This window comes from Canis lupus, chromosome 10 (genome assembly GCF_011100685.1).
Source record: "Canis lupus familiaris isolate Mischka breed German Shepherd chromosome 10, alternate assembly UU_Cfam_GSD_1.0, whole genome shotgun sequence".
NCBI classification, from domain to species: Eukaryota; Metazoa; Chordata; class Mammalia; order Carnivora; family Canidae; genus Canis; species Canis lupus.
In genome coordinates, this window is record NC_049231.1 from 1433457 (window position 1) to 1502739 (window position 69283).

General features: G+C 48.0%; 3 protein-coding genes and 1 long non-coding RNA gene across 14 annotated transcripts; 1 reads left to right on the forward strand and 3 right to left on the reverse strand.

Moving 5' to 3' along the window:
* Window positions 1-20319: 20319 nt before the first annotated feature.
* Window positions 20320-28398, reverse strand: LOC102155417. Of its 2 annotated transcripts, none has more exons than XR_005365127.1 (4): window positions 27617-28398; window positions 27047-27134; window positions 25944-26038; window positions 20320-20444 (listed from the first exon to the last, which is right to left on the reverse strand). It is a non-coding gene; the product is annotated as an uncharacterized LOC102155417 (long non-coding RNA). The 2 variants fall into 2 exon arrangements; XR_005365126.1 differs by lacking the exon at window positions 20320-20444 and adding an exon at window positions 22094-22329 and having other exon boundaries at window positions 27617-28395.
* Window positions 28399-33861: 5463 nt separating this feature from the next.
* On the reverse strand, window positions 33862-41767 carry SDR9C7 (short chain dehydrogenase/reductase family 9C member 7). Its single transcript, XM_038549505.1, has 4 exons — window positions 41467-41767; window positions 37779-38037; window positions 36734-36897; window positions 33862-35525 (listed from the first exon to the last, which is right to left on the reverse strand). Exons 1-4 carry the CDS (start codon window positions 41765-41767, stop codon window positions 35308-35310), a joined length of 942 nt encoding a protein of 313 aa, XP_038405433.1. The 3' UTR covers window positions 33862-35307.
* A 3607-nt stretch (window positions 41768-45374) lies between these two features.
* RDH16 (retinol dehydrogenase 16) lies at window positions 45375-54883 on the reverse strand. 8 transcript variants are annotated; one of them, XR_005365287.1, is made up of 7 exons: window positions 54410-54883; window positions 53695-53858; window positions 50560-50892; window positions 48028-48286; window positions 46541-46704; window positions 45777-46006; window positions 45375-45638 (listed from the first exon to the last, which is right to left on the reverse strand). XR_005365287.1 is itself a non-coding variant. In XM_038549734.1 (7 exons), exons 1-6 carry the CDS (start codon window positions 54544-54546, stop codon window positions 45793-45795), a joined length of 1275 nt encoding a protein of 424 aa, XP_038405662.1. In that variant the 5' UTR covers window positions 54547-54872; the 3' UTR covers window positions 45375-45638; window positions 45777-45792. The 8 variants fall into 8 exon arrangements, 7 of the variants coding, with proteins under 7 accessions (XP_038405662.1, XP_038405666.1, XP_038405665.1 ...); XM_038549734.1 differs by having other exon boundaries at window positions 45777-46010; window positions 54410-54872; XM_038549738.1 differs by lacking the exon at window positions 54410-54883 and adding an exon at window positions 51461-51529 and having other exon boundaries at window positions 45777-46010; window positions 53695-53713.
* A 7862-nt stretch (window positions 54884-62745) lies between these two features.
* Window positions 62746-67389, forward strand: GPR182 (G protein-coupled receptor 182). 3 transcript variants are annotated; one of them, XR_005365289.1, is made up of 4 exons: window positions 62746-62979; window positions 63900-65216; window positions 65576-65651; window positions 65873-67389. XR_005365289.1 is itself a non-coding variant. In XM_038549742.1 (2 exons), the coding sequence occupies exon 2, from the start codon at window positions 63988-63990 to the stop codon at window positions 65140-65142; it is 1155 nt and encodes a 384-aa protein (XP_038405670.1). In that variant the 5' UTR covers window positions 62746-62979; window positions 63900-63987; the 3' UTR covers window positions 65143-65398. The 3 variants fall into 3 exon arrangements, 1 of the variants encoding a protein (XP_038405670.1); XR_005365288.1 differs by having other exon boundaries at window positions 65576-67389; XM_038549742.1 differs by lacking the exons at window positions 65576-65651; window positions 65873-67389 and having other exon boundaries at window positions 63900-65398.
* The last annotated feature ends 1894 nt before the right edge of the window (window positions 67390-69283 follow it).

The following is a 69283-nucleotide window of genomic DNA, read 5'->3' on the forward strand; positions in this document are numbered from 1 at the left end:
TATCTATCTATCCATCTATCTATCTATCATCTACCACCATCATCTATCACCTATCTACCACCTATTGAAAAACTTGATTTCACTCAGATACCTTCAATTATAGTCCAACATCTCAGAGTTCATTCTAGTTTTCTCCTTTTCCATATTTCTCACCCTCTTCTCAGTGAGAACTCTCATTTTCATTTTCCTTAGTAGATTTTACTTGAGCAAATCCCTTGTATATAACAAAATTTCCCTTTGTCCCTTCCCATCCTTCTTTGGGCTCCAATATTTCACACCAGTCAGCCTTCTTTTAACGATCCCCTTTTTAACTAGTTTGGGTCCTGCCATTTCTTTCTGGCCACTGTGGCTCCTGCAGTATACCACCACCACCACCTAGTGTGCATGCTTACCTTGCTTTAGGACTAAATTATTCAGGGATGGGCTGGTGCAGAATAGGAAAAGTGAAACTTGCTTTTAAAAATTGTTATTTTAGGGGTGCCTGGGTGGCTCAGTTGGTTAAGCATCTGCTTTTAGCTCAGGTCATGATTCCAGGGTCCTGGGATGAAGGCCCACGTTGGGCTCCCTGCTAAGCGGGGAACCTGCTTCTCCCTCTGCCTGCTACTCCCTGTGCATGTGCTCACTCACTCTCACTCCCTGTCAAATAAAGAAATAAGCATCTTTTTAAAAATAAAAATAAAATTGTTATTTTATTACTAATTTTAAAATCACAACTACATCTACATTGTTATGCTTTAAAATGGAACATTGCAGAAAAAATCAAAGGCTCTTTAGATCATCACCCCTAATTTTGCTCTGCTACCTCTGTCTCCAGAAGTAACCCACTATTATTAGTTGGATGTGTATTCTCCTAAACTTAAAAAAAAAAATAGTTTTACATTCATGCATATGTTCCTCAAGAAAAAAATATGTTAATCTTTTACATTTTCTTTTCTCTATTTTAAGAAAAGCCACTGAGACCTTGAACAAGGCTTACCAGGAGCATTAGTCAGGTCTCTTTGTTTGCCAGTGACAGAAATCCAACTCAGAGTAGTGTAGGCAACAAGAAAATGTATTGGCTCATATAATTGGGAAATTCAAGGTACAAGGACACTGGGCAAATAGCAAGGACACAGACCAAGTAATCATGGGCATCTAGGCCAGCAGGAGTCAATGCAACTCCACCCAGAGCAGTGGGAGTGAAAGAGCAGTAGTAGCAAGATATCCACATACTGACAACATACAATCACATGGAAAGAGGATATGATAAACATTTATTAAGAAGAGATTTTGCAAATTCTAGTTAGTATCCCACAGAACAAGTTTTTGGTTTGCTAATAAGGCTACCCCATTGTGCAATTCTAGGTGCACATTGAAAGGTTGGATTCCCAGGAACATTCCAACGCAGATAGTAGAGAAACCACAGATGAAGCCCTAAAGATCTTGGCACACAAGATTTTGTGTTTTGTTGTACTTTGTTCAAAGAGAAAACATTTATGATGCTGATACCTGACTTTCCTAAATTATACTGACATATCTTAGACTTTCTAATTTTTGTTAATATCTTTCTAAGTTGTAAATCTTGGTGCCAGCAAATCATTGGATCGCTTAAAAATATCCCTGGTTTGACACCTGGATAGCTCAGCAGATGGGCACCTGCCTTCAGCTCAGGTCATGATCCCAGGATTCAGGATCAAGTCCAGCATCCGGCTCCCTGCATGGAGCCTGCTTCTCCCTCTGCCTGTGTCTCTGCCCCCCGCCCTCTTCAGTCTGTGTCTCTCATGAACAAATAAATAAATCTTGAAAAAAAATCCCTGGTTAAGTCTTCCTTTTAAAAAATTTTATTTTGGGATACCTGGGTGGCTCAGCAGTTTAGTGCCTCCCTTCAGCTCGGGTCGTGATCCTGGAGTCCCGGGATCGAGTCCCACATAAGGCTCCTCATAGGGAGCCTGCTTCTCCCTCTGCCTGTGTCTCTGCCTCTCTCTGTGTCTCTCGTAAATAAATAAATAAAATCAAAATAAAAAAATAAATAATAAATTAAAATTTTTTTCTTTTTGTACATGAGAATTAATCCATTTGCATTGAATGCTCTATTTTAGAGACATTTTTACTGCCTTCCATTCTTATGGTGGTTTGCTCTCTCCATTCATTATGTATTTTCTATATGGACTTAGAACTCATTTTTCCTTTCACACAATTATAAAGCAGGCTTGTCTGAACCATGTATTTTTCCATGTCAACTTCAAACATTTAAAAATAATCGTCATAATATTTTTTTCTAAGCAACCTTTGAACTTATTTCTGGAAATGATAAAGCACAGAGGTACCTTGGCAAGCTGGCCTCCCAGCCAACCGGCATCCTCTCTTGCCAATTGCAGCCTGGTAGACAGTTTGTCTGGGCGGCTCATAGGCTCGGCTCTGGGCGCAACCTCTCTGCCAAGTGCTTTGGCAGTGAACGCTCATCCCTCTCCTGCTGGTATTTCAGAGTCTTGTTTTTACTTTTGTTTCTTTTGGTGTCATATCCAAGAAATTGTGGCCAAGACGAATGTCAAGGAGCTTTTCTCTTATCTTTTTATTAAGGAATTTTAAGGTTTCAGGTCTCACATATATGTCTTTAATACATTTCAGGTTAATTTCTGTGAATGGTATAAGACAGGAGGAGTCCAATTTTATTCTTTTGCACGTGAATATCTAGTTTTCCCAACACCACTTATTGAAGAAACTATACTTTTGCCATTAAGTATTCTTGGTTCCCTGTCAAATATTTGGCTATTTATGTATGAATTTATTTCTGGACTCTCAATTCTGTTCCATTGATCTATATGTTGGTTTTGATTACTCTACCTTTATTAACAGTAGTTCTTATTTTCTCACTCCACAATATAGCAAACATTCCCATGAATAACAGTGGCTCCTACCCTCCAAAGGACCTATGTATTTCATTACACTATTACTAATTATGCCAGGACAATCATGAATCAGTACTATTCCAGGCACACTGGGACGTGTGGGCAGCCTAATTACAGTAGTGATCTTCAACTGGGGAAAGGGGTTTATCTCCTAAAAGAGTGTGTATGCCAGAAAAGCCAGAGGTATAAATATCAGTTAGGACCTTAGTAGAAAAATAGAAACCACTGCAGTTATTTTATTTTATTTGTTTAAAGATTTTATTTATTTATTCATGAGAGACACAGAGTGAGAGAGGCAGAGGCAGAGACACAGGCAGAAGCTCCTTGGGGAGCACAATGCAGGACTTGATCCTGGGACCCCAGGATCACGCCCTGAGCTGGAGGCAGATGCTCAACCACTGAGCCTCCCAGACACCCCATTAAAAGAGAGAATTTAACATACAGAATTGTTAACCAGTGATTGAGAGATGGAAAAGATGAAAGGGAACACTGAAATTTTCTGGAGGTGGAATTGCCTCTCCCAGGGCTGGGAAAGAAAAGATGTTGGGATAAATGTGGAGCTTCATGCTCCTAAGGAGAGACTCCCAAGGAGCTGGAACTCAGTTGCTGGGGGATGGGGCACTGGCTGGGTGGTGCTGGTGTAATTGGAGCTCTGACGAGGTCTCTGCGGCCCAACTGGCTGGTAGTGGTATCTCGGAAGGGGATAATCAGGCCTATTTAGGGAGTGTAGGAAAGGACGACGACCTACAGGCAAGTATTGCTGAAGTCAAGAGTTGATGGCACAGGGATCCCTGGGTGGCGCAGCGGTTTGGCGCCTGCCTTTGGCCCAGGGCCGGATCCGGGAGACCCTGGACCGATTCCCACATCGGGCTCCCGGTGCATGGAGCCTGCTTCTCCCTCTGCCTGTGTCTCTGCCTCTCTCTCTCTCTCTCTCTGTGACTATCATAAATAAATAAAAATTTTAAAAAAAAATTTTAAAAAAGAGTTGATGGCACAGTGCAGACTGGTTGCTAGGTGGCACTGACAGGAACAGAAAGCAAACAGAAAGGAACAAACCCTTCACCCCTCCAGCCTCCTAACCTCCCTCCAGAGCCTCTATTTGATGACCCCAACAGGGAGAGCTGGCAAAGAGAAATATGGTTTGCAGAGTTCCAGGTACAGCAACATAAAGCAGAGCACAGAAGGGTAGAAGCCTAGAGAAAGTAACTCATCACCAGCACGTTCCATCCCTTTAGCTACTGAGCATCCACTCAATCCTTCTATGTATATTGAGCTTCTTTCTTTCTCTTTCTTTCTTTCTTTCTTTCTTTTCTTTTTATTTATTTATTTATTTATTTATTTATTTATTTATTTATTTATTTAACAGAGAGAGATAGAGAGAAAGCACAGGCAGGGAGAACAACAGGCAGAGGGAGAGGAAGAAGCAGGCTCCCCTCCAAGCAGGGAGCCCAAAGGGGGCTTGATCCCAGGACCCTGATATCATGATCTGAGCTGAAGGCAGATGCTTAACCTACTGAGCCATCCCGGTGCCCCTATACTGAGCTTCTACAAAAGAGCAAAACAACCTTATGCCTTGGATGACAAGATACAACTTCCTTTGTACAAATGAAGACATCCTCCTCTCTCTCCCTTAACACAAAGCCCTAACACTTACTGTATCCATCCCTGGGTGACAGATAGGTAGCCTTCTCTGGAAGAAAGTGCCCCTTCACCCCTATGCTATCTATACTTTGTTAGACTGAGGACTCAACTCACTTTCCATCTTCCAAGAGAGAAAAGGATTCCATTTTGAACAGGGTTGTCTCTGAAAAATAGCTTCACTATGCTTCAGGTGCTAGTGCACAGTGACTATTCCACTCAGATAAGGCTATGTTGACCAAACTTCGGCTTTTCTAGTTAGACACCCTGTCCTGAGAAAGCATTCCCTCCTTCTCTGGAACTTGTCCAGTGGAACTCCCCAACAGCTAATGATCTGACCCCAGGTAGCTCTTTAAAGTAGCTACTGCAGAGTGCACAGGAATCCAAGGAAACCTGGTCTCTGTCTGGTGCCGCTCTCCTCCATCTCGTCATGCCTGGTCCAGCACCCCTCTGACACCCCCTTGAACAAGGCCTTCTGCTGGTGTCCTTTGCCTCATCTAGTCGGCTGCGCACTGGCATCGTGTTTTGACTGAACACTCCCGCACGAGCACCAGCCCTGGCACTCTCCTGCAAATGGCATGGTTCTCTCTCTGTTTACGTAATGTCCATCTGCTCAGGTAAAAACCCCTCTTGCCGGGCTCAGCGCAGGACTCTTTCAGCTGAGTCAGACACTGACAACGTCCCTACGTCCCTACGTCCCTACGTAGTTTCACAGTGATGCTTCTATCCACACACTCCCCCTGCTTGCATTCCCAGACCGATTCTACGCAAGTGCTTTGCTCTTCACCGCAGCCATGGTTTGCAGTAAGTCATGTCAGCCAGGGGACTCTTATGATTTCTGCCCCCATGGCATTAGCTTGTCCGGCAAACTTGACGGTCTCCCTTACCCCAGATAATTGGCTACTCTTACTAGCCTTTAGATCACTGATGCCAGCTTTGCTCATTTAAGGTCAATGCACTCAATTTGTAGCTATCATCCCTATTCTTTTTTCTTTTTTAAATATTTAATTTATTTATTCATGAGACACACACAGAGAGAGGCAGAGACATAGGCAGAGGGAGAAGCAGGCTTCCTATGGGGAGCCCAATGCAGGACTTGATCCCAGGACTGTGGAATCATGACCTGAGCCAAAGGCAGATGCTCAACTACTGAGTCACCCAGGTGCCCCATCCCTTATTCCTAAATGCTATAGAGCTAAGAGCTGCATCCTTCCAGCCCTAGGAGATTTCCTGGAGCATACTTCCTCTCCCCTCCATGCCCTGAATGACCAAATTCAAATCTGTGAGCTTCTCTTTTAAGGTTTAATCTCTTGGGTCTGGAAGGGACCTGGATTTGAGAGAATAAGATGAATTTATTTTCAAAGCAGCGAGTGCTTCCTTCTAATTCTTAGAAGTCAAAGTGTTAGCAAAGGCAAGAGTGAATTGACTATTTTCATCTTTGTCAATATCGTTTACTTACCAGTATCTTATAATAAGAACCTATTCTTTCTTTTTAAAATTCAATTCCCGATAAGATGGATACGACATATATCACTTTTTTTGCTCAAAGTAAACTACGTCTGTGTTTGGCAATCTTTTTTGAGTAGCCTAGACAGTCTCTACCCTGCTAATTAGCATAATTATGGTCAGAGCTTGAAATCCCTGGACCTATTCTGGATCATCACTCAATTTGTGTGACTAACCATTGTTTCCCTTAGGTCATATCCCTAAGGATAGTTGTGTTGAATTTAAGGTGAAAGATCCTGGCCAATTGATTTTCAAACATAACTTAATACTGCTGAATTCATTGATAAGGACTATTGTTATGGACCAGTGCTTCTCAGCTTTTCATTTGGCTAGGAATTAGCTGGGGATCTTGTTAAAATATAGATTATGATTTAGGAAGTCTGATGCAGAGTCTGGGATTTTGCATTTTAAAATAAATTCCCAGGTAATGCCAATGATGCTGGCCTACACAACATGTTTTGAATAGCAAGATTCTAGACTGTGTGATAAGCAGCCTCTCCCTGCTTTTCAGCGTATTCAGAGTAGATGTCATGAACATCTTCAAAAGCAGTTTACTAGAACTTGTTTGTGTACATGTTATGACTTTTGTAATTGAGTAATAAGAAAAACAATAAATATTGACAGCTTTAGCACATTAATTTGTATCTGCTCTCTACTGAAAATCCACTAAAATGATAGTAAAATACCTTTTAAAATAAGACCATAAACCCACAAGAAAAAAGAGAAGACTCATAGCAATGAAATTTTATGAGAAGAATGCAAGTGGACAAGCAGTAAATGATTTAGCAGAACTGAAAATACTGACTAACATGGCAATGGGGAACCTAACAAGCAATTCAATTTAATGGAAGAACTCCCATAGGGCTGAAGAATTGGGGCCCTAGAAGTCTCTGGAAGTGGGAGTAGAGGAGGCCCTGAAAAAAGATGGTGTATTTGGAAAACCTATTTAAGAAACAGACCATCAGACCTCCTCTCAAATATGTACAGCCACTGTTCCTCTCACACTTGGGAAGAGGGGGTAAAAACAATGAGTATGTAGATAAGAGTGGGGGGTGCATTTGGCAGAGCTGAGGGAACGGATATTGTTCTGGAAACGGAATGAAGTGAAAATGTACATGCTGAAAGCCTGAGCTCAGTTTTCCTGTATTTGGCAACCAGAATGGTGGCAGCCAGACATATGCCTTCCAGCTGGGAGATTGGAGAAGTTTCTCTGGGGAATCTGACAAATCCAAGAGAAACAAAAGTTCTAGGACACTGGTATCAGGGATCCACTGAAACAGTCCAGTGACAACAAAACAGTGAAGATCATAATTGATAGGCACCACCAATTTGCAATTCTTTAGTTCCCTACCCTTAAATGTGAGCAACTAGCTAAGGATCAACAGACATGAGAAGAAAGCATCTAGTATGAAAGATAGAGACTAAAGTGACCTGACAGCATAAAGTCACCTGCAGGAAGCAGAAAATGCAAGGGGGAAACATACACAAAACACTCTCAACATCTTCAGAGAGATAAAATATTCCATACGTGAAACAAGAAGAGGATGCTGTTAAAAAAGGAACATTCAGAGAACAAAAAAGAGCTCTTGGAAATGAGACTAGCACAAATGAAAATTCAATGAAAGAGCCAGAATATTAAGTGAGAGGTAATTTCTATTTAAAATAGAAAGGTGGTTGGGGCAGCCCTGGTGGCCCAGCGGATTAGTGCCCGCCTTTGGCCTAGGGCGTGATCCTGGAGACCCAGGATCGAGTCCCACATCGGGCTCTCTGCATGGAGCCTGCTTCTCCCTCTGCCTGTGTCTCTGCCTCTCTCTCTCTCTCTCTGCCTCTCATGAATAAATAAAGTCTTTAAAAAAAAGTTTTTAAAAAAATAAAATAAAATAGAAAGGTGGGACACCTGGGGGGGCTCAGTGGTTGGGTGACTGCCTTTGGCTCAGGGCATGATCTCAGGGTCCTGGGACCAGGCTCCTTGCAGAGAGACTGCTTCTCCCTCTGCCTGTGTCTCTGCCTCTCTCATGAATAAATAAATACATGAAATCTTTTAAAAAAATAGAAAGGCAAAGACATGAAATACAGAAGAGAAAATTAAAGGAGTAAGGCCTGCAAATCTAGAAATTCTAGAAAGAGGACACAAAAATAATGGAAGAGATCAAATTGTCAAAGAAATATTCAGTAGGATTTTCTAGAAATGAAGGATACATGTTTCCAGATTGATAGGGCCCATGAAGCATCCAGCATAGTGGTGAAAGTAGATGCTTACTGTGGCACTGGGGTTTATCAGAGTGAAAGTCAAGAGCAATGGAGACAAAGAGAAGATCCTACGACTTCCAGAGAAGAAAACATGATTCGTGTAAAGGATTGAGAGTCAGAATGGTGTCAGATTCCTCACCAGTGATGATGGAGGCTAAGAGCTATGCCTTAAAAATCTCAGAAAGAAAGGAATTTCCATTCTGGAGTTCCACATCCTGCCAAGATCAATTAAATATGAACATAATATAGACATTTTCAGACAAAATTCTCAAAACATTGTCTCCCAAGCAAGCTAGGCAGCTACCCCAAAATGAGGGAATTCACTAAAAGAGAGGAAGACATGAGGATCCTGGCAACAATGGATTCAAAATAGGAAAAAGGCAAAAGAAATCCCTAGGATAGCAGTAAAGGGAAATCCCAAGATGGCAGCTGTGTAGCAGGCCTAGAGAAATCAGTCCAGATTTGAGGAAGTCCAGAAGCCCCAAGAAATCATCCTAGAAGATGAAATTATAGAACACCTAAGGTGTTTGAACATACTGAGAGATGATTCACAAAATTGGAGGGAGAAGCAAGGGAGGTCAATTTAATGGTGAAGATATAAAAAAAACTGAGGAAATAAAAAGATAATTAACTCTAGAGAAAATAAAATGTTGTGCAGGGAATCAGAAGTAATTGCTTGCATCGTCAGCATATGTCAACAATGAGCATCAATCTGACCAAATTTCTAAGCAACTGAACTGGAAGGAGGGGTGAGGTACGATTGGAATGCACCTGGGGGATGGGATGGGAGTGGTGGTTAAATGGATTAAAGTCTTATCCCCCATGGTGAGATCCCACAGTGAGAATGAATAGAAAATATTCAAATCAAAATCGAGCAACATAAGCATGTTAGTGACACATAGGGAGATAAATACCAAAAATTGACTCAAAGAATCCAAAGTGGTGTCCTCAGTGGATTGATTGGGAAATAGGAGAGAAGGGCAAGGAAGTCCTGTTGGTTTTCATGGCAACTATTTGGTTGTCTGTGTGTCCATATAATTTTTGTAAAAATAAAAACCACAATTTAAAAAGGAATGAGATAGAAGAGTTCTCATTTCTATAAGCAATCATCTGCTTCAAAGACCAAAGCTGTGATTTGGGGGAAATATCAAAAGCATAAAGAAGAAAATAAAAAACACTAGAATCTCACCTCCCAAAGATAATTACTGTTAAGAGTTCAGCTATAAGATTCAGTATATGTCTTCCCAGTTGAGAATTTGACTTGGCACGCTTCTGTTGTACCCTGTGGGTTTAATTGAATGGAACAAGCACGAGCTGAGCACCTACTATGTGTAAGATGCTAAGAATAGAGACAAAGCCACAGTCCCTGGGCTTTAATTCTGTTATGGGTTAGAGTTGCTCTAATAGAGCCAAGAGCCACATGGAGTGTTGATTGCCTACAGAAGTCCCCCTCCTCTGCTTCTCGCTAACAAAACAACGCTGCACTTACTAAACTTAATCTTTGTAGCTCCAGAAGTTCCAGAAAGAGAAGAAAACTTTGCCAAGGCCAATAATATACATTCAAAATGAAACACACTACGGGCTAATCAGGAAATTACCAAATTTAATTCTTATTTCTACATTTGCTACAAGCGCCCCCGACCCCTCAAAGTGCCAAGTACAGTCAATGTTTCCAGTATAACTAAGGGGGACCTAGTTACCCCGGGGTGGGTTCAGCAGAGAGCTGGGGCAGAGCAGTGGCCTGAAGGCTGCAGGTGCTTTCTTCCTCCCAGCATTATAATCCTAAGAAGAAAATGAACTTCTGTGCACATTAAACCAACTTGGGCAAGGAAGTTGTAACTTCTCTTGCACCCATCTGATGAAGGGAAGAGTTAAACAGCGCAAGCTGGTGAGCAGATGTTTGGCACCGCTGGTTGGTGTTGGGCTCCAGCCTGTGTGGGTCACTCGCTCTGCACTTACAGTCCTGTCTGAGCGAGGAGGTGGGCAGAGCCTACCTGCTGCCCTAGGAAGCCCGCTCTCCTCTCTTTAGGTTCCTCATCTGTAGAATGGGCATGTTAATAACAGTGAAGGGGTATCGGGGAAGATTAAGTGAGTTAGTATTTGTAACCCACATACACCAGTGTCTGGCAACTGATAGATGCTGTGTAAGCATTTCCTGATTGTTTGAAAGGAATCCTGTCTGAATGGGCTGAAAAAAACTTAATGCCCTTTACTACCCCCAAAAGATTACAGATTTCTCCCTCTTTATGCCAGCTTCTTAACAAGCTGCTGGTTGGGTTTCTTTCCTATCTACTTCAGGAGAAATAAGCCATTCCACAATCAGCAGTGGATGACAATAGTGTATATCTTAGCAAACATCAGACACAGCTTTAAGCATTTTGTGTACATCATCTCCTTTAATCTTCCCATTTAATAAAACCAAAGCACGGAAAAGTTAATTCCATGCCTAAGCTGATGCAGTTGGTAAGTGGTGGAACCAACAACATTCAGTCGGAGAAAAGCTGGCTCCAGGGACCGTGAGCTTCACGGTTACAATGGACTGCCCCTCAGAGAGCATGTTCCGTTAGGGATAACATGCAATTTTCAATGCCACTGGTCTTCCCTTTGTCTCTACTGTTGATAAAAACCACTTATTCCCCAAGTCTCAACAAGGCTCACCAGTTCCCGACGTGATGGTGTTCTGACTGACCACACAGCCACCCAACTTCTTCCCTATCTGAATTATTCTTTCCACTTTCATCAAAATTGATTTTATTCCACAGAATTATCAGAACCTACTGATTCTGAATTCTATATTCACTAAGTTCATAGTCCAAGTATAGCTAAAGACAAATTAGCAGGGAGGTCAACTGGCCACTTGCCTCAGGTGGAACTCCATTACAGCAGTCCCAACCTTATCCATGCTTTCACTTTCTGTGGTTTCAGTTACCCTTGGTCAACCTCTGTCTGGAAGCAGATGGTCCTCCTTCTAAGCATCATAAGAAGATCAAGATAGCCTAGCACTACGTCGCATGCCTACATCATTCACCTCACTTCATCTCATCACATAGGCATTCCTTAGCTTCCTTAGGCATCAACTGGGGATTCAACATTTATAAGTCAACTGATAATATGTGATTGTGGTGATTTGCCTAAGAGAGAGGCAAAGAAGAAAGAAGGAGGACTCTGTGGTTGAGTTAAACCTGGATAGTTGTCAGTGATTACTTACTCAACTAACTTTAGAACTTTTGTATTTATCTTGTTTTATCTGCCTTGCAGAAACAAAACAAACAAAACAAGACATAATTTGTCATTCTGTTGTTACAAAAATGACCTTAGAATTGTTACCCTTGAGTAAGGCAGAGGTCAATTTAACAGAATCTAAACAGGGTCATTTGAATATCTGTAAGATTTGTAGCATTGCAGATAGGAAAAATATGAAAATAATACAGCTTATAGTATAACTGGAAATGATCTATTAGATCCACTCAGTTTGTGAATCAACATGGGTGGGTTGGCAGGCTTAAGTCAGATGTGACAATTAGAGGTTGCACACTCAAATACAGAGTTAGGGGACTGTACGAGATCCTCTTATCTGGCATAGAGATATTGAAAGAGCCTTCTTGTAGTACTTGTGGGCTTGAGATAGAGCCATATTTATATGCTGCTATTTGATTTATAAGGCTTATTTTAAGGTTTGTTTATCAGAGAGAATTAAATATGTTAATTTTCCTCTTCTTTTTTATTTATTTATTTATTTATTTATTTATTTATTTATTTATTTATTTATGATAGTCACACAGAGAGAGAGAGAGAGAGAGAGAGAGGCAGAGACACAGGCAGAGGGAAAAGCAAGCTCCATGCACCGGGAGCCCGACGTGGGATTTGATTCCGGGTCTCCAGGATCGCGCCCTGGGCCAAAGGCAGGCGCTAAACCGCTGCGCCACCCAGGGATCCCTCCTCTTCTTTTTTTTAAAGTAGGCCTGATGTCCAGTGTGTAGCCCAATGCCAAGCTTGAACTCAGGACACTGAGATTAAAACCTGAGCTGAGATCAAGAGTCAGATACTCAATGGACTGAGCATCCAAGGCACCCCTAAATATGTTAATTTACTGATGCAGTTCAAATTTCTCAAGGGAGTTTAAATAGCAGAATGCAATATTAATCAAACTCCCCCTTAAAAACTAATAAAATTGGCTAAATAGTGTGGATAAAATAAGGTCTATAAATCGAATAAATTATTAAAGAAAAATGTTTGGGCAGCCTGGGTGGCTCAGTGGTTTAGGGCCCCCTTCCACCCAGGGCATGATCCTGGAGACCCGAAATCGAGTTCCACATCGGGCTCCCTGCATGGAGCCTGCTTCTCCCTCTGCCTGTGTCTCTGCCTCTCTCCCTCTCTCTCTCTCTGTCTCTCTCTGTCTCTCTCTGTGTGTCTCTCATGAATAAATAAATAAAATCTTAAAAAAAATTAAGAAAAATGTTTTTAATTGCAACTTTAATAAATCAGACATGAATTTTAATAACCAAAGTGAGGTAGGGAAGCTGAAAGGACTCTATTTCAGAAAGGCTCAGTCTCTGCTATTTTTCTGCTAGGCCCCATTTACTCGTGTTCTATAGTTTGTCTCTGAAGAAGCCAAAGAAGCTATGTTCCTACTTCAAGGGGAAGCAAGAAAGTTAATCATTCTCTGTGTTTTGTCCTAGGCCCCAAACACTGGATAACATCCAAGAAGAGCTGGATCCCAAACATGTTCCAGGACATTAGCTTTGAATAAACCTTGGCTGAGGTTGGCATCAACATCATCTACCTTCAGTGATTTATGAGATAACACCCATCTGACACTTGACACTTGCCTTTGATTGACCCTACACTGGATTCCTAAAGGTACACGTACCCTAGACCCCAATATAAACTCTTAACCCCAAGTTATGATGAGACTCCTTTCCTTTCTGAGTCTCCCAGACACTCATCCACTATTCTCCATCACTCACACTATTCAATAAACTCTGCTTTCACTTCTGCAGCTTGCCTTGGGTTTCTATCCCAGGAGAAGCCAAGGATTCTCTTGGCTGGTCCTGTAGGACCTCCTCTGAGTGCTCGGACCCAAACTGCCTGCATCAAAAGTAACCCCAGAAAAGTCTTTTCTGCAAAACCTCATTTAACACCTATCATTACAAAATGGGCTTTTATTCCAAGGGATCCTGGGTGCTGATCTCTCACCTATATGAAACAAGACATTCAAATTACTCAAAAGAAAAACTGCGGACACCTGGGTGGCTCAGTGGTTGAGCATCTGCCTTTGGCCCAGGATCCCCAGGATCAGATTGGGATGGAGTCCCACATCAGGCTCTGCTTCTCCCTCTGCCTGTGTCTCTCTCTGTGTGTCTCTCATGAATAAATAAATTTTAAAAAGAAAAGAAAAACAAAGGATGAGAATGCTCACTTTACAAATCAGGAAAGCATCCATACACATAGGAAAAGAAATGTAACCTCCCCAGTGTTTAAAGAAATGCCAAGTAAAAAAAAAAAAAAAAAAAAAAAAAGAAATGCCAAGTAAAACAAGAATGACTTTGCAATAAGCAAGTGTCTTATTTGCTTTGTTTTATTTTTAACATCAGTGTCCAAGGTTAACAACAACTCCGGACCATCAAGGCCTAAGGGGAATTTGGTAGCTCATTAAAAACCCATATAAACCTTTAAAAAAGTTTAATAACTTTTAAACCCATATAAATTATGTATGCCCATTGGACCAGTATTTTTATTCTCAAAAATTTATCTTAAGGTAACAATAGAATAACAACTTACACATTTAACCACCTTGCAGTGTTGTGGATAATTGCTAAGAATTGAAGAGAATGCAGCCAGCCAACAATAAAGAAAATGTGGCATATTAACACAATAAAAACGATGTGATCTCTATATGACATAAAACATATATAGTACTTAAATATATATTAAAATATATATATATTAAGAGAAAAAGTATCATATGAACACTGCAACCTATTTTATTTTATTTTATTTTATTTTTTTTGCAACCTATTTTAAAAGCATATACATACATAAAGAAAAGTCTGCATTTGTGGTCCAAAAAATAATAGTGGTTATCTCTCAGTGGTAGAACTACATTTATTATCATTTCCTCCTTTTTTTGTTATTCACGTGTTATAATGTCTTATGATAAGCATATATTGCTTATATAATAAGGAAAAACAATAAAAATGTATGCGTGCACGTTTTGCTTGTTTGTTCATTTGTGTCAAGGTATGAGCAAACCTTAAGGTCAAAAGGGAAAAACAGATGAGACCTCAGGATCGACAGCACAGGGAAGGTTTACTAAATGTATAATTGAGCACTCATTTTGAAATCTGCTCAAGAATAATCAGAAAATACACCTGACAATGCACTTTTCCCTCAGAAAGCAAATTAAGTGTGACATTTGCCCCACAAACATGATTGAAAACTTCCTATAAGCAGGGCATGGTGCTATGGATGGAGTACGGAAATGAAAACAATGTCTCCGACCTCAAGGAGCACAGAGTCTATAGAGGAAGAGCTTCAGGTGAATAAGTAAAGGATGACAAGCATGCAGGCTATGGGAACTGAGCAAATAGTCACCTCACATGGGAGGGATCCAGGAAGGCTTTCCAGAGTAAATGATGCTTAAAGGGACCCTCAAATAGCTAACTGGAAGGGCTTGGGTGTAGAAGACATTCTGGGACATGGTCTCCCCTACTGCAAATGTTGTCTAGGATAAGTTTTGATCTCCAGAATAGAGATTGAAAAGCGAGGTTGATTCTAACCTGACCTGAAGATCCTCCTTATGGAAATTGGACTCCTAGTCTCCCCAGGCTCCCACTGACAACCTTTCTAAAAGTAAATGAACGATGCAGGGGCAACGAAGAACCCAGCATATTTATGAATTTGCAAACCATTTTGGTTTCATGGGAATGAGAGATGGGCAGTGGTTAGAAAATTGGATGTTTTTAAGCAAACTCGATGCTCAACATGGGGCTTAAACTCACAACCCAGAGATCAAGAGCCACATACTCCACCAACTGAACCAGCCAGGTACCCCTAGACAACTGGAGTTTTAAAAGCCTGCTCCAGGGGCTCTTGTGTAGTTCAGTTGGTTAAGCATCTGCCTTTGGCTCAGGTTATGGTCCCAGGGGCCTGGAATCCAGTACCAACATCAGGCTTCCTGCTCAAGGAGGAGCCTGCTTCTCCTTCTCCCTCTCTCTCTGCCTACCACTCCCCTTGCTTGTGCTCTCTCTCTCTGTCAAATTAATAAACAAAGTCTTTAAAAAAAGAAAATAGGGATCCCTGGGTGGCGCAGCGGTTTGGCGCCTGCCTTTGGCCCAGGGCGCGATCCTGGAGACCTGGGATCGAATCCCACATCAGGCTCCTGGTGCATGGAGCCTGCTTCTCCCTCTGCCTATGTCTCTGCCTCTCTCTCTCTCTCCGTGACTATCATAAATAAATAAAAAATTAAAAAAAAAGATTTAAATAGAATCTTAAAAAAAAAAAAAAGAAAAGAAAATAAGGGACACCTGGGTGGCTCAGTGGTTGAGCATCTATCTGCCTTTGGCTCAGGGCATGATCCTGGGGTCCTGGGATTGAGTCCCACATCAGGGTCCCTCCAGGGAGCCTGCTTCTCCCTCTGCCTATGTCTCTGCCTCTCTCTGTGTGTCACTCATGAATAAAATATTTTAAAAAATAAAAAATAAATAAAACAAAAATGAAAGCCTACTCCAAAGACCAATTAAAAGAAAATTTATGGGAGAGGGAGGGGAGGGGAGGCACCTGGGTGGCTCAGTCAGTTAAGGGTCCTACTCTTGATTTCAGCTCAGGTCATGATCTCAGGGTTGTGAGGCTGAACTCCAAGCTGGTCTTGGAGGCTGCTTAAGATTCTCTCTCTTCCTCTCCCTATGTCCCTTCCCCACATCTCCCTCTCTTAAAACAAAAAATTATGGCATCCTAACTTTCAAGGGGAATTGGCTTAGAGCAAAGAAGTAGACAAAAACAGACACAGGTAATGGAGGCCCCAAAGAATCAGGAATAGGACTGATTGTCTTTAAAACTACCATTTAGCCCAAGCTTATCATGATGCTCTGCTCTGAGGGAAACTCTTTGCTAACATGTTCTCTCTTAATCCTCAGAATGACTCTGAGAAGCAAGATATAATTATCCTCATTGTACTCATGGTGACATGTGGGACATGATGATCTGAGATGGGGAGGTGTCATGAACCCTGAGGAAAGGCAGAAGTGGCCACTTGAGCAATGGGGTGTTCCAGCCCTGAGAGGACAGTGACCCCTGTATTTGCTCACGATCAAAGTACAGAGTGCCATCCAGACAAACTTGGCTCAGATCAGGGCTATTGTCTGTGTGACTCTGAACAAGTTATGCAACCTCTCTGAGTCTGTTTCCTCTTCTACAAAATATGAGAAATAAATCTCCGTAAGTCCAAAGATGATAATGTATGTAAATACTCACCCCAGCAATTGGCACATAGAAAGGGCTCAACAAATGTTGGCTGCTAGTATTATTTTCTTTTTCTCCTATCTTACTGAAGGCTTTCAAACCTAGGGCAGTAGGAGACTCCTACTTTGAAAGAGCTAGTGACCTGACACTAACTTAAAGGTATCCTTTTCTACTGGAGAGACAAAAAGATACCACCACTGGCAGGCTAGGATGAGTCTGTGGTAAACACTTCCTTGTATCATTGTCACTTATGAACAGCTCAGCCATTCACATTTAATTTTCCCCAAAAGGTATGAAAACCAACCTGACATTGCTTGTCCATTCCCTCTACCCCCCAACACGTGCTATTGGCTATGAATGTCTCACATTCTTGGGCTACTCCTCCCCTGCTCCCTGGATCATATCAGAACTCTGAGCTTATGCTGAATGAAAAGGTTGTCTACCATTTTTCACTCCCAGCAGGACTGTCAATAGGAAAGCCATTTATCCTAAAACTAGAAATTAGAAACCGGAAATGTTGAGTTGAATCTTCAAGCTTACTTAACATCTTTGTATTCATATCTGTTGTGGGATTTGTCAGGACTTGACGTTATATTGGTCACCAGTGCATTTAGCATAAACTTCCATATAGCATCTGGACCCCTTTAGGAGACCATAGAGTGGGTCTACCTCACTTTACCATATAGGTTTTTCCTAGTTCCAGTTAGACACAGGGGTTCTTCCAAGAAAGCTAGTGAGAGAGAGTGTGTACCATAACTTGATAGAGTAGTGAGTGTGGGGATATGAAACAGTCAATATCTGCCTCTTGCTGTCTGTCCCTATGGACAGATTGATTTGCTTCAATCAGTAACATTTATGAATAGGTACAATCTACAGGGACGCAATGGAAGTCTTCTTCAACAACATGCAAGAAAGAGACCTCTGAGAAAAAAGTATGGGATAAGCCTGGGAGCTGCTGGGGGTAGATTGCCAGCCCTTGAGTTCCATTCCTAAACCCTACCCTGGCACTGGAGGTAGATGCTTTCTCCTTTGAGTAGGGATCTCGGCTTGCTTTTCATGACACCACCCATTCTAGATCATTTCTAGTTAGCTTTGCAAAATAACCAAATTCACTTCATGTTAGAGGAGGAAGGTAACTGAGGACTGACTTACCCCTCCCTTTACACTAAAAGAAACAAACAAACAAACAAGGAAGCCCAGAGATGTTAAGAAACTTGCCTGACATCACCCAGTTAATCAATAGTAGACCAGAACTAGAATTTCAGGGCTATCTAGTCCAGCCTTCATGAAGGGCATGAATCTCTTCTTTAGATGGTCTGTCAACTGGTTTTACACAACATGCTCAGATGCTGCCAGGAAATAGGGATTTTGTTTCTCAATCATCAGGTCAAAGATTGTTTTAACTGCTGCATACTGATCTTTCTAAATCTATCTGCCTCCAATAAATATGAAAGTCAGCTGGCATTCCTGGAAGATCACAAAGCAAATTACATAGATAGAGTGAAGCAAGGAGGCAGAGGGCGATCTAGAAGAAAGATGAGTGGGTGGGAAGTTGAGTTAAACTTGACTCAGTTGGAACATCTGTGAACAATACAGTGTCAACTAGCTGCCTGCCCAACTCAACTCATTCTTTCGACTTGGTTCAGACATTCCTGCTTCCAAGAAGTCTTCTCTGATCCCCTAGTTGGTCTAGACTAAGTGTTCCCGTCTTATAGGAGTTCCCCTTAACAGTCTGTACCTCTGTCATTGAGCTCATCACACTTTAATATATATATATATATATATTTTTTTTTTTTATGGAAGATTTTATTTATTTATTCACCAGAGACACAGAGAGAGAGACAGAGACACAGGCAGAGGGAGAAGCAGGCTCCCTGAGAGGAGCCCAATGTGGGACTTGATCCCAGGACCTGGGGATCATGCCCTGAGCCAAAGGCAGATACTCAACCACTGAGCCACCCAGGAACCCCTACACTTTATTTTTTTATTTTTTATTTTTTTTAAGATTTTATTTATTTATTCATGACAGAGAGAGAGAGAGAGGCAGAGATACAGACAGAGGGAGCCCAACATGGGACTCGATCCCGGGTCTCCAGGATCAGGCCCTGGGCTGAAGGAGGCGCTAAACTGCTGAGCCACCTGGGCTGCCCCCCTACACTTTAATATAAATGCTTATTTCTGTCTGCTCCCTAGATACTAAAAGTTCCTCGAGGGTGGGAACTGTGGCATGTTCACCATCATATCCGCAGCCCCCAGCATAGAACTGGGCTCCAGTAGGTGCTTCAACACAAACCAGTTGAATGAATGAATAAGGTATGGCCCTGGACTTTTGGCACTTGGAAGAGAATGTCTTCAGAGCCTCATCTAGGGCCTACATCGGGGCACCTTGGTGTTGACACTTTGAGGGTCTTAGCCTGACCCTCCAGGATGCTGTGAGTCTACTCTAAACATACAGAAATTCCTTTGGAGGCTCCATTCCACCACCACCCCCCACTCCCCCGCCCAAGATACTCATTAAGAATCATCCTCCAAGCATATTGAGTAAGGAACAGGCAGGACTGGTAGGGAGAGGAGATAGGTAAGGGGCTGTGTGATCAGGCTCGCAGGAATTCCCAAGATGTGTAGTGTAAGGAAACCAGAGATAGGGGAATAAACCAGACCACCCCGCCCTAGGTGTTGGGAGTGGGGGGGGGGGTGATCTTTATCTTGTGACAATCACCTATGACCAAAAAAGAATAACCAGACCTGATGAAGTTTTGAAATATAGGTGAGGTCCAGAGCCAATGGCCAAGAAAGAATTCTTGAGACTTCTTTGGTGCAAAATGGTGGTTTTATTAAAGCAAGGGGGACAGGACCCTGGGGGCAGGAAGAGCTGCTGTCCCAGGCCTGTGAGGGGTGGCTGAGGGGTGACCAGGGAGTTGGGAGGGGTTTGAGGATAGTGTATTCTCTAAGGAATTTAGGAAGCAAGGTTTCCAGGACCTTGAGGTAGCTGGCTATTGTTGGGGAAAGGTCACTTATTACCATCTAATAAAACATGAATCATGAGACCCTTCCGATGTGTATCAGTGGGCCATGTGCTTGGGGGATGATTGCCAAAATGCATCTTGGGGGTTTAGAGATAAAGGAAATTTCTAAAGGAATTTTTATATGTTAAAGTAGACTTACAGGCTCCTGGGGGTCGGGCTAGAATCGCCTTCTGCTCTTAACAAAGTATGAACATTGAGGCAGTTGAGTCCATAGAGGAATGTCCCTTTGGGACTTGTCCATGTGCTGCCTCAAGCTCGTGCCTTGTCCTCAGCTAGCCCTGTGTTCCCTGATCAGAACCCTACTGTCTTTTCCTACATCGTATGTGTGTGTGTGTGTGTGTGTGTGTGTGCGAGCGTGCACACATAGGGGAAGATGGGTCAATGGGGGAAACCAACAAGTTAAAATATAAAACTTTAGGAAGCTAGTTCCTTGGATATTAACTCTTTTTTTTAATATTTTTTATTTATTATTTATGATAGTCATACAGAGAGAGAGAGAGGCAGAGACACAGGCAGAGGGAGAAGCAGGCTCCATGCACCGGGAGCCCGATGTGGGATTCGATCCCGGGTCTCCAGGATCGCGCCCTGGGCCAAGGGCAGGCGCCAAACCGCTGCGCCACCCAGGGATCCCTAGTTCCTTGGATATTAAACCAGCCAGTTGAGGGGCTTGTGCTACCTGTGATGTGAGAAACAAAGCAGAAGGAAATGTAGGTAAACTTAAATGTCCTTATAACCTGCAGCCCATTGACAAATATTTGAGGCAGACAGAGTAGAAGGTTCATCCAGGAAGCTCCCAACTGTCTTAATGTGAATGTCTTGCTTAGAGGGAAAAACCACCTTAGCTTGACTATAGCAAGTCCTCTAGGATCTTCCGGGTCTCCTTTAGCATATGAAAATCTTTTTGGAACTTCCCTTATCATTACTTCCCCCAACCCCAAAGAATCTAATCAATTGCTCCTCACAGTTTGGAGGGGGAGGGGGTACAGCAGCTCTTCCTGCCTGTGGGTCCTGTCCCCATGCTTCAGTAACACCACTTTTTTACAACCAAGATGTCTCAAGAATTCTTTCTTGCATTGGCTCTGGGCCCCAACAACACTACTCCAAAAAAATCACATCACTTGGATCAGAGCCCTGGTTGGGGCTCAGAATTAGTTGTTTTGAACCAAAGGTCAAAAATACTTGCCTGGGGCGTCTGGGTGGCTCAGTCACTTAAGTGTTCCAATTGGATTTCAGCTCAGAGTCGTGAGATCAAGCCCTGTGTTGGGCTCCACCTTTAAGGCGCTCTCTCTCCCTCTCCCTTTGCTCCCCCATCACCAAAAATGTACTTGATTGTTGGTAGAAGAGGGACTACAGTCTTCAAAGAACTTCTAGGGATCCCTGGGTGGCTCAGTGGTTTAGCGCCTCCCTATGCCCAGGGCATGATCCTGGAGTCCCAGGATCGAGTCCCACATCGGGCTCCCTGCATGAGCCTGCTTCTCCCACTGTGTCTCTGCCTCTCTCTCTCTCTCTCTGTGTGTGTGTCTCTCATAAATAAATAAATAAATAAATAAATAAATAAATAAATCCTTTAAAAAAATAAAATGACTTAGATAGAAATAAAAATTTATTTAAAAAAAAAAGAACTACCTTTAGTTTTCTGTGCTTTCCAGAGAAACGCATGATACGAGAGCTTGGTTCTTGTCTCACGGAGTCGAAGAATGAATCTCACAGACACAGGAGAGTGAGTGAAGGATGGAAGTTTAAGTAAAGATACAGAGAAAGCTCTCAGGAGTGAAAGGGGTCCCAACAGGTTGCCACTGAGGGTTTGTATGATTGGTCTTTTATTGGAAGCCAACCAGCGAACCTAAATCCTTTCAACATTATCTACTGATATCACCATGGAGTAAGGACTAGTGGTAACGTCTTTAAGGCCTTACTTCTTCTTTGGGATCTGGTTATTCTTTGTCGGTCACAGATGACTCTCCTCATAAGACACCTTCCCCACACACACCTTAGGGCAGGGTGCTCTGGCTTGTTCCTTTATCTCTGGTTTCTTTACACTTCAGCATTTGGGGATTTTTGTGAGCCTACTTCCATGGGCCCCTACCTAGCCCTGCCTACCCCCATTTGTCCCTAACTCACAAGGACCCAGATTTTCCCTAAGGACACTATTTACCCTTTTGGAGGTGAAGGTGCTGCTCTAAAGTTGCCAGGTTTCAGGATGCAAACTTTAACTCCGAAGTAGTGGGGGAACCTCCAACTATGGAATGAAGAGATGAACAAATCCTTTCCTCCAAAAGCAAGTGTAAAATTGGACAAAACTGTCAGAAACAAATTAACCAAAGGTAAACAACAAATTGAGAATCATTTATTCATGAAAAACCTTTAGCTCTTCAAATGAGATCAGCAGGAATTAGTGACCTCCTTGCCTGGGGCCATTCCCTCCCATTCCCCACTGGAGCTCAACAGGCTTGACTGGCAGAGCTGCCCGGAAAATTAGCATCGTTGCGGCCTGAGGGGGCAGGCTTCATTTCAGGTAGAAGACAGAAAGACACCGCAGCATTATCAGCAAAGCAGCAAACCTGGTAGGACAGGAACAGGGAAAACTCATAGCTCTTCTAACCTCAGCTTATGACCCCACTTGAGGCAAGCAGCAGACCAGCCAGAAATTTAGCAGTGAGGTCCTGGAAGTAAGAGAGCCACAGAAAGGCTGGACTAAGCTCTCCACACACAGGCAGCTGGCTTGGAGCACTACTCACATGGTGGGGAGAAGGTGGGAGCCAAGCTGAAAGCTAAAACCCAGGCTAATTTGACAAGTGATTGACCTCTGAATGCCCTGCCAGGCTGTGACAATGAAAAATGTCTGCAGACATTTCTGGATATCCTTTAGCAGGAATAGGGGAAGAATATTGCCCACAGTTGAGAACCACTGCTCTAATTATTTAGGAAATAGCATTTTTAAAAGTCTTTAAAAATTAATGGAATTAGGGATCCCTGGGTGGCTCAGTGGTTTAGCACCTGCCTTGGGCCCAGGGCATGGTCCTGGGGCCCTGGGATCAAGTCCCACATCAGGCTCCCTGCATGAAGCCTGCTTCTCCCTCTGCCTGTATCTCTGCCTCTCTCTCTGTGTCTCTCATGAATAAATAAATAAAATCTAAAAAAAATTATAAAAATTAATGGAATTAAAATGGTATACTAGGGATGCCTGGGTGGCTCAGCGGTTGGGCGCCTGCCTTTGGCTCAGGTTGTGATCCCCAGATCCGGGATCGAGTCCCGCATCGGGCTCCCTGCGAGGAGCCTGCTTCTCCCTCTGCCTATGTCTCTGTCTCTCCTCTCAATCTGTGTCTCTCATGAATAAATAAATAAATCTTTGAAAAAATGGTATACTAGAAACTCTTTTAACTTATGAAATGACAATAAATGAGGAAAGAGGAAAAATGACATAAGACCTAAGAAAATAAATAGCAAAATGACAGATAGGAATCCAATGACACTGAGGGGCATCTGGGTGTCTCAGTTGGTTAAGCATCTGACTTGGGACTTTGGCTCAGGTCACGGGATTGAACTCTGCGATGAGCTCTGCACTCACTGCAGTCTGCGTAAGATTCAATCCCTCTCCTCTGCCCCTCCCAGCCCCACTCATGCACGCATGGCGCATGCTCTCTCTCAAAAGAAATCCCAATAACAATAACTACATTACTGTAAGTGAACTGAACTTTCCAATCAAAAGTAGAAATTGTGGGACTGTATACAAAAACAAGACCCAACTATACACAGTCTATAAGAGACATTTTATTTATTTATTTATTTATTTATTTATTTATTTATTTATTTATTTATGTGAGTAAGCTCTATACCCAATGCGGGGCTTACGCTCATAACCCTGACATCAAAAGTTGTATGTTCTACCAACTGAGCCACCCGGGTGCCCCTGTAAGAGACATATTTTAGATCCCAAAACATAAACAGATTGAAAGTAAAAAGATCAAAAAAGATATATATACAAATAGTAATTGTAAGAGAGCTTGAATAGCTATATTAAGTGACTTTAAAAATACAAATATTACCAGAGACAAATAGAGACATTTTGTAATGTCATTCCATCTAGAAGTTATAAAATTTATAATGCACATGCACTGAATAACTGAACCCTAAAATAATAGGAAACAAAATGAGCAGAACTGAAAGGAAAAATAGACCACTGAAGAATTAGAGTTGGATATTTAGATGTTCCTCTCTTGAGTGCTGATAAAACAGAAAATTGGTAAGATAAGGAGACTTGAACATTATCAACCAATTTCACCTACTGGTAGCTATAGAATACTCAACAAATAGAATCATTTTCTTTTTAAGCACACATGAAACATTTTCTAGAATAAACAATATACTAGGCCAAATCTTGGTAAAATTTAAAAGATTGAAGTCATACAAAGATTGTTCTACAACAAGAGAAATTAAATTGGAATTCAACAGCAAGAAAAAATTTGAAAGCCCTCCAAATGTTTGGAAATTAAACAAGACAGGTATGAGTAATCCTTAGGTCAAAGGAAAAAATCACGTGGGAAATTAGAAAGGATCTTGAGTTGAATGAAAATATAAACAAAACGAAAAAAACAAAACAAAAAATATTTATAGGATGCAGCTAAAGCTGTGCTTAGAGGAAGATTTATAACTTTTCGTGTGCTCAATCTCATTAATTATCAGGGAAATGTAAATTAAAACCATAAAGGGGGGCAGCCCGGGTGGCTCAGAGGTTTAGTGCCGCCTTCAGCCTAGGGAGTGATCCTGGAGACCCAGGATCGAGTCCCACGTCGGGCTCCCTGCATGGAGCCTGCTTCTCCCTCTGCCTGTGTCTCTGCCTCTCTTTCTCTCATGAATAAATAAATAAAACCTTAAAAAAAAACATAAAGGGATCCCACTGCATGCATACTGGTATGACTGTAATCTAAAAGACTGGCAATACTAAGGGTTGGTGAGGATGTAGAGAAAACAGAGCTCTCATACATTGCTGGTGGGAATGTATAATGACATAAAGTCTTTAGAAAACAGTTTGGCAGTTTCTTAAAAAGTTAAACATATCATATGATACAGCAGTTCCACTCCTAAGTGAAATGAAAGCATGTGTTCACATGAAGGCTACTTGAATTTCACAACAGCCTTATTTACATTAGTTCCAAACTGGAGGCAATCCAAGTGTCCACCACTGGTTAATGGATACAATGTGGTATGTCCGCATTATAGAATACAACTCAGCAATAAAAAAGAATGAACTATTGAGCTATGCAGCAGCATGGATAAGCCCCAAAACATTATTCTAAGTAAAAAAAGCCAGACACAAAAGACTACATGTTGTATAATTCCATTTATACAGGATTTCCAGAAAAGGTGGTCTCTATAGAGATGGAAAGTACATCAGTGGAAGTGGGAACTGACTTTAGGCACAAGAGAACATTCTGGATGAAGAACATTTTTTTTATTACTGGATTGTGTGATGGTTGTACAAACAGTATAAATTGAGTAAAAAAATATGGAACTGTACACTTACATAAAATTTAAGAAGTGAATTTTGTCAATTATACCTCAACAAAACTATTTTAAAACAAAAGGTAAGGATCTCTATCCTGCAAAGCAATCAACCTGAAGACCAAAGCTAATTGATTCTAAGAAATGTCTCCAAACTCTTCTCACTTCTCTGCTGTTAAGAGAGAGCTGAGTACCTAAGAAAAGAATTCCTGGAGTCTCCTAGAGACATTCCAATCATTTGACCCATAGATTCAGGAGTGTAATTATTAAACCCATCACACACCAAAGACTACATAAAGGAAGAAGCTGTTGCTGAAGATCCTCCAAGAGAATTGACTTACTCTGTGTGGCAGAGACTGCCAGCTTTCCCACAACATACATTCTCCCCTTTGTCCACGATAATTGGATTTTTAGCTGAATGCCTGGCTACTCAGAATGAGAACCAGAATTTCAGCCTGCCTTGTAGCTTCTGACAATGTGACTAAGTTCTGGCCAAGGTATGTGAGCACGAGCAAGATGTGCAAAACATCTGTGCTCTGCCCTTACGGGATAGAGACCTGTCCTTTCCCCGTTCCACTGCCTAGAGCCATCTTGGACTGTAGGATAGCAGAGCAGGAAGCCTAAAAACATCTGAGCCCCTGACAAATCAACAGAGAGGAGATACCATACATACCATGCCAGGTTTTTCCACAAGGGAAGAAAGAAATATCTGTCTTGTGTAATCCACTGTTAATTTTGGCGTCTGTGGCATGCAGCTGAAACTGAATCCTGCAATAAGAATATGATCTGTTGTATGCAATCCAGAGGCTGTAGAGTGTGACAGTTATTTCCAAATGTATCCATTAACCATTCAGAAGTAAAGAATGAGAAGGAGGGACAAGAAAAGGGGGAGAGTGAGAGAGAGGAGAGAGAGAGAGAAAGAGAGAGAGATTTTTATCCAGCCTTAATATCTGGAGCATTTTCCTGCTAAGCAACAAGGAGACCAGTATATACCTGGGCAGGATGGTTATGATTGGCAAATTTCTTTTTCTTTCTTTTTAAAATTATATTTATTTATTCATGAGAGACACAAAGAGAGAGGCAGAGACACAGGCAGAGGGAGAAGCAGGCTCCATGCAGGGAGCCCCACGTAGGACTCGATCCTGGGACCCCGGATCACGCCCTGAGCCGAAGGCAGACACCCAACCACTGAGCCACCCAGGTGTCCCCAAACTTCTCTTTCTTCATGTAAAGGAGAACAGAAGCCAATGTGAGAAGTTCCAGGACCTACGGAAGCTGCTCTGCCATGGGAGGGGAGGTTCTTTCGGGCTCCTGCTTCCAGGTCTGAGCCCCTATTAAAGAGGCACCCTAGGTCCTCCTCTGTCTTGTCCCCCCTCCTTGTTTTCCAGGCGCTTACTATTGCAGCTACTTGTCAATGGTTTCCTTGTTTTTCTAGTTCACAGTGAGACTCTGCGGGACACTGCCAGTAGACAGAGGTCCAAAGTCCAAGAAATTAGGTGGATTCAGAATGGACAAATGAAATTTGGGAAAGACCAGGAAAAGAACCACCTTCTTCCAGAAACTGCTACGGCTCCCCATTGCCCAGAAGACAGAGTACTCATTCTCTTGCTTGGCCTGTGACTCAAATTGCCAGCTCCTTTATCTGACTCCATCTCTCCTTTTCAAAGGTTTTCATGTACATCACCTCATGGATGCTTTACTAGCCCTTTGGGGAGGTGTTATTATTCCTACTTTACTGAAAAAGACATTGGATCATTGAGGGGTTAGATGACTTACCTGAGGTCGCACAGACTGGAGCCAGGATGTTTTGCAGGTAACCAGACTCCAACTCTCATCCGTTCCATTGCACCAACATGTGCAAGACCTGTGGGCAAAGACCTTGTATGTGGACAAGCAAGACCCATTCAAAAATGTTCAAATGAGGGGCACCAGGTGGCTCAGTGATTGAGCGTCTGCCTTTGGCTCAGGGGTTCTGGGATCGAGTCCCACATCGGGCTCCGCAGGGAGCCTGTTTCTCCCTCTGCCTATGTCTCTGCCTCTCTCTCTCTGTGTCTCTCATGAATAAATAAAATATTAAAAAAAAGAATTTTGTAAAATTATGAAGTGCTATACAAAGATGACTTACTATTAAATAATTTTTACCTAATGAAGCATGTTTATATGGCCATGGCTACATATTTTGGATCCAGATCATTGTTCCTTGTGGTCAAAGTAGATAATTAAGGGTAAATTTTGTAATGTAATAGTATCTCTCTCTTATTTAGTAGGCTGCTGTCATCTTCTCATGGGATCAGTACCTGGAATAAGAGGACATCTAGATTAAGAGAAATTTATCTTATGTCATACCTCTGTCCTCACATACTCCTTCACCCACTGGGTGCTCCAGTGATGCTCTCTGTCTTGGTGACATCCAGGACCACAGACTCGAGCCTCTCTGATGTCTGGCCTCTCAGCTTTTGGACCTTCTCCTTCTGACACGCAGCCAGCACCCTCAAGCCTCACAGGTCCCGCTGCCTGGCCAGCAGGTTCCCGAAGCCCGCATCACACATCACAATTAAGTCATTGTTGTCTTGGAGGTGGCCCACCCATCAGCTGCCTCTCCTGGTACTGGTGGGGAAGGTGGTGGAGCCTCACAGGGGTGGGGAGGGTGCTCCTCCTTCTTCAGTAGAAGGAGAAATTCAGACCTTTCCTTTCCTGGCAAGCTTAGGAGAGTTGGCATTTATTTTCTCCTTATTTCGAAGCCCTCTTGAAATTCCACAAGACAGTGGATTATGCAAGATTTCCAAGGAGAGTCTCATTTCTGCCTTTGAGGTTGTTTGCTTCCAGTTCATTTTCATATCCTGGTTGAAACTTGCCCCGACTACTAAAAAAAACACAAACAATTAAAAACAAAAAACAAAAAACACACAAACAATTTTAAAAATCCTTATACGGCGTGCTCCTCTGTCAGAAATTCCCAAAGAAACATTTTGTTTGTTGTTCCAAGTTTGGCATTAAAATTCTCTGTATCGTTTGTTCTGGTCCAGACGCGGTATTTATACTTTTGTTGTTCAAGAATGTTTTAAATGGTCTGGCCAGGCAGTACTTCAGTGACCAGCCAGCCCCCTGAGACTCTGGATCGCTCTCTCTTTTCCCACCTCCCCTGTGGGGTTCACTGGAGAGCCTGCTGGGCCTCAGGGGAAGGGCAGGGCCGTCCTATGGAAGGGGAGGCCTGCAGATGACAGAAGCTTCTCCGCCTTCGCAGAGAAAGAGCTGGAAGAGAGGCCCAAGCAAGGCTGGTTAGGGGAGGTTTCAGAAGGTTCAAGGGAGCAGAAGCGAGCCACACCGCAGCTGCTGGCCAGAAAACCCTGCAGCAGGTGTGTGCGTACAGGGACGCTCCCTGGGCTGAAATAAACAACGACACATCAAGGAATAGGATTTTAAAACTAGAAGGACCTGCTCTGCCAGTTGCCTATAGGGTATAGGGTATGTACTTATTCACTCTGGCCTCTAGTTTCCTCCTCATTAAAACTGGAATAATACCTATGAAGGTGAATATTAAGGTGCTTAGCACAGTGCCCGGCATGTAGTAAGTACTACGTAAATGGTGCTATTGCATTGTATGTGGGCTGGAATCCCGACTGCCACTTACTAGCTGTGTAATCTTGTGCAAATGACTTAACTTCTCCGAACCCTTGTTTGCTCCTCTATAAAATAGGGGTAACCTCACAGGGCTTGTCATAGAGATTAAATTAAAATTAAAACACTAAACACTTAAAACACTCCATGCTTGGGACTGAGTAATGTCCAATAAATGCTAATTATTTCTATTATTTTATTGGTATACTTCTCTCATCATCTCTAGTCTTGCTCCTCTCATGTCCCTCCAACTAGGTTCATTCCAATTAATTCCCTAATGGCAGCCAAAAGTGATCTTCTCTAAAAATAAGTAGCCTCAAGGGGAACCCTCTTACACTGTCAATGGGACTGCAAACTGGTGCGGCCCCTGCGGAAAACAGTATGGAGGTTCTTCACAAAGCTAAGAATTGAGCTACCCCAGAACCCGGCAATTGTACTACTAGGTATTTATCCCAAGAATTCAAAGGGGCACACCCCCCCAATGTTTACAGCAGAAATGTTCAAATAGCCAAAATATGGAAAGAGCCTAGATGTCCATCGCCAGATGAATGGATAAAGATGTGTTGTATATATACAATGGATTATTACTCAGCCATCAAAAAGAATAAAATCTTGCCATCTGCAGGGCACCTGGCAGCTCAGTTGGTTAAGCTTCTGCCTTTGGCCCAGGTCATGATTCCAGGGTCCTGGGATGGAGCCCTGCATTGGGCTCCTTGCTCATTGGGGAGTCTGCTGCCTCCTCTGCCTCTCTCCCTGCTCATGATCTCTCTCACTCTCAAATAAATAAAATTTTAAATAAAAAAAAGAAATCTTACCATTTGCAACAACGTGGCTAGAAGTAGAGGGTATTATGCTAAGCAGAATAAGTCAGTCAGAGAAAGACAAATACCATAAAATTTCATGCATACATGGAATTTTTAAAAAAGATTTTATTTATTTATTCATGAAAGACACACAGAGAGTCAGAGACACAGGCAGGGGGAGAAGAGGCTTCCTGTGGGGAGGCTGATGTAGGACTCGATCCTGGGACCCTAGGATTATGACCTGAGCCGAAGGCAGGTGCTCAACCACTAAGCCACCCAGGGACCCTTCATAAGTGGAATTTAATAAAATAAATGAACATAGGAGAAGAGTAGAAAAAATAAAATAAGATAAAAGTAGAGAGAGAGGTAAACCATAAATAACTCTTAACTATAGGAAATAAATTTAGGGAAGGGGAGGTGGATGGGAGATGGGGTAATTGAGAGATGGGCATTAAGGAGGGCACTTGATGTAATGAGCACGGGGTATTATATGCAACTGATGAATCACTAAATTCTACCCCCAAAACTAATAGTATATTAACTAAATTGTTTAACTAATACATGTTAACTAAATTGAATTTAAATTAAAAAATATTTTTTAAAGAAATGAAAAAAAGAAAGTAGCTTTAAAGCAAATCTATAGGGACACCAGGCACATCAGCATTCGTCTGGAACCCTGGCAGAAAGTAAGGAAAATAAACTACAAGGAGGCACCAGGGAGATTCGGGGATGAGAGAAATGTTCTATATCTGGACTGATGGTGGATGGTGGTTGCACAGGTATATTTATAAGTCAAAACTCATCAAACTTTATGAGGGCTTTTTTTTAAAGATTTTATTTCTTTATTCATGAGAGACACAGAGAAAGAGGCAGAGACATAGGCAGAGGGAGAAGCAGGCTCCCCATGGGGAGCCTGAGGCGGGACTCGATTCCAGGATCCCAGGATCATGACCTGAGTCAAAGGCAGGCATTCAACCACTGAGCCACCCAGGTGTCTCCAACTTTATAGTTAAAAAACATTCATTTTGTTTAATATCTATTTTATCTCAATAACATTGACTTAAAAAAAAAGGTAAACAACCTCCCTGGTCATCTATTACATTACTAAATTTTCTCTTCCTTTTTTTTTTTATAATTTAGGAAATGAGAAACTTCTTTTTTTTAATTTTTATTTATTTATGATAGTCACAGAGAGAGAGAAGCAGAGACACAGGCAGAGGGAGAAGCAGGCTCCATGCAGGGAGCCCGATGTGGGATTCGATCCCGGGTCTCCAGGATCGCGCCCTGGGCCAAAGGCAGGTGCCAAACCACTGCGCCACCCAGGGATCCCTAAATTTTCTCTTCTTAATGGCATTATCAGCTTATAAAATTATTTCATTCATTTTTTTATTTGTCTATTTCCCTATAGCTCCACCCCATCAGAATATAAATTGCTTGGAGGCAAAGACTCAGTCTCCTTTACCACCCTAACCCCAACATCTAGAACTACACCTGGCACATGGTAGAAGCATAATAAATTCTTTTTGACAGAGTAACTCATTAAAATCCTTCAATGGTTCTGCCTCCAAATTATATACTGATTTCATCCATTCTTATCATCCTCACTACCACCTCTCTGACCTACACTACCATTATTTCTTGCTTGGATTATGTAATTGTTCCCTTGCTTCCACCATTGCCCCCTCATTTCAGTCTCCACAGAGCCCCTTTTCAAAACTTAGATTACATTACTTCCCTGCTTAAAATCAAAACAAAGCAAAACAAAAATGTGTGGAGCTAATTTAAGAGGCTGAATAAGTAAATAAGAAAAGGAGATTCACTCTGCCTTCAAATTGAAGACAGAATTGCCTAAGAAAAGGCAATTTTTTTTTTTTTTAGAAAAGGCAATTTAAAACTTCAGGAAAATACAAAAGCTATACAAGAAAAGTTACAATTGTAACAGGAAAGAAACTAAAATGTAATATTGGAGCAGATCTGAATCTCAGCCCACAAATTTAAAAAAAGCAAGCAAACTCCTTAACTGTTAATGATAGAGTCGGGGAGACAACCCCTAGAGCAAAAAAATCAAGTCTTCTATCTGCATGGGTATCCTCTTAAATGTCTGCCATTCCAGTCTACATGCTCTTTATATCTGGTGAATCTCTACTGCCTTCCTGCTATGGGAGGAAGTGAGACACAGTCTTATATGAAGTCACCCAGGGTCTCATCTGCCTAAGCACACAATGCAACTGTCACTCTTTTGAGTCTTGCCACCTGCCCAAGGTGCTTCCACAAAGTGAATGGTACTTCGTGCTTTGGACCGAACCTCACTCTCTTCTCTTATCAGCCAGAGTGAATCTCCTTCTTAGGGAAAAGGCCCTGCTTCTCTGAGACACTGTGTACACCCACAAGTCACAGTCCCTTTTGTTTCTTTCCCTAAATCCAATAATTTCTCTAAAAATATTAAGGTTAGAGAAAGAAACTAAAGCTGGAGAAAGTGCAGGAAATGTATTTCAAGTATCTCACCCTTAAGTAAAGAAGTATCAAATTATCTCCCCACTTGAGTAGGGAAAGGGGAAACGGAAGACAGGGAGCAAAGATCATGTGTAAATTAATGTCTCAAAATATCACCTAGTCATGGTCTACCCCTAGTATATTTTGTGTCTTTAAGAAAGAAAATTTGAGGGACGCCTAGATGGCTCAGCGGTTGGGCATCTGTCTTCGGCTCAGGGCATGATCCTGGGGTCTTGGATCAAGTCCCATATCAGGCTCCCTGCATGGAGCCTGCTTCCCCCTCTGCCTGTGTCTCTGCCTCTCTCTCTCTATGTCTGTCATGAATAAATAAAGAAAATCTTTATTTATTTTTATTTTTATTTATTTATGATAGTCACAGAGAGAGAGAGAGAGAGGCAGAGACACAGGCAGAGGGAGAAGCAGGCTCCATGCACTGGGAGCCCGACGTGGGATTCGATCCAGGGTCTCCAGGATCGCGCCCTGGGCCAAAGGCAGGCGCCAAACCGCTGCGCCACCCAGGGATCCCAAAGAGAATCTTTAAAAAAAGAAAGAAAATTTGGTTTTGACCTAGATTCAACCTTTTTAAAAAAAAAGATTTATTTATTTATTTATTTATTTATTTATTTATTTATGATAGACAGAGAGAGAGAGGCAGAGACCCAGGCAGAGGGAGAAGCAGGCTCCATGCTGGAAGCCCCATGTGGGACTCGATCCCGGGACTCCAGGATCATGCCCTGGGCCAGAGGCAGGTGCCAAACTGCTGAGCCACCCAGGGATCCCCTAGATTTAACCTTCTTAATAGCAGAGTCTAAGTTTTGAGTTTTCCTGGGCAGTGACTGACTCCCCAACATGTCCCAATTCATCTAAACTATGTCAATTTACCTTCTTGTCAATGCTTGGTTCAGGGATGGACAAACCTAAGTCAACTTGGGTCAATGAGATTCAAGGAGAGCCTTGTTGAGGGCTCTGGGAAATAGACTTCCTTAATCTTTAATGCCATGGAAAGGCAGGCTCTTTCTTCTCTGTTGTGTGAATGAAAAAGCGCAGAGTTCCCAGTGCCACTGGCAATCATAGCACAACAATAAAGATAAGTGGGTTAAAGCCAAAACCGTGGATGGCAGAGCAAAGTAGAATGAACCTGCATCCTCGATGCCATCATTCAGCCACTGAATCCTGTCATCTTTCTTTGTTGTTAAAGCCAATGTGAGTTGGCTTTTCTGTCACTTGCTATTCAATGCATCCTACCTGATACACAATTTGGTGTCAGGAATAAAAGTGCTGCAAATAACAGACTGAGGGGGTTGTACAGTGGCCCCCTCCAAAGATATGTGCACATCCTAATTCCTGGAATCTGTGAATGTTATATTTTTTTATAATATATTTTTTTATTTTTTTTATTTTATTTTATTTACTCATGAGAGATACAGAGCGAGAGAGAGAGGCAGAGACACAGGCAGAGGGAGAAGCAGGCTCCATGCAGGGAGCCCGATGTGGGACTTGATCCCAGCACCCCAGGATCACACCATGGGCTGCAGGCGGCACTAAACCGCTGAGCCACCGGGGCTGCCCCTGTGAATGTTATCTTATTTGGAAAAGGGGTCTTTGCAGAGGTAATTAAGTGTTCATTTTGCTATTTTCGAGTTCAATTGGATATTGAAGAGACACAAACTGAGGACATTTTAATTTAAAAAATTCACATTTGACCTTTATTACATAACCACTCCTCAAAACCAAAAAAGTCTTTTCTTTTTTAAAAGATTGTATTTATTTATTTATTTGAAAGAAAATGATAGAGAGCATGGGGGGAGACAGGGGGTGCCAGAGGGAGAGAGAAGCAGACTTCCTGCTGAACAGGAGCCCGATGCAGGGCTGGATCCCAGGACCCTGGGATCATGACCTGAGCTGAAGGCAGACATTTAGCTGACTGAACCATCTAGGAGTCCAAAAAAGTCTTTTCAATAGAATTTCACATGACTTAGAAGTTTAAGGTGTTTTAATACAGTTTCATGACTTATTTGACAATGTTGCTAATGTCAAAAATGTATTAACTCTGCTTTGGGAATCTGAACCCCTGAATTTTGTCTTGGCCACCATGCTGAGAAGCCTTGGTCAGATCACTTCCTCCCCTGAGCGCTCAGTACTGCTATGGAGCTGTCAGTGGTTCCCAGGCGGCCATAGACATCGGAATTGTCACCTTGTTACGAACACAGATTCCTGGGGCCCATCTCAAGCTACTGAATCAGATATTTTAACATTGAGGCCAGGAATCTGTATTTTTAATGAACTAGGTGATGATGAGGTACAGTGGGAACTACTGGATCAGATGGCCTCTGGGTTCCTCATAGCTCTAAAAATGTGATTTTCTGATTTCTGTTTCTTCTATCACTGTTTGTCCTATCTCTGCTGCTAGATATCGTGCTAAAAAAACAAAACCACAAAATAAACAATAAAAAAAAACCAAGACCATGATTTAATCATCTTTAGATCCTTCCAGCACTTACACAGTGCCTGGAATGTTGTAGACAATAAATATTTGAAAAATTAATCAATGGCGATTAAATAAATAAATGTTATTTTATGTGAATCCCAATCACCTGTGAACAGAGAAATGTATATAGAAAGAAAATATGAACTTTTACCTGATACAATCTTGCACTCCCTGTCTGCCCTACTACATACTTCAAATAATGGGTTGTGGGAATGAGGCGAATACGTAGTTAGAGACCCAGGCGGAAAGTGGTTGACACGATGCCTCTGCGGGCTAGATTATCCTGCAGTGTTTCCCAGCGGTGGTGGTAACTGAGAGAGGCTCAGGATTCAGCAGGGGCTTGTTTTCCTCCCCTTGACATTTCCAGGTCCAGAAAAAGCCATATCTTGAATGAGTGACAGATGTTCTTGGGGTCTTTGCCCCTGGAAAGGCCACCTCAGGTGTCTGTGGAGGCCCAGCGAGTGGGAAGAGGCACTTGTCTTCTGCTAGAAGTTATCCATAAATTCTCCAGCAGTGGGTGTCACCCGAGCAAAGTGTCCACCAGAATGTCTGATACCACTCTTGTGGCCCTACAGACTCTTCTCCTACCCCTTCCCTCCTCCACACTCCCCAGACCACCCCTGGGCTTCCCCAGCTCAGACACTGTCCGCTGGCCTTGGAAGGTACCGGCTCAGGATGAAATCTGTCACAGGGGTGGGCAACTTCGCCAGTGGGAGGTAGAGCAGTTTGGCATCGAGGCCAGGGTTGTAGCGGACCCGGGGGCTCCGGGAAACGATGGCATGCTCCATGCTGTTGGTGACCTCGCGGATCCGCGGCTCTGCCGACTGCATCATGTTTTTTAACTTGTCAGTATCTGAGGGTACAGGAGGGCAGGAGAGTCAAGGCTCTGTTACTCTTCGGGAAAGACGGTTTCTTCTGAATTCTAGCCAAGCTCCCTTTCCTGACCCCTGAGCCCACATTTTGGGGCTCGGACCTACCACACCCTCCAGGTTGTCCCTCACGTAAACACCCCCAAATAATCCTATTTCTCTTCCTGAATCCAATAATTGTGTGTTGAATTCCTACAAGCAATGAGAACTGTGTCCAGTTCTGCCACTTATTAGTCATCTCTTTGAGCTTAAACCTCCATCACCTGTCAAATGAGGATAATAATACCCACTCTAGAGAATAATAAAGATGAATAATAGCAGAGTAGACAGTGGAGGAGGACAGAGTAGAAAACAAGTGTGTATAAGTGAATGGGAAAAATTGGAAGAAAATAAGTAAAAATACTGTCTGGCTGGTGGGATTCCTAATCATGGGAGGCTCTCTTTTTTTTTCCTCCTATGTAGGTCCTACAGTTCCCAGATTTTCTACAAAAGCATGTAAGAAAAAAAATGTTATTAAAAAATAGTAACAGTGCGCTCGCCTTGGGCTCCGGGGACCTAAGGCACAGGCAGGTATGTTGTAAGGCTCTAACAAATGTGAGGGGCTGTTCTGTTAGCCTTGAGCCCACAGGTAGGAGGAAACGGCGCCTGAGGGTCAGACTTCCCAATAAGGGATTGAGAGCAAAGGAGCAATAGCTGGCCCAACTTTGGGGATGGTCTAGGAAGGCAGGCAATTCACCTCCTCTGTGCAAAATACTTGTGGGCAGTTGATGAGGGCAGGACAGTATATTCAAAATGCCCTTCACCCCCAACTCCAATGAACCCCATTTTTGTTTCCTAGAGAAAACCACTGCAGTGAAGCAGCTGTGCTCTGAACAACCTCTCTGTACTCATGTCAGTGCATTTCCACCTGTTTGCCTGCAGAATAATGTGTGCCAGGTGCCAGGAGCGGGCCCCATCCCTGGGCAGCACCTCCCTAATGCTCTTCTTTCCACAAAAGCTATCTTTCTGCTGTTCTGAGCAGTTGGGCCCTTGGTCTCTATCCTTAAATCCCAGGCCTGCCACCAGTTGAGTGACCTTGGGTCCTTAATTCCTCTGAGCCTCCATCCCCATTATCTATGAAATGAAAATGAGTCAGCGATCCTCAAGATCTAGCTGTTCTCTCAGAGACCCCTCTCCCTCCTGGAGAACTCACAGTTGCGGAAGTACTCCTCTCCGTAGCTATCCTTGGTCTCCTGGGGCAGCCGCTCCCACAGCTTTCGCATGCGGGACACCATGTCCTCCTTGCCCAGGATGGATGTTCGATAGTTCCCTGGCTCAATGATGCTCACTTTCACCCCAAAGTAGTGGAGCTCACGCCTGGGAAAGGAGAGTTGGGCTCAGTCTGGGGCCCCAAGATGACAATGGATCATGAGGGAGGGTCACTTCTGACCCCTGTGTAGGAGCTTATGTCCCCAGGAACCTAGAAGAGCTCCCCTACTTCTGTGCTAAGCTGGCACTGGCCTCATGCAAATAAGGGCCTCAGCCCTTTCCTAAGCAATTTGCATTAGGCAAACACCCAGCAGGAAAGAAGTCAACAGAGAATCTAGACCAAAGCCCTGCCGGGTTCTCCCACTCAGCCCCACACCCAATACTCACATGGCAAAGGGAATGAGGGGATCTGAGCAAGGCCCGAATCCTCCTCTGAGCGTCTCCCCTGGGCATGTCTGCCCCCACGCCTCTCTGCTCGAGAGACTCTCCCTCTTACTCCCATAGGCCCAAACATGTTTTACTCATTTGGGACAGCTCAAGGAAAGGCAGGAAGACAGTCTCCTATCACTACCCCACCTCCTTTTTTTTTTTTTTTTTTAAGATTTTATTTATTTTTGAGAGAGAGCATGCACACAAGCAGGAGCACACACATGAGTGGGGGGGGGGTTGGGCAGAGGGAGAAGCAGACTCCTCACTGAACAAGGAACCCAGTGTGGGCTCGATCCCAGGACCCTGAGATCATGACCTGAACCGAAGGCAGATGCTTAACTGACTGAGTCACCCAGGCACCCACCACCCCACCCCTTCTCCTCATCCCTCTCTTGGTCCTTGGGAAAGGCCCCTTGAGGACTAGCCTTCTTCCTGCTATTGTGTTAGCTCCCTCCCTCCAGTGCTCCCTTGCCTACATGCTGTCGTCCCTAGCCCTCTCTTCCTGGGGTGAAACCCGCAGGACTCCCACCCAGAGTGGTTTGGCACTGGGGCCCAATCACCTGATGCTGTCAGAGAAGGCCTCGACACCAAACTTAGAGACGCAGTAGCCACCACCAATGAGAGCCACACGACCACCAGAGCTGGACATGTTGACGACCCTGCCCCGAGCTTTTTTGACCATGGGCAGCATATGGAGGGTCACTTCGATCAGTCCCACCAGGTTCACATTGATCACCTTCACAAAGTCCTCCTTTGTCAGCCATTCATTGGGTCCACTGGGCAGGCCTATACCAGCATTGTTCACCAGGGCCCAGAGGCCTGGGGGTGTGATGGAGGAAGAGAGAACCACATAGAAATCATTAGCATCTCTGGAAAAGCATTGGGGTCCACCACCCATCAGTTCAGGGCTGCCAGGGATGGTTGAGCAGGTATATAAGGTCACAAGATGGCCAGGCTGGTGGTGAGCAGTGGGGAGCTATGACAGCCCAGAAGAAGGTCTGCCTTTTACTACTAATTAGTTTCCCTAAAGGGCCATTTTTTCTGATTCACGTAGCCTGTCACTGTGCTAGCTGGGGCCCTGTACCAGCCACAGTCCAGGCCTTAGCTAATAGCACCTAAACCGTTAGCTCTGGGAAAAGAGATACCATTTTCATACCAATGAATTAATGGTCGAAGTCCTTCACCCCTCATGCTTCCCCTTCTCTAGTCACCTAAGTGTAAGAAACCAACTTCATTTTGTGCATTACCAAAAGCAGTTCATCCATTCACACATTCATCCGTTCACATATCTATTCTCTGTGGGTTACAGAGAGGAAGGTGCTAGAGACATAAAATGGACAAGATAGGGTCTTATCCCTCAAGGAGTTCACAAACCAGAGGACATTAATAATATCCGTAAGTAAATATATAACATATTTAAGTAAAACAATCATGAAAAATTGTGATAAGGGCTCTCTTGCAGATATTTGATCCGAGTTAGTATAAGTGGAGAGAAATAATGCTAAGTATTGTCATTCAACTCTGCAGGGCCTCAAGTTCTAGTCTTGGTTATACCTCCAGCTTTGGACAAGTCACTTCCTGTCTCTCGGCCTCAGGTCCTTCATAGACTCAGTGGAACAGATGCTTCCAGCCTGCAGTTTGCAATCCTGAGACCCTTCCAGGCTGAACCCCAGAACCTGCTCAGGAAGAGAGATGCAGGGGAGGCTTGACTTGCATTTGTTTTACATGTTGAGTCTCCAAGTGAAATTCTACTTGGAGGAGGATGTTTGATGAAAACATGTTGTAAAAGTCCCTAAATGATACCTAAGGACACTTTCCAGCTCTTTCAATCAAAGATTCCCTACCCTGGCTCTTTCCCGTCCCCTTCCCTCATCCCAGTAGCCCACCTTGACCCCTGCAGCCTGGAGATACTCCTCCCAGCACAATTCCACTCTCTTCCGACGGCAGGTCTAGATTTAGCACTGCTCTTGGTCCACTCCTCTTCCTAGGCCTGGGGTCCACACACTAGCCATGCCCCCATCATAGCTTCCTGCTTTCCTCCAACTAGAGAGACCCCAGGAAACCAGCTGGCTGGTAAGACTCGAACCTTTGCAGCCAGAGGAGGCTCTCTTGTCTTACAGAGGAAGAAATGAGGCTCCTGTGACCCAAAGAGTATAAAACCCAAGAGGTCTCTGTCCATGAAGAAGGGATACACACTTGCCACTACCTATGATCATCCTGGCAGGCAGCTGTGCCTGTTAGCAAACCAGGACTACCTTCATTTTGTTCCTGCAAAGAGCAACGAGAGAACTACCAGAGCAGTGTGAATAGCTTTAAGGCTGTGCCAACCTGTCATGTCCAGAGACTCTCAGGGGCAACAGCAAAGTGTGCCAGGAACCCTGCCCCCTCTCCTTTCCCAGTGCTTCTTAGACCAAGGGTGTTGCCCAAGGAGATAGGGAGAATAATGTCCTCTCAAAGATGTCCCCATATTAATCCCTAGAACCTGTGAGTACGGTGGGTTACATGGGAAACAGGAATTCAAATAGCAGATGGAATTCAAATTGTTAATCAACTGACCTTAAAATGGGAAGATTATCCTAGATTAGCCTGGTGAGCCCAATATAACCATAGGGGTTTTTTAAGTGGAAGAAGCAGGCTGAAGACAGAACCAGAGAGATAGCAGCGTGAAAAGGACTTGGCCCTACCTTGCTGGTCTTGAAGATGGAGGATGAGGGTCATGAGCTAAGGAACGCAGGAAACCTCTAGAAGCTGGGAGAGGCAATGAAATGAATTCTCCCCTTGAGCCTCCAGAAGCAACACAGCTCTGTTGACACCTTGATTTTAGCTCAGTGAGACCCATTTTGGACTTCTGATCTCCATAAGTATAAGATCATAAATGTGTGGTGTTTTAAGCGACTCAGTTTCTGCCTTAACTTACTACAGCAGGAACAGGAACCTAATATACCCAATGAGTCATCAATAACATAAGTGCCTCAAGGCTGGATGTAGGGCACAGGGCAGGGCGGCCTACTGAGAAAGAGACCGACTCTCATTGAATTATTCGTCAAATAGTTCATTCAACAAAATTTATTGAGCACCTCACTGGAAGCCAGACACTGTTTGGGTACCAAGGTTGTATAGTAAGAGAAAGGGACAAAAAGCCCCTCTCCCATCCCACCCCTGCCCCACCCTGGAAGCTTTATTCCAGCAGGGGAAAACAGACAATAAATAAGAAAAATAAGTAAAACATATTATAGGGGCTCCTGGGTGGCTCAGTCAGTTAAACGTCTGCCTTCGGCTCAGGTCATGATCCCAGGACCCTGGGATCGAGCCCCCACATTGGGCTCCCTACTCAGCGGGGAGCCTGCTTCTCCCTCGGCCTCTGCCCCTCTGCTCATGCTCTCTCCTCCCTCTCTCTCTCTCTCAAATAAATAAATAAAATCTTTTTAAAAGACTAAAGTATATTATCTTGGATCATGGTAAATGCTAAGGAGAAAAATAAAGCAGAGAGTTACTGTTTGACCCCTCCTGGGCCCCAGGGCTCTCCGGCCCTCACCTGTGGTGGGACCGCCAGACGAGTCCCCTTAGGGGTCAGAGCTTCCCTGAGGGTGCTGTTGCTCAACATAGCCACCCTGTTCCTCCTCTTCTGTGCCCATGCCCTGCGTGCAGGAAGCTTCCTGTGCAGGTCCGTATGCACGTCTGGTCCAGCCTAACCAGCCCAGTCTTTTTTCCCAAAAGGAGTGGTCACTCTGATGTCAGCACTTAACCTGAGGTCAACCCAGTATCCACCATGATGTGAAGAAGAGGACAGATCTCTCTCTCCTGCCTTCTAGCCTGACCCAGTCAAGGAGAACAAATGTCCCCACTCAAGGAGTCCAACCTCATGTTCCCTTCCCCTCCCCCATCCCGATCCCAGCAAAACGTGGTCCCATGTCTATAGGAGCTGATGGTTAGGAGACCCAAGTCCCAGGGAGGCCCCTCCGTCTTTGGTGGGTTGGGCATACAGCACGCACCTTCCCTCTCCGCATTCTATGCTGGTCTCCCCAACCCCTCCGAGTCTCTGGCAGAGAAAACCTCCCTGGGAAATCACAGGAGTGAACCCACCAAACCACACAACGGTTTCCAGTCCCACCGAGCAGGGCCCCAGCCCCCTTCTCTACGTCACCCCTCCCGCTGCACCTGAACCCGGTGGCCCTGATCACCGTCAGATGCCCGGGGGAGAAAAAGAGGGGGTAGCCCCAGAAAGCCAAAGAGGCCGATTTGCCCCACCTTGCTCGCCTACTTGGTCCCTCACCCACTGGGTCGCTGCCTGTATGCTCTCCGTCCTGGTGACATCCAGTAGGGTGGTCTGCAGCCGATAGGACGTGTCCCGTTGAAGCTTCTGGGCCCCCTCCTCGGTGAAGCAAGCCGCCAGCACCCGCATGCCCCGGTTTACCAGCTGCCGGGCCAGCAGGTTCCCGAAGCCCGAGTCACAGCCCGTGATGAAGACGTACTTGTCCGAGAGGTTGCGCACCAGATTGCAGTTCTTGAGCCAGCGATACATGAAGGACAGGTCCGTGATGGCCGCCATGGGGGGGAGGAGATGGCCAAGGAGGGTGCGGCTCAGCAGCCCGCAGGAGAGGCTGCTCCTCTGAACCCCAGGGGGTCTGCTGGGTCCCACTGAGAGCAGCTCTCCTCCCTCCACCGCTGGCAACAGACGCAGGGCTCCTGGGCGAGCCACTTTATAATTTCTCTAGGTGGATGCATCACCACGCCAATTAGCCTCGATGCAAGAAATTCAAGTCCAACCTGAAGCTTTGTGACCTCAGACAGCCCTGGTGGCTGCCTCCTGCTCCCCCCCAGCCCTGGTGGGTGAAGCTGCACAGGATGGGAAAGACCCTGCTGGTGATGTCGATGCCGAGACGTGGCTCATCTGGGTGGTCTGAGTGGGGTAGGTGAGAAAGGAGGACTCAGCCCAGAGAGCCTCCCCGGAAATCCCCACCTCCGGCTGGGGCTCGAAATCACTTGTCATGAGTGCAGACATGTAAATAAGCTTAATTTTTATTTTCGGGGGAAAAAAACTAAGACAAATTCATTAATGTAAAACAAACAAAATTGGTTTCATGCCCCCCCCCAAACCCCAAAAGAAATGAGTTTCAGAGTACTAGTTGTTCAGAATTCTCTGCCCTTGGGTGAATGTCCATTATAAGAAATGAAGAAAAAACGTAAAATCTTTAAGAAAAAAAAGGGGGGGGGATCCCTGGATGGCTCAGGGCGTGATCCTGGAGTCCCGGGATGGAGTCCCACACTGGGCTTCCTGCGTGGAGCCTGCTTCTCCCTCTGCCTGGGTCTCTGCCTCTCTCTCTCTCTCTCTCTCTCTCTCTCTCTCTCTCTCTCTCTCTGTATGTCTTATGAATAAATAAGTAAAATCTTAAAAAAAAAAAAAGAAATGAAGAAAAACAAAGGGGCTCCCCTAGGGTGGATGTGTCTCCAATGTCTGAGGCCAGAGGCAGCAGGGCCCTCCTACAAGGAGGCTGTGTCTTGGGCAGCCCGGGTGGCTCAGCCGTTTAGCGCTGCCTTCAGCCCAGGGCCTGATCCTGGAGTCCTGGGATCGAGTCCCACGTCGGGCTCCCTGCATGGAGCCTGCTTCTCCCTCTGCCTGTGTCTCTGCCTCTGTGTGTGTGTGTGTCTCTCATGAATAAATAAATAAATAAAATCTTAAAAATAAAAAAGAAAAAAGGAGGCTGTTTCTGAAAACTGGAAAGAGGAAGGAGGAAGGGCTCCAGGCCTGGGTCCTTGGGAGGTGATACTCAGGTCACCAACAAGGAACCCCTGCTGCTCTCCAGGCAGAGCCAGCTCTCCTCACCCAGTGACCAGGCAAATGGACAAAGTTAAGGACAGAAGACACATCAGCACCACCAGCAGCTCCCCCACCCCTGCCCCACAGTGGGCATTCCCTTTGACCTCTGGGACAAGGCACATACTAGGTGATCTGGTGAGCTGAGAAGCCTGGAGGGGGTGCGTAACAGGGGAAGGAAGGGACTATGAAGCCAACTGGCACCGTGGCTAATTGGTTGTATTGAGATAGGGGAGACCAGGAGTCCAGGGGTTCTAACATCTGGGGCTGATAACAGGTAGAACCACAAGTAGCAAGAGAAGTTGGGGGTGGAGATACTTTGGGCACAGGGAAGGAAGGCAGGAGGAGAGAGAGTTATGATATAAACATCACTGAGATGAGGTCTGGCCCAATGATGGGGACAGGCCATGAGTTCCCTGGGCAGCTGTAGGAAGGGCCTGGGGCCAAATCTTGGCTCTGAGAAGGGATGACATTAGGAAAAACAGAAGACTAGAATCAGAGATTTGGAAAATTCTCAGTATCAGGACTTGGAGGGGAGGGAGAGTTTCCAGGAAGCGGGGCAAAGAACTCACAATAGTTAGGAGGGAAGCTGGTAAAGAAAAAGAAGTAGGGAGATGAGACAGAGAAGCCACATCTAGGAGCCTAAGATGCAGGGACACAAGGATGTTGAGGTCTATGGTGGCTCTTGGAATAAACCTCTAGAGACACAATTCCTCAAGATGAGCCTGGCCACCAAGGTATCCCAGGGGACTGGGGGGCAGCCACCCACACCTTCCCTGTCCAAACAGTCTGACAGAAATGGGGCCACGAATTTTCCAAGGTGAAGAGGCAAGGATGCATCTTCATGCTTCACTACCTACCAAGGTTGGTAAGCTCCAGAATAAAAAACAACAGGTGTCGCAGGAAAGGCCAGAGAGCTTGGCCATTCTATAACAAGGGTGGTAGGAGTGAGAGGTCAGATGGTGGGCACACCCCTGGGATGCAGATCCAAACCCTGTATGAGACAGAGATGGGAAGTGGTGGAGGCAAACCTTACTTCCGGCACACCCAGCCCAAGGCACAACACCTATGCTCAATCTGGGAGGCATGTCCTAACTCTACCTCCTGGTTAAGTGAACAGGGAAATCTTGGCTAAGGGAAGTAAGACAATGTCCTCAAGGGCTGAGCAGTCCCAGGAATATCCCTGTCCTTGAGAAGACAGGCGACATCCAGGGGTTGTCTCAGGATTTAGAAAAAGATGACTTAGAACTACCCCAACACAGGACCAGGCCTGAGTCACCATTTCATGGGCTTCTCTGTGCCTGATGGTCAAGGCAGTGCTCTCCTGGGTTCAATCTCCCCATATTTACAAACAGTAGGTCATGTAGTGGGTGATGGGAGGGCCGCAGAACCACGCGGAGGGGCTCTTTTCCTAAGGCTAGAAATGCCCCCTTGTCTCAGATGACAAGTCTCCCTGCTAAGTGGGCACCTGAGGCCACCAGATCAGGCTGGTGTTGCATTCCACCGTGCACACCTCTGTGCACTGTATCTTTCAGGAGAGAGGGGCCTTCTGCTCCTCTGGGCCATTTCCAGCAACTCCCACAGGGTGACAATGAATGACACAGTGACATCTGACCTCGCTTCTGTTTTCACCAAGAACACCGATGTCATTCTCCAGGATCAGATCCCCCTAAAGGCTCCACAGCCTGGGTTTGAACCTGAGGGAAGAAAACTAAGACACCTGCCGAGGCAGCTCCCAGCTCCAGTTTGTCCTCAGCTCAGGGACTTATGTCACGCTCTGCAAATGCTTTCTCTGTTTGGTCCATACTTAGGGCGTCGTCAGAATAGTGGAGATGCAGAGAGCCACGGGCTCAGGAAGTGCTGGGGGCTGAAGGGAACTCCTGCTTGAGCAGGTGCTCAACAAAGCTTAGCAGAAAACAAAAGATGGGTCCAGAAGTGACTCTTACTGCCCCCACCCCCCAGAGGATGTGGGAAGTGGGATCTGGGCTGGGGAACTTGAGGATGGCCACAGTTGGGGGCATATCTCTAAAGGATGGGACAAACAGAGGGGCACAAAGAGGGTGCTGCTGAGGGGAGAGGCTTGATGTCCCTGGGGCCTGGGGCCTGCCAGAGCCTCAGCAACTTCTCCTTGTCTGTCCATCCTTGGGTTTCCTGTGACCCCACATTACTTGATAAATCCTGGAAAGGAAACATTAGTCCCCCACTTCTGTGGAAGGAAGGGGGTGATCTAAAACTCCCTCCTTGGGATCCCCCCCAGGGCCATCACTATGAAGGCACCTGACTCCTCCTCTCATGGACCTACACCCGCTGCTCCCCAAAGCCACAGTTCCAATCACTGGACTTAGGTCAACTTTTCAACTTTTATTTTGAGGCAAACACAATCAATGAACATCAAAGTGTCAAGACAACTCAATAACTGGTTTCTGTGTCCTCTGTCCTGATCCCAATTATAGACACGTCCTTTCAGCCAAGGTCTGTGAGTTGGCCTTTCAGGCTAATGGGTCAGGCTGGTGGTCATCATTCACACCTCCATCCCTGTTCCTCAGCCACAAAACAGTTCTTTCCTCCTGATATCCCAGAGTCCTGAGTAATGTCCCCGGGAAGCCTGGGGAGGAGGTGGGAAGGTGGGAATGGAGGTGAGATGGGCATGCTTGGTGACAGGAGATCCCCTCTCTCCCTCTACCTCTCTCCCCCTGAGGTGTTCCCATCCTCACACGGTACCCAACTCCCTCCTACCACGCACCCTAGTCCTTCTTGGGTTACACAGCCTTAGCCGGGCGTGGAGAGTTCCAGTAGATCATGGTGTCCACCAGCAAGGTGGGCAGGTAGCTCATGGGGAGGTAGAGGAGCTTAGCATCCCAGCCAGGTGAGTATCGGGTACGGGGGTGGCAGGCTGTCAGGGCATGTTCCATGCAGTTCGTCACCAAGTATAGATTGGTGTCACACATTGACTTCAGCTTTTCAATTGGCTTCCTGGCTGCCCAAACAGAAGGACATATTCTCACATTCCAATCTTCTTGCTTTGGGATCAACTTCAGAGAAAAGTCTCTAAAAGTACCCCACCTCCCCACCTCTCCCGGGTCATCTCCCAATCCATGGATTCCATCCGAGGGCGTCCCGCCTCCCACCAGGGAACACTCTGGCGCTCGGCCCCTGGGCCCTACCCCTGCGCAGACGTGCTCTGCAGACACTGAGATGGCCACACGCCCTAGAAATCTCAGCCCCCGAGAACCAGCTCTTTTACCGCCAGCTTGCCAGGGGTCCGTGCGTGTCTCCCCCCCTCTGGCTGCACTTTCCTCCCTTAAATAACGAGGGCATTAGGGGAAAGTGCCGTCTCCAGGTCTAGCAAGCCTGGATCTGCCCTGAGGTCACCAGCTGACCACACGGGACCACAGGATGGCCCCACTGTGTAGGTGACTCTGGGCCTGGAGGGGGGTCCCGAGTCTGTAGAAGGCGCTAGTGATGGGCCAGGTTTGCTCCCCTCTCCCCAGTGCGCAGCTCACTCACCAGAGGCCAGGAACTCCTCCCCATAGGCCTCCCTGACCTCCGGGCTCAGCCGGTCCCATGTCTCCTGGAAGCCCCTGGAAATCTTCTCAGGGTTGGTCACGTTAGTGCTGAAGTAACCAGGCTCGATCACAGCTACCTTCACCCCGAAGTAGGTGAGCTCCCTCCTGCAAGCAGACAGGCAGAGGGGCCAGGGCTTCAGGGGCCTCACGGACAAACACAACAACAAACCTGCTATAAAACCTACCTCGGGGTTGGGGTGGGATAAACTCAGAAGCTTGGAAAGGTCCATGAGCAGCGGCCAGCGGGGCGGGGGGCGGGAAGAGCGATGCGGCCAGTCTGTGGACAAGGGGCCCCGTTTCCAGTACCGTCGGCCTCACGCTGAGGAGCTCCCGGGCTGCCCAGGCTGCTGCGGGCACCACTCTCCTACCCTCTCCACCCGTCTCCCCTGCATCCAGTGGGCTCCACACGTGGCCCATGTCACCTCCAGCACACCCCTCGGACTCCTCCCTTCCTCTTCTGCCTTCCGTTCTCTAAGGAATAGAGAACTGCCTACCTCTTGGCTCCCTCGGACCCAGAGCCAACCTCTGCCCTCCAGCCAGTGGGTGCTCCAGAGGCTGACTGGACAGGGTCGCTCCCCACAGGGTCCTGCTGCCAACGGCATGAAGGGGTGCGGCCTGCCCCCCCACCCCCGCCAAGGGCCCACCCATGCCCACCTGCCTGGCCGGGCCTTGTCTGATAGCCTGGAGGACCACCACCACCGTGGCTAGCTGACTTGGTCACAACCGCAAGAGATGGTCACTACATTTGGGTCTCTCAACTCTTTCTCAGCTGTCAGACTCTTTTTTTGTTTTTGTTTTTTTAAGATTTTATCTATTTATTTGAGAGAGACACGGCACACGAAGGGGAAGGGATAGAGGGAGAGGGAGAAGCAGGCTCCTCACTGAGCAGAGAGCTTGGTGCGGGGCTTGATCCCAGGACCCTTGAGATCATGACCTGAGCTGCGCGTAGATGCTTAACCGACTGAGCACCCCAGGGGCCCCTCAGCTGTCAGAACTTTTAGGTCGGGACCTAGTCTTGCTGTCCTCGGACATGTATGTTGTATGTTTATAGAAGTGCTGAGAAGTAACTATTGAACTGAGTCAAATGCTGGACCCCCACACCAGGGCCCCCGACACTGAATATTATAGGAATTATGGGCATGAGCTCTGTAGCCAATTGATCTCAGGTCCAGTTCTGCCTCAGTCGCTTCCTTGCTGTGGGCCCTCCCCCAGGGCAGTGATGGATGAAACCAGTTCTATAGCCCCGCGGCTCGTTCCAACACCCAGGACAGAGGAAGATGCTTCCCAGTGAATGTCTGGCACAAAGCAAGAGAGAAGCATCTGGAAGGAAGAGCCTCTGAGGCTGTAGAAAATGAACCCCCTGGAAAATCTGCCCCAGAAGCACGGAAGCAGGAGGATGGAGGGAAGGCCTCTGTCCCAGTTCATTACCTGAGGGAGTCCGAGAAGGCCTCGACACCATATTTGGAGATGCAGTAGCCCCCACCGCAGAGAGACAGTCGGCCCATGATGCTGGAGACGTTGACCACACGGCCCCTCGCCTTCCTCACCAGGGACAGCAGGCTCAGGGTCACCTCCACCAACCCCAACAGGTTCACGTCAAGTATCTTCATGAAGTCATCCTTGGTCAGCCATTCATTGGGTGCCGTGGGCCAAGAGATGCCAGCATTATTCACCAGGCCCCAGAGCCCTGGGCACAGGGTAGGGAGAGAGCAACATGGTCTGTGCGCCTGAGGGGGACGCAGCTGCGGTCCCAAGTCACCTTCCAATGCACTTTGTTACAGAATCAACAACAACATCTACATGGTATAAAGGAAAAGAGCACAGAAGAGAACTAAGGATGAGGCGGCTACAGAGCGTCCGGCTGTGCAGGCGCACGGAGCTGCTGGACCAGGAATGCTCCTTCTCATCCTGCTCACTGCTCCTCAGTGCCTGGCATGCAGTAGGTAACAAACCCATTTTTGTTAAGGGCACGCCCAGAGTTCCGGAGGATAGTGTGGTGTTCACAGCTCTCTGGGAAAGAGACACCGAGAGGTAGACAGGAGTGGGTAAGTGACAGAAATGAAGGGGGGACTGGAGAAGAAAAAGGAGAAAGACAACTTAAAAATAAAGAAAAAACATGAAAAATGCCTGCCCGTACTCTTGGGAAAGACAGCCGTGGAATCCCAGCAGCAGGTAATGCAGAGAACAGGCCTGCATTGGCCACCACGGACAAGCTTTGAACAACCTGCCACAACTGCAAGGCAGGATCTGCTCTGGAAGCCGAGTCCAGCCTTCGTGCTGGGGAATTCCAAAGCTCACCCTGCAGTGACCACCCAGGCTCGTCCGGGGTGGAGGTGACCAGGCCTCATGCCACACACTAGTGTAGACGGCACCTTAGCTCCAGAAAGTGTCACCCTCCCAAAAGGTGACTCTTACCCTATCCCCCCTAGGTCCCCAGCCCACTCAGCTTTCAGGAAACCCCTCCAGAAGAGATGAGGAGAAAAGTCACCATAAGAGATTTGAAATAGTCAGAGGTACAGACCCACAGACCTCAGGTCAGCAGATGCCAGGTCCTCAGTGACAAGGGGCTGGTGGGGGGAGGGGTAGGGTACACAGGGTTTGGCCCTGGGAATACTGGAAAAAGAAGACGGCCTCTTGTGATACTTGTCCCCCCCTTCAGAAACCTTCCCTGGCCTTAAAGAAATGCAGGATCTAGGGGCACCTGGGAGGCTCAGTGGTTGAGCGTCCGCCTTTGGCTCAGGGCTTGATCCCGGAGTCCTGGGATTGAGTCCCACATTGGGCTCCCCACAGGGAGTCTGCTTCTCCCTCCCTCTGCCTGTCTCTGCCTCTCTCTGTGGGTCTCTCATGAATGAATGAGTGAATGAATGAATGAATGAACGAACAAATAAATGAAATGCATGCTCTCTGATCCAATTATTTTACTTTACTTAACTTGACTGAGAATGGAAACAAAGCTTTATTACAGAAACCTTTACTGAGATGTTATTTCTGCCAGCAAAAGTGGAAAACATGTCAGCAGACAGCAATATGGGAGGGCTTAAATGAGTGGTGGCCTCTCCACATGCTTGGATATAAAGACATTGAATATTACGTTTTGGTTTCTTGTCTTTGTTTTTTTTTTTTAAGATTATTCATTTATTTGAGAGAGAGAGAGAGAGGGAGAGAGAACAGGAGCAGGAGGGAAGGGTAGAGTGAAAGGGAGAAGCAGATCCTCGCTGAGCAGGAAGCCCGATGCAGGGTTCGATCCCAGGACCCCGAGAGCATGACCTGAGCCAAAGTCAGATGCTTAACCGACTGAGCCACCCAGGCGCCCTGAGTATTACATTTTGTAAAAGATTGTCTGATGAAAATGTCAATCATTGGCTACATAATAATGTAGAGAGTGACTGACTCTGGAAACTGGGCTTTGGGAAATGTCATTTTATCTTTATCTTCTTCTATGCTTTCTACAATGAGCGTGTTTTACATTTTTAATACAAAAAAGACACCAATGATTTCCTCTTTCCCGAGAGGGGCAGGCACCATAAAAGAGGAGATAGAATAGGATCCCTCACCTGTATTTGACCAAAAGTCCCTTCAGCTCCCTGAGCCTCAGTGTCCTCATAAGTCAAGTGGGGCCCATCTTAAAGCCCTGCAGAGGGCCAGGTGTGAAGGAACCATCAAGAAAATGTGCACCTATTGAGATCAGGAGGCTGGGTCCAGCCTGGCCCAGCCCCAGCTGCCCCATAACAAGCCTGGAGAGCCCTATACCTCCTACAGACGATTGGTCCTAAACTCGGGCTGGGCTTGTCTAACCATGGTCTCCGACTCAGGCACTCCAGGCCTTCTGCTCAGGAAACTCCAGAGCCTTAGGCTTTGAAAATCAAAACCTCTTGGGAATCTTACCAGTTTCACAGAAGAGAGGTTTTCCCTGGGCAGAGGGAAGAAATACAGAGACACAAAGAGGACAATGGGCCATACCTCTGTCCCCCACATGCTCCTCCACCCACTGGGTGGCCGCCAAGATGCTCTCTGTCTTGGTGACATCCAGGATCACTGTGTCCAGCCTGTCTGACGTCTGGCTTCTCAGCTGCTGGGCCCCCTTCTCCGTCAGACATGCAGCCAGCACCCTCAAGCCTCGCAGGTCCAGCTGCCGGGCCAGCAGGTTCCCGAAGCCCGAGTCACAGCCCGTGATGAAGACGTACTTGTCCTGCAGGTGGCTCACCACCTGTCTCTCCCGGTACCAGCGCAGGAGGTAGTACAGGCCCACGAGGACTGCCAGGGACCACCACATGGCCTTGCAGGGAGCACAGGCTGAAATGCAACAAGAGCACAGCCAGTGTTCCGGCAGGACGATGTGAGCACGCACGTGTGTGAGCAGTAGGCCAGCCTCCAGACTCTGACATAGAGTCCTCGAGGACCTCCTGGTCACTTTCTCTAGTGAGTATTATTATTATTTTTTAATTTTTATTTATTTATGATAGTCACAGAGAGAGAGAGAGAGGCGCAGAGACACAGGCAGAGGGAGAAGCAGGCTCCATGCACCAGGAGCCCGATGTGGGATTCGATCCCGGGTCTCCAGGATCGCGCCCTGGGCCAAAGGCAGGCGCCAAACCGCTGCGCCACCCAGGGATCCCTCTAGTGAGTATTTTTGATACTGGCTCCAACTTACACACTCTTTGGTACACTTATGCCATTTCTACTGGGTGCTATTGGATTTCACAAAGAATCCTTTGACATGAAGATACTTTTCCTAGTCACCTTCTCCTGGTCCACCCACTCCTCCCATTTCCCCCTGCCCATCTACACACACACACACACATACACACAGAGGCACACACCCCTATGTCCTAGGTCTCATGGTTCAGAACTGTCTTCTTACCTTGTTCTTGTTCAAGGCTGGAAGCCGGGTCCGTCTCCCTGACTTACTGGACACTCTTACAAAGATAGGCTGTAAATCAACACTCATGTGATTTCAAAACACAGCTGTGCTACCAACCAGCTGTGTGACCTGGGGCTGCTGGCTCACACTCCATGCCCGGCTTCCTCATCTGGCTCAGGATACCGGGTTCACATCTCAGAAATCTAAGTCACTGGCGGCCTCTCTAGGGGGAGAAGAAGGCAAAGAGCACAAGCTCCCCTCCCGCTATAGAGGGTCTCTGGGGCAGATCGGTGTTCAGAAACTAATGGGGTACCTGCCCCCAGAGGTGGAGAAAGGAGAGAAGGGACGGGGTGGGCACAGCAGCACAGAGGCTGCCCCCAGTTGCCGGGAGGGTCGAGAGGAAGCGCTTGGCCAAGCGGGTCTCAGCAGTGCCACCCCCTGCTCCGTGGAGATGGCCTGTCCCCAGCCCTGGGTGGTGCTTGCATCCCGCCCCCCACGTCCAGAATCCAGAGAGCCAGGGCCGGACTCCAAGGGCAGCACAGGCCAGTTTGCCAGGGACCGCGGCCCGGGTGTCCTAGGCCTCCGAGGTGGGGCGGGGAGGCCCAGGGCCTGCACACATGGCCCTGGCCAAGTCTGGGAGCGGGGAGGGGGGGGAGCTGCCCGACTAAACAGGGAGGCCCCGAGGTGGACACAGGCTGTGCGTGGGGGGGCTTCAGGCTGACGCAGAGGCCAGCACTTCACAAGAGGAGGCGCACAGGGCTGGGGCTGGGGTGCCCAGAAGCCGGTCTGGCGGCTCTGTGTCTCCCCGACTGTCCACTGAGCCCTGGTCAGGGAGAGGAAGGGGCCCTGGGGAGCCCGAGGCTTCCCCGCAGTCAGAGGCCCAGCGCCCACTCCTCCCGGCACCTGAGGAACAGAGAGGGGCGCCCACTGAGCCTGTCTCTCAGGGTGGAGGTGGCTGCAGCAGCATGGCCAGGCCTGGTCCTGCAGAAAGCAGCCTGTCCCTGCTTCCCAGGTGTGTGTGTGCACGTGTGCCAGGACCCCCTACACGGGCTTCCCAAAGCCCAGGGAGGAAGAAGCCAAGGAGGTAGAGGGGAGCCCTGGAACCCCCCGGGGGGTCCAAGGCACCGTGCACATCCTCACTGGACACCAAACCCCACTGGGCACAGGGCCATGGTCTTTACCTGCAAGGAACTGGACGCCTGTCCCCTCAGTGACGACAAGGTCCTTCACCACCAATTTGCAAGCGGCCTTGCCGCGGAGACCCCTTCCAGCCCTCCCCTCCTGCGAGACCTCAAAGCCGGTGACGTCCAGGCAGGACAGTCACAGCAAGGTCGGAGGGGCCGTGGGACAACAGGAGGCTGGGGTGCCTCTCACGCACCTGGAGCCGTGGGACCAGAACGGGACGCCCCGCAGAGGCGCCGAGGCGCAGACTCGCTGCTGCGGGGGTGTCCCGGCGGCCGCACCGACGAGTCCCCGCGCGGCTGCACCGAGGTGTCCCCCCCCCCCAGCGCGGCCGCACCCACGGCGTCTCCTGCGGAGGGGGTGGGTGGAGGCGGCTCCTGGGCGGCAGCCGGGCCGGGGCCGGGCGCCCCCTGGTGGTGCCCTGCTGGGGGCTCCGCGGGGCCGCGGTCCAGCCGGCCGCCCCCACCGGGTCCCCCTTCCCCACCCTGGGGGCCCGTCCGGAGAGGGGAGCCGTCGGAGCCGCCAAGGGAGCTGCGAGGGGCAGGAGCCTCATTGTGCAAGCTGCCTTCCGCTCCCTCCTGGACTGGGGACCCCAGAGAGTAGAGACACGACCCTGCCTTCAGCGGGGACCTGGCACGGGACTCCATCCCAGGGCGTCGGCGTCCCGCCTCCCACCAGGGAACACTCTGGCGCTCGGCCCCTGGGCCCTACCCCTGCGCAGACGTGCTCTGCAGACACTGAGATGGCCACACGCCCTAGAAATCTCAGCCCCCGAGAACCAGCTCTTTTACCGCCAGCTTGCCAGGGGTCCGTGTGTGTCTCCCCCCCTCGCTGCACTTTCCTCCCTTAAATAACGAGGGCATTAGGGGAAAGCGCCGTCTCCAGGTCTAGCAAGCCTGGATCTGCCCTGAGGTCACCAGCTGACCACACGGGACCACAGGATGGCCCCACTGTGTAGGTGACTCTGGGCCTGGAGAGGGGTCCCGAGTCTGTAGAAGGCGCTAGTGATGGGCCAGGTTTGCTCCCCTCTCCCCAGTGCGCAGCTCACTCACCAGAGGCCAGGAACTCCTCCCCATAGGCCTCCCTGACCTCCGGGCTCAGCCGGTCCCATGTCTCCTGGAAGCCCCTGGAAATCTTCTCAGGGTTGGTCACGTTAGTGCTGAAGTAACCAGGCTCGATCACAGCTACCTTCACCCCGAAGTAGGTGAGCTCCCTCCTGCAAGCAGACAGGCAGAGGGGCCAGGGCTTCAGGGGCCTCACTGACAAACACAATAAAGCAGTTTACCAAGACCTGATGTGTACTGAATGCGGGGGATACAAGGTAGGAAACGAATTTGTAGCGAACCACGAGGTATTGTTGAAGTGCTGAGAGCAAGACAGGCCCCAGCCAAGTCCCCCGCCACCAATGCAAGCCTCCAGGCAGGGTCCCCCATCTCAGCTCCTCCTCCAGAAAGTGAGCCTGCCTAATCCCTCAGCATCAAGAAACCCAGAACTTGTGCTGAGAGAGAGGGGACACCGAAAAGAGGAATTCTGGGAGGGCAAATGCTCCTCAGGGCACATTCTCCCCAAAACTCCAGAACTCCAAGGTCTCGAGGTGAGGAGCAGTGGAGAGAGAAGAGGCTCTGATGATGAGCCCCGTGAGGCGAAGAAAGCTCGTATGACTTCAGGTTCTGAAAAACACCCTGGGAATCTTCCCACTTAGCAGAAGAGAGGTCACCCTTGCACAGAGAGAATCAATAAAGAGACACAAATGAATCTGGGCCATACCTGTGTGTCCCCCACACGCTCCTCCACCCACTGGGCGGCCGCCAAGATGATCTGTCTTGGTGACATCCAGGATCACCGTGCCCAGCCTGTCTGACGTCTGGCTTCTCAGCTGCTGGGCCCCCTTCTCCGTCAGACATGCAGCCAGCACCCTCAAGCCTCGCAGGTCCAGCTGCCGGGCCAGCAGGTTCCCGAAGCCCGAGTCACAGCCCGTGATGAAGACGTACTTGTCCTAGAGGTGGCTCACCACCTGTCTCTCCCGGTACCAGCGCAGGAGGCAGTACAGGCCCACGAGGGCCGCCAGGGACCACCACATGGCCTCGCAGGGGACAGATGACAGGCTGCGATCAGAAAAGTCTGTGGCCTCCTCAATCTAAATGACTGTGAAGGCAGTCTGGCCTCCGGGCTCCCTGGCATGAAATCTAATTTCCCTCCTGGTCACTATCCATCTGGAACATTTTTTCCTCTCCCTGACCTGTCTGCTCTTTGCACTACTTTTATAAGTGCTGACACAGGCCCTTGACAATCCCAAATCCTGCCCAGAAAGAAAACATGCCTACCAGCAGTGCTCCCCGGCCCTATCACTGCCTTCTGCTGTGTCCCTGTGGCTGCAGGCTGAGCGACACAGGCCACGCTGCTCTGGGTTCCAGGTTTAGGACTGCCTCACTTGTCTGCTAACACGCAAGCTTCATATTCCCAAGCTCAGGAAGGCTCTTAGGAGGGAGATGCGCTTTGATTCAAGACATGTTTGCATTCAGCATGTTCCCTGAGCCTGGGCTTCCTCATCCGGCTCAGGATACGGGGTTCATGTCTCAGAAATCTAAGTCACTAGTGGCCTCTCTAGGGGAGAAGAAGGCAAAGAGCACAAGGTCCCCTCCCGCTGTAGAGGGCCTCTGGGGCAGACCGGTGTTCAGAAACTAATGGGGTACCTGCCCCCAGAGGTGGAGAAAGGAGAGAAGGGACGGGGTGGGGGGTGGGGGGTGGAGGGGGTGGGCACAGCAGCACAGAGGCTGCCCCCAGTTGCCAGGAGGGTCGAGAGGAAGCGCTTGGCCAAGCGGGTCTCAGCAGTCACCACCCCCCGCTCCGTGGAGATGGCCTGTCCCCAGCCCTGGGTGGTGCTTGCATCCCGCCCCCCACGTCTAGAATCCCACACGTGGCCGCGGCCGTGTCTGGGGGGTGGGCAGGGCGCCGAAGCTGCCCCCGGCAGACTAAACAGGGAGGCCCCGAGGTGGACACAGGCTGTGCGTGGGGGGGCTTCAGGCTGACGCAGAAGCCAGCACTTCACAAGAGGAGGCGCACAGGGCTGGGGCTGGGGAGCCTTCCTCAGGGCACCCCAGTGTCCTCTGACAGGGTTGGGCGCTCGTCCCTGCCCCCACACGCTGGGCCTCTCCCAGAAAAGAGGCCCGGGAGGGAGGGGAGTCATGGGAGGCTCAGAGGGATACTGAGGTTGGCTTCCTTGGGCCTCTTGGTCCACGTGGCTCTCCTGCCCTCTTGCTGGCCCTGAGGCAAGGCCCCTCAGGAGGCGTCAGTGTTGGTGTCCCTCAGAAAGCACGCGCAGAAATCAGCCACCTCGCTGTTGCACAGCTCCCGACACTCTGAAAAGACATCTAGCTGTGGTCCCAACCCTCTTGAACACCTGTCCCCAAGGGCCCGCAGCACGGCTGGATCATCACTGTTTGGGGGAAGAGAAACGGTGGAGATCCGGAAGCTCCAGGAGAAGGCTGAAGCGATGACTTCATGCGAATGAAGCGGGTGGGCCTCACTCCGCGCACGCCTGGAGCCCTGAGGCCGCACAGCGCCCCGCGGCCGCCAGATGAACGCGTGCGGACCTAGGTGACTCTGCCGCACCCCACTTTGCTCTCCATTTTCACCTGCGGTTCTCACGTTGGCCGACCATCTGAGAGTCCCCACAGCCTCCATTCCCTCTTCTTCACCACGGCGGAGACTCAGGAGGATCTCGTGAGTCCTCTCAACTCCGGCTCTTGGGGAGTCTAAGCACCCCTGTGTTGTCATCAGGCTGCAGCCCTAGGAAGTGGAGGCCTCCAGAAACACTGGAGAACTCAGGACTCCTTTCTGCCCAGCATGTTAGGTGCTCGACAAAGGTTAGTAGAAACTGAATAAATCTAGAGTCAGCAAGGGACCATCAGCACATGGACAGAGGCCCCCGGGAGGAGGTGACAGAAACCAGGAAGTGGGGGGCTCCTGAGGGAGGAACAGAGGCCAGGAGATGGATAGGAAATTGCAGAGCCAGGAAGAGCCGAGCCAGTTTCCCAGGGGGCCTTCAGCCTGCAGTCTCTCCAAGCCTCTCTTCCTTGCACTGACCTTGCACACCTCCACATACACTCTCTTGGGAAATCACAGGGAGGAAACAGTTGTCCTTCATCTTGTGGAGGCAAAGACAATTCACCTGCACTTTCTCAACCCCCACCCAGGTCATCCCAAAGGGATGTCCCCCAAAGGGGACTTTGCCCTCACTCAAGAAATTTCCCAGAATTCCAAAGGCTCAGTCCCTTCCATGGAAGTGTAGGCCATACCCCACTTTTTTTTATCCCAGCCCCATCCATGAGAGATGCTTTTTTTTTTTTTTAAGATTTATTTATTTATTTATTTATTCATGAGAGACATACACAGAGAGAGAGAGAGGCAGAGACACAGGCAGAGGGAGAAGCAGGTTCCATGCAGGGGGCCTGACGCGGGACTCGATCCCAGGTCTCCAGGATCAGGCCCTGGGCTGAAGGCGGCGCTAAACCGCTGAGCCACGTGGGCTGCCCATGAGGGCAGTCATTTTTAACACTTTGGACATCATGGACCCTTTTGAGAATCTAAGAAAACTCTGCCCCATAAAAGTGACTTAACACAACATATGGGATTTTGAATATACTTTTTGGGGAGTTCACAGACCACCTAAAGCCATTAGGTGCCAAGAATCCAGGTCAAGAATCCCTGTAATAAGGGCTTACTGAAATACTAGCAGTGGGACTCAGGCAATTTGTTTAACCTCTCTGTGCCTCCTGATGTGATAGAGACCTTGTCTATGATGGTGGCCACCTCGTTAAGCTGTTATGGGGATTAGATGAGGTGGTACACGACAGCCAAACTATGGAAAGAGCCCAGAGGTCCATCAACAGATGAATGGATAAAGAAGATGGGGTGTGAGTGTGTGTGTGTGCACACACACACTTACACCCCGGAATATTACTCAGCCATCAAAAATGAAACCTTGCCATTTGCAAAGATGTGGATGGAACTAGAGGATATTACGCTGAATGAAATAAGTCAGTCAGAAAAAGACAGTTACCATACGATCTTACTTATATATGAAATTTAAGAAACAAAACAGAGGATCATAAGGGAAGAGAGGAAAAAGTAAAACAAGATGAAATCAGAGAAGGAGACAAAGCATAAGAGACTCTTTTCCAGAGGAAATAAACTGAGGGTCGCTGGAGGGGAGGGTGTGGGGGGACGGGGTAACTGGGTGATGGGCATTAAGGAGGGCACGTGGTGTAATGAGCACTGGGGATCATATAAGACTGATGAAAAAAATAAAAATAAAAAAAAAATAAAAAAAAGACTGATGAATCACTGACCCCTACCGATGAAACCAGTAATACATTACACATTAATTAATTGAATTTAAATAAAATTTTAAAAGAAAGAAATGAGGTGGTACATATCAAGCACCTCGAAAGCATGCTTGGTGAATGATAAGTATGCGATGAATGTTTACTGTTAGTATTACTACATCTCTTTTGTGGTAGTTCGTAGTGGCACCAGGATGTTCTTGACCTTCTATGTAAGAAACACAACACCAAAAAAAAAAATTAAAAATTAAAAAAAAGAAAAAAGAAACACAACACCAGACAACTAAATAGAAGAGGAAGCCAGTGTCCATCCATTTCAGAGGAAAATGGCTCATCATGGTGAGACTAAGGACAGGTATATCTCAGGGTAATTCCACAAGAAGGGATCTCTTCTTCCTCATTCCCAAACAGTGGGAAAGGGACATGCTTATGCCGGGCACTGCACACATCTCATCTCACGCATCCCATACAATAACCCTTATCCTCACTTTGCAAATAAAGAAACTGAGACTCAGAAAGCAAGGTGGTTGCACAAGGTCACACGGCTACCAAGTGGGGGAACAAGGTGCCAAAGCCAGGTCTGGCCCCCAGACTAGTGTTACCGCCACCGTGGCTCAGAGAAGAGTGCTCAAGTAGGAAAGAGCTGAGCAGAACCAAGGACAGGCCCGCGGGACCACATCCTTCTTTGGGAAGCCGGGGAGCCCTTTATCTGGTGCTGTTGGGCAGACGAGGTGTGGGGAAGCTGGCGCAGGAGGGCAGAATGACTTCTGTGGCTGGACGTGGCTTCTGCCCTCGTGACCTCCTGGAAGCTAGGCTGGGGATGGAAGTACCGTGGTTGCCAAGCTCCTCTCAGCCTAAACCAGCCCACAATCCACCTGCCCTCCACACACGAAGGAGGGTCCACGGCCGTGCAGGCCGGCCAAGTGGGGGGATTCCTGGGACAGCCCGCCCAACCCCTCCCTCCAGGGTCCAGGCACAAGCCCTTGGCCCCCACCTGACCCTGGGAAGCTGCTGCTTTTATCTGTGTCTCCAATAACTCCTCCCTGGTACCTTCCTTCCTTTCTGATTGTTGATTACAATGTCTTGTCTACAGTTTTTGAAAAAAAAGTTAGAGGGGGGTAGGAAGGAGAAAGAGCAAATTTCCAGGAATTGTTTTGCTGCTGCTGTTCCTGTTACTTGGAGCAAAGCTATTTGCCACCCCCCACTCCTGCTCAGGTTGGCAAGAAGCCTGGGTCCTGCCCCCTCTGTCTTTCCCTTCCTTCCAATCTCTCTTTCCAGCTGCACACCTCCTCCCTCCAAAGAAAAACACCACATGAAAACTGCAGAGCTGTCACTTATTGCTTCCTGAGGGAGCAGCTTTCCCTCTGTGCCTCTGCCAGGAGGTACCACCGTCATTTCCTCCTGCTGCAAATTCGCATGCATTCAGTGAGATGGGGGAGGGGGGCCCGGGAGCAGGTGGAGATGAGGCCACGGGGAGTGATGTCTCAATGACAGGGGAGAAGGTACGGGGGTGAAAGATTGAGACCCAGGAGACATGAGCTGCTAAAATGCAGTCTTGAGAGGAATGAAAATGGCCTTGAGCCAGAATGTGTAGAGAGAAGAGAGACACAGAACGAGGGTCTTCCTGGAGGGTGCTTGGTCTAGTAGAGCCTCCATCTGCATGGGTCAAAGGCATGGAGAAGGAAGTGAGAATTCTCAGAAGGCTCCCTATTGACAAACAATACCCATAGGATAGAAATCGAGATCCTAAAGAGAGAGAGAGAGTAGAACTGTCTGGAAAAAAATCAAAGTAAACCACATTTTACATCATCATCATAGCTCATCATGACAGATTTCTTGATCAAGGCCGGGTCTGACGTTTGGGTAGAAGTGTGACATAATAAGAAACACATCTGCTCCCTGAGTTCCTAAATCCCTTAGAAAATTTCCTAGATGGCTTCAGGATGGGGACTGGTTCCCAGAAAGACCGAGCCTTGATTAGAAGCTTAGAACTTCCAACCTCACCTCCTGTCCTCCGGGGAGAGGTCAGAGACTAGAGATTAAACTAATAATAGATCATGCCTATGTACCGAAGTAGCCATAAAAATTCCTAAACTATAAGCTTCAGAGATCTGGGCTGGTGAACATATCTCCATGCCGGGAGGCCTATGTACGCCAGCTCCATGGGGACAAAGCTTGGGTGGGACCCTTCCCAACCTCACAACTATACCTCTTTATCTGGCTGTTTATTTGCATCCTCTACAATAAACCAGCAAACAAAGTAAATGTTTCCCTGAGTTTTGTGAACCACTCCAGCAAATTACTGAAGCTGAGGTGGGAGGATTGTGGGAACTTTGTAACCCCGTTGGACAGAAGTGTGGGTGCCTTGGGGACCTGTCGTTTGAGACTGGCATCTAAAGTGAGAACCATCCTGTGGGACCCAGCCCTTAGACCTGTGGAATCTGACAGTAACTTCAGGTTGGTGTCAGAAATGATAGATTTTAGGACACCCACTTTGTGCCCAGGGGTCAGGAAATTGGTTAGTATGGAGGGGAAAACCCTACATGTTTGGTGTCAGAAGTGTTGTGAGTAGAGAAACAGTTTTCCTAGAGGAGGCCTTAAGAAAACTGCAAAGGTAAAAACATCCCCTCTCATGGAGATGGCTGGTGGTGATGGTTGCGCAACAATGTGAACATAGTTATTTTATTATTTATTTAAGTAATCTCTGTGCCCAGCGTAGGGCTTGAATTCATGACCCTAAGATCAGGAGTTGCATATGCTCTACCAATTGAGCCAGCCAGGCAGCCCTTACTTAATGCTACTGAACTGTAAAATTAAAAATAGGGCAGCCCAGGTAGCTCAGCGGTTTGGCACCTGCCTTCAGCCTGGGGTGTGATCCTGGAAACCCGGGATCGAGTCCCACGTTGGGCTCCCTGCATGGGGCTTGATTCTCCCTCTGCCTCTCCCTCTGCCTGTCTCTCTCTCTCTCTCTCTCTCTCTGTCTCTCATGAATAAATAAATAAAATCTTTAAAAAAATTAAAATAGCTAAAATGGGGGCAGCTGAGTGGCTCAGTGGGTTAAGTGTCTGCCTTCAGCTCAGGTCATGATCTCAGGGTCCTGGGATCCAGCCATACGTCAGGCTCCCTGCTCAGTGGGTAACCTGCTTCCCCCTCTCCCTCTGCCCCTGCTCATGCTTTCTGTCCCTCTCAAACAAACAAAATCTTTTTTTTAAAAAATAGCTAAAATGGTAAATTTGATGTTATGTTTATTTCACTACAATAAAAAACTAATTAGCAAACCTTAAAAAAAAAAATCCCATCCCTGAATGGATACACAAAAGGTGGCACAGCCACACGATGGAATATTGCTTAGCTGTGAAGAGTAATGAAGTACAGACACATGCTACAGCATTGATGAGGCTCACAAACATTGTGCAAGTGAAAAAGAAAACAGACACCAAGGTCACACATTGTATGATTCCATCTATATTAAATATCCCTAAGAGGTAAATCCCCAGAGATGAAAGCAGAATAGGCATTGCCAGGGGCTGGGGGAAGAGGGCAATAGGGAGTACTTGATGGGTGTGGGGTTTTCCTTTGGGGCGATGAAAGTGTGAGCACCTACACAGAGGCGGTGGTTACACAACTATGTGAAGGTACCAAAAGCCACTGAACTGTACGCTTTGAGCCGGTTGATACTGTTACGGGCACTTCTACCACACCTGGTCCTCTGCAGCCTCGCCCTGCAGCCCACAGAACATGGGCCCGGTGCCGGGTGGCTCTGCCGTCTGCACCGTGTGGCCTGAGAGGCGACCTCTCTGGGATTCACAGAGGATAAAAAAGCCCCTCCTTGTCCCCACCGGGTATCTCAGGGATCCAATGATTAACTGAGGCAGAGGTGCTCTGAGAAGCAGGAAGCTCTGCTGACACCAGGTGTTCCCCACCACACAAATCCACCGGCCCTGAGCCTTACCCTGTGGCTTGGAAGGAGAGAGAAGCTTGGTGTCTGTCTCTCTCCAGTCGATTCTTTTTTTTTTTTTTTTTCTTATTTTTTGAGATTTTATTTCTTTGTTCATGAGAGACACAGAGAGGCAGAGACACAGGCAGAGGGAGCAGCAGGCTCCAGGCAGGGAGCCCGATGTGGGACTCGATCCCAGGACCCCAGGACCACGCCCTGGGCCCAAGGCAGATGCTCGACCACCGAGCCACCCAGGCGCCCCTCTCTGGACCATTCTTTTTTTTTTTTTAGGTTCTCTGGACCATTCTTGGCCACACCTCATGCTGCTCCCCTCTCCGCATCTAGGAGACTCCCCGAAGCTCAGCCCAGCCCTCCTCCCCAGCCCACCCTGTTCAGTCTTCCCTCTCTGTCTCTCAATTCCCCCTCAGAGCACAAGTGCAGGCCGGGAGACCGGCAAGGGGTGGGTGCGAGCCAGTTGGGAAGGGCAGGGTGGCTGAAAGCGTGGATGACTTTCAGATTTATTTTAGCCTGCCCGCCCCATCCAGTTCTGCTTTCGTCGGAATCGACAGACAGGGGAGTGGGATTCTAAGCCCGCTGGGAGTGGAAAACACACATACGGAAAGCACCTAGCACAGGCCTGGCCCTGTGCTGAGCACTTCACTTTGTGGCCCACTGGATTCTCCCAACACCCCCATTAGTGGACGTTACTGTCCCATTTTGCAGAGGAGAGAGCTGAGGCTGAAGGATGGACATTACGTAGCTAGTGAGTCAGGAGTCTGGGTTTTCAATGCTTGCAGCCCTGACTCCTCCCTGCCACGGGCACACTGGGTCATCTCCTGTGACTTCCCCTCTATCTGGATTGGGGGAAGGCAGGAAAAACCCTGACCCTCTCCCACAGAGCCTCAGCCAGTGATACTGCTTCCCGGATGAGAAGGACGGCCCCGAAGCCCACAGGCAAGCCAGGCCCACGGCCACGGTCCCTCCAGTCTCCTCGCAGCTCCCCAGCAGCCCAGACGACCCTGCGGGGACCAGAAGCACTCCGGGCAGAAAGGCAGGTGGGTGTCTCCCTCTCAGGAGAGAAGGGAATCTGAGCCTGAGGACAACTGGCTTTCATGCATGAGCCACTTATGTCCCCAGGGATAAAATGGGGGGGGGGGGTGCGTGCATGTGTGTGTGTGTGTGCGTGCGTGTGTGTCCCACATCCATAACCCAAATGAGAGAGAGTAAGACTTCCTAGGAAGGCCCACGTCAAAGGGCCAAGGGGTGAAGCACCAGGAGAGAAGTGGAGAGCAGGAACCAGCCTGTGGCTGGAGCTACCGGGGCACCTGGCTGGGGGCAAAGCCGGCCAGGGCGCCACGTACTATTTCCTACCGTCTGAATGTTTGTTTGTTTGTTTGTTTAAAGATTTTATTTATTTATTTATTTTTGAGAGACAGAGAGACACAGGCAGAGGGAGAAGCAGACTCCATGCAGAGAGCCCGACGTGGGACTCCATCCGGGGACTCCACGATCACACCCTGGGCCAAAGGCAGGCGCTAAACTGCTGAGCCACCCAGGGGTCCCCCATCTAAATGTTTAAACTCCTCCTCCTGGGACGCCTGGGGGGCTCAGTGGTGGGGGGACTGCCTTTGGCTTAGGGCGTGATCCGGGGTCCTGGGATCGAGTCCCGAGCCCTGCCCTTCCCTCTGCCTATGTCTCTGCCTCTCTCTGTGTGTTGCTCCTGAAAGGATAAATTAAATCTTTTTTTTTTTAATTAAATCTTTAAAAAAAAACTTAAAAAAGGGACACCTGGGTGGCTCAGTGGTTGAGCGTCCGCCTTTGGTCCAGGGCATGACCCCGGGGGTCCTGGGATCGAGCCCCACCTGGCCTGCTTCTCCCTCTGTGCCTCTCTGCTATGTGTGTTCTCTCTCCCTCTCAAATAAATACATATTTTTGAAAAAATAAAAAGTCATGAATCCCTCTGTCGCCTCTTCAGACCCAGAATCGCTTCCCAAAGCCTCCCGGCCCCTGTGGCCCAGGGACTTGAGACGCCAGCCAGGCGGCTTTCGGGGTGTGTCTGCCCGATGCCCGCCCGGGAGGACGCGGGGCCTGCGCCCCCGGGGGCCGTCACCTCGGCGCCCGCCGGCGACCCTGGGGAGATCCGCAACTGGGACGAGCTGCTCTACTTCTTCAACCACACCCTGCCCGAGTGCCACGTGGAGCTCAGGGAGGACGCGAAGCAAGTGACGCTGTTCGTGCTGTACCTGGCCATCTTCGTGGTGGGGCTGCTGGAGAACGTGGTGGTGATCGGCGTCAGCTGGCGGCGCGCGGGCCGGGGCCTGCTCAGCCTGTACGCGCTGCACATGGCCGTGGCGGACCTGGGCATCGTGCTGTCCCTGCCCGTGTGGATGCTGGAGGTCGCGCTGGACTACACCTGGCTCTGGGGCGGCTTCTCCTGCCGCTTCACGCACTACTTCTACTTCGCCAACATGTACAGCAGCATCTTCTTCCTGCTGTGCCTGAGCGTCGACCGCTACGTCAGCCTGGCGGCCCCCGGCCCGCAGCCCCAGCAGCAGCGGCTGCGCCGGGCCGTGTGCGCGGGGGTCTGGCTGCTGGCGGCCGTGCTCCCGCTGCCCGAGGTGGCGCACATGCAGCTGCTGGACGGCGCGGAGCCCGTGTGCCTGTTCATGGCGCCCTTCGAGGCCTACAGCGCGTGGGCCCTGGCCGTGGCGCTGTCCACCAGCGTGCTGGGCTTCCTGCTGCCCTTCCCGCTCATGGTGCTCTTCAACGTGCTGACGGCCTGCCGCCTGCGCCGCGCCGGGCGGCCCGAGGGCCGGCGCCACTGCCTGCTGGTGTGCGCCTACCTGGGCGCCTTCGCCGCGTGCTGGCTGCCCTACCACGCCACGCTGCTGCTGCTCACGCTGCACGGCACGCACGTGTCCCTCCACTGCTACCTGGTGCACCTGCTCTACTTCTTCTATGACATCATCGACTGCTTCGCCATGCTCCACTGCGTGCTCAACCCCCTGCTCTACAACTTCCTGAGCCCCAGGTTCCGGGAGCAGCTGCTGAGCGCCGTGGTCCATTACCTGCCCAAGGCCCGGGCCCGGGCCCGGGCGGACAGGCGCGCCTCCTCCTCCTCCTCCTCCTCCTCCACCCAGCACTCCATCGTCATCACCAAGGAGGGCACCCAGCCCACCGCAGCCGGCGCCCAGGCCCACCCGGGAGGCCCAAACTAGCCCCGCCCTCCCTAGGGTCTCCCAGGAGGCCCGGAGAGCCCGGCTCCCAGGGGGGTAGAGAGCTGGAGGCCGAGGTGAGGGCGGGGGCGGGGGAAGGGTCCCAACACTCCTGGTCGACCTTGAGTGTGTCCCTCCCAAGAAATGGAGATGGGGAGGCGAGGCGGCGGGGAAGAGCGGGGAACAGGCCTTTGGTGGCGTCTGCCGGGTGTCCCGGTCCTCAGGAACATGGTGAAATAAATTACCCAGACAGCCACGACTCTGGCTCCTTCCAAAATCTGTACTTCCAGCCGGGACAGGCCAAAGAGACGCTGGCAGAAACCAGACGCACTCATTTCAACAGCCACCCTGGCCCGAAAGAGTGTGCTCCGTAGGGACCTCACACAGCTTTCCTTTTGTGTTTGTGCACTTGCCGACGCCCCCGCACACTGCGCAGGCTGGGGGGACAAGGGATCAGAGGCCGAGGAACGAGGAGGCGACGCAGGACATTCCCTAGCATCCTCAGTGACATGGTAAACAGAGGGAGTGAAGCACAGGGCTGGGTCCCGCCCTCTGCCCCCACCCAGATCCTCTCCCCTTCATCCATCCTGCTTCCCTCCCCACGAAGCAGAGGAGCCAGCCCACAGTCCACGCTCCTCACAGCCCACCTGCCCCTGCCTTCAGATCTAGGACGTTTCCAGACTCCCAGGAAGAGATGCTCTTGGAAATGCACCATCCCTCCCTTTCTTTCCAGATCGTGGGCAAACATCAAGGGACATCCATCTGAGAGCAGACCTTGGGACGGCCAGCAGCAGGCCCTGACACACGCTCTGTCCCTCAGCCCTTGTCCCTGCACGGGATGGGGAAGTAGAAATTTCTGAGCCAGTCACAGGGCAGAGCTCCAGTATTCCAAGTCATTCCTGACCCTTCAACTTCATCCTCCCTGGCCAGGGTCTTTCCATTAATTTTCCCGTCCAGCCACTTACTTCTAGTCACACTTGTCCTATAGATAAGAAAAGAGGTCTTCAGGTTAACAAGTAGGTCTTCTGGAAAATACTCATTTATCAGTTTGGGAACCTAAGAGCATGTCCAGGAAGGAAAAACCTATGAACAGGCCCCAGCCCACTAGTTCCAAGTCCTTGGCCTCCTAATCCCACCTGTGGAGAATGAAGGGTTTGTGAACGTAAGCACTGGGAGCCTCTGTCCTGATCGTGCACGCGGTATTTCTGGAATGTTTCACTTGGAGTAACCACTCACTGATCTGGGGCGCCGTCCCCTCTGTTCTTAGAAATCTGAAACCGTATTCATCAGATGCATTAAACATGTGCTCCGATAGTGCATGTGCCCGTTTGTCAGGAGCACAGTGGGAGAGACCCCGACAATCTTGCTCATTGTACCCCAATCTGAAAGGGTCTCAAGCGATACACAGCTGCTCTGTGGCACAGAGCCGAAGGCTTTTTCAACCAGGACAGTCCGGGGTGTGACTTGGGGTTGCAGTAAGGGCTAAACCCAGCAACACAGAAGATGCACTACAGACATTCCTCCTTTGTGCTCATATAAAAACCAAGCCATAATCGAATGTCCTTACTACTCCCTCCACTGACTTTAGGCTCCAGAAGTTTCCTAAAGGGAATCCAGTGTCACACGTGTCACATCCAGGTTGCCTCAGAGGCCAGCCCCCCGGGGGCTCACTCTTCTGATTTCTCTGGCAGTGGGTTACAACCCTAGGCCGCATGAATGCCTCCTTAGGGCCTTGGGAGGACAGAGGCCCAGCTCTGCTCACTACAGCAAGGCTGTTCCTCCGCTCAGCACTCACCGAGCACTGACAGGCACCAGCCTGGCCAGGGGCTGAGACCACATGGCCCACGTCACACCCCAACTTCTGAGGTCTACCTCCTTCTCTGTGGAGTTACATTTGTTGTCGACCTCGTGGCACTGGCAGGACCATCTGAGGCCGGACCTCGAGTCCACCTAGATAGGAGCAGAGTCCACTACTCTCTGTGCCAACCCAAGATCCCCTCGGGGAGGCTTCCCCTGGAAAGGGTGGGTTATTGACTTGATTTGCCACTAAAAACAGGTCAACAGGTTAAACCTGGGGAATTCCAGCTACAGGAAAGGAAACTGTGCTACCTGAAAGAATCTTGGCATCGGGGACGCCTGGTGGCTCAGTCGGTTAAGCGGTTGCCTTTGGCTCAGGTCATGATCCCAGGATCCTGGGATCAAGCCCTGAGTCCGGATCCCCGTTCAGCAAGGAGTCTGCTTCTCCCTCTCCCTCTGTCCCTCCTCTCCACTCGTGCTTGCTCTCTCTCAAATAAATAAAATCCTTAGGAAAAAAAAAAAGAAGAAAAAATAAATAAAATAAAATAAGAAAAGAAAAGAAAAAGAATCCTGGCACCTGCTGAGCAGAATGCTGCTACTACCAGGTGTTGGGCCCTGACCTTCTGAACTCAAGGGATAGCATAACCCCAGTCATAGGAAAAGAATTCCCGTTTCAAATTTCCTTTTTTTATTCTAAATAAAAACCACACTTTGTGCCAAACAATGGAATATAAAAGAATCAGATGTACAACGATTTTAGACATCTACTATTTGGGAAGAGAAGTTTACAAAATATACAAAACTTTACAGCAATAGATAGTAAACACTTAAATATTAGGAGGTCAGTACTTATTAATTTAATGGAAGGAAGTTAGACGTCAACAACTCTTGGTTTTATAAGAGACTTTCGCTAGTGGAGGTGGGAAGGGGGTTGGACTGGACAGGGGCAGGGTGTTAAAGAAACATCGAAATCAAAACAGTTTCATTTTCATTCTGATGTTAAGTTTTACGAAGAGTGATCACCAACGGTGTGTGTGCCCTGCACGTCCCGGGTCTCCGTGCGGGGCTGAGGCAAAAGGACACGTGGGGGCCTCCAGATGGCACAGACTTCTCCGCACAGCCCACTCCCACGCCAACAAAATCAGTGTCCACCTAGAAAAGGATTTCAATTCACTTCCAACGTTGAGTAGTCTCAGGGATAGGGCATGGCAAGAGGCCAGAGACGAAGAAAATTCATCAGTAGCAAAACCTGACTGGGGAGAAGGTAGTTAAGCCCAGAGGTCTGTCCTGGAGACAAAGGGGTGCTGATGGGGCAGAAGGGAAGAAAGTCCAAAAGAACTTTTACCCATTTCCTGGTTCTTAAGGGTCACCGGGGCCCAACCCGCACCTCCTCTCTCTCCACCTGGCCGTGAACTATAGAGACCCCCTCAGTCTTAAAACATAGAACCAAATACTAAAATACAGCAGAGCTTCCCGGGGGGCACAGTGGCATCAGCGAGCCACCAGGGGGTCACAGGAAAAGCGGGAGACGGGTCCCCTCCCGTGGCCACAGGCAGCCTCTGCTGTTGATCCAATGCGCCACACGAGTATCACCTTCTGCCCTTAAGAAACGGGTTGGGAATAGCCTCGTGCTTGCTTTAATGCTCTACAGTCGCCACCTTGAAATTCTTCATTTTTAAACAGAGGGCTCTGCAAATTATGTAGCTGGTCCTGAGTGCAGAACAGGAAAGAGGAAACAGGGAGAAGACGAGACATTCAGGGGACAGACAGAACCTCAGAATGACACAGCAGGCTGCTAAACCGGGCTCCCGAGGCACAGGGGGCCCCACAACAGGGGGTTGACAAAAATGTTAAAAACCCAAGATATAACGAACACCTTCGACCAGGTATCCCCAGAGTGCCCTTTGCCACAATACCAAGTTTCAAGTAAAACAGTTGAGAAAAGGGTGAGCTGGAGGCAGAGGCAGCAAACATGGACCCCAAGCAGAGGGAGGGGTCGGGGGCGAACAGGGGGACAAGCAGAGGAACAGGGTTCGGTCAGTGAGCCTCACGAGCTACTGACCTGCTACATGTCTGATTGCAACCAGCCAGGCCACCCTGATCAACCAACCACGTGGCCTCAGGAGGCTCAGGGGGTGCAGTTTTTTTTTTGTTTTTTTTTTGTTTAGTGTTTCGGGGGCAAAGGTTCAAGGATTTGCTTTTTTGGTTTACTGGCAAAAGGGAAAACTTCACAGTTTCGGATTAAGTACACAGACTACCCAGCATCCAAGATGCCACCTGCTAAGGAAAAGGGTTTCTCTGGCATGCTGACGCACTCGCAGCCACCTGGCTGGGTTCCAGTAAGTAC

What these genes read in the sequence shown, in the direction of transcription:
- SDR9C7 (XM_038549505.1), bottom strand. Translation starts at nt 41,767, where the DNA reads ATGGCGGCCATCACGGACCTGTCCTTCATGTATCGCTGGCTCAAGAAC. An exon ending in GGACCAAGTAGGCGAGCAAG is followed by an intron (nt 38,038 to 41,466) that starts GTGGGGCAAATC and finishes TCACACCCCCAG; the next exon opens with GCCTCTGGGCCCTGGTGAAC. An exon ending in GCCTTCTCTGACAGCATCAG is followed by an intron (nt 36,898 to 37,778) that starts GTGATTGGGCCC and finishes CTCCTTTCCCAG; the next exon opens with GCGTGAGCTCCACTACTTTG.
- RDH16 (XM_038549734.1), bottom strand. Translation starts at nt 54,546, where the DNA reads ATGTCTGACGGAGAAGGGGGCCCAGCAGCTGAGAAGCCAGACGTCAGA. An exon ending in GGAGGAGTTCCTGGCCTCTG is followed by an intron (nt 50,893 to 53,694) that starts GTGAGTGAGCTG and finishes GTTGCATTTCAG; the next exon opens with CCTGTGCTCCCTGCAAGGCC. An exon ending in GCCTTCTCGGACTCCCTCAG is followed by an intron (nt 46,705 to 48,027) that starts GTAATGAACTGG and finishes GTCTGCTTGCAG; the next exon opens with GAGGGAGCTCACCTACTTCG.
- GPR182 (XM_038549742.1), top strand. Translation starts at nt 63,988, where the DNA reads ATGCCCGCCCGGGAGGACGCGGGGCCTGCGCCCCCGGGGGCCGTCACC.